We start from the raw sequence: 72,089 nt of genomic DNA on the forward strand, positions 1-72,089 counted from the left end.
CCATCAAAACCCCAATCTAATCCAATGTGAGAAAGCATTTCTAGCATGATCTCCTCATTCCTCTTCCAAGGTTTAGAGGAGATCCAATTTTGGATAGCTTCTTTCCCAAGACAACTATCCACTGGGATGAAGAACGAAAGCTTTCTAGCAAGATTAAGAGGAAACAAATAAGAAGATGAATGAAAACTAATATTGATCCGTTGACTTACATAGAGCTCCCTAACCCAATGAAAGGGGTTTAGTTGTTTATAGCTCTCAAAATAGAAAACAAAATAGAAAAGTACATTGCAGAAAGAAAAAAATGCAGAATAGAATTTGGCAGAGTTTCAGTATCCGTCTCTGTGTGATCTAACTAACTTAAACTCTAAGCTATTTATACACTTTCTTCCATTGATCTTCAGTCTCTAAATTGGGCTTTTGGCCTTAATTGAAATGGGTTGAAGTTGCTGCCATTGGCTCCTCATGCCGTTGAGAAGAGATGTGCTTGAATTGCAATATTCTGATGCTGACGTTAGAGTCCACGTTTGAGGGCCAACGTTGAGTCAAACGTCTTTCAGAGAAAATTGATTTTGGACATTTTGAGCAACGTTTGACTCAACATTGGAGTGCCAACATTTTCTTGTCCACGCGTACGTGTAATATAGGCATGCGCGTGGATGGTAAAATGATGACGAAAAATTGAATTTTGCACAAACTAACCAGCAAGTATATCGGGTCGCATCAAGTAGTAAAACTCACGTGAGTAAGGTTGATCCTACGAGGATTGATGGATCAAGAAACTTTAGTTAGGTGATTACTTTAGTTAAGCTAACAGTGGTGAATTGAGTGCAATCGGATCAACAGAATATAAATTACAGAGAATATAAATTACAGAAAGTAAATTGACAGAAACATAAAGAGCAAGAAACTTAAATTTCATCAAATGTAAAGGGACTGGGTGCTGGGAAATTAAATGGAGAAATAACAAAGAGAAAGATTCATTAAGGATTGGAGATATCATAATCCACAATGAATCAAATGGGTCTCAACTTCTTTCTCAATCATATGAATAGATCTATGGCGGATTGAAATTGATTGGATCCCAATTCCTTGGCAATCCAATCTCTCCAATCACAATCAATCTTGCCAATTCCTTGATCCAATTGTCATGAGAAGAGGTTAAGCATTTTCTCTCATCCATAAGCCACACAGACTCTCAAGATCTCAATTCCTCCCGAATGGTGTTGATCAAGAGAGCTGTGAGAAACAAAGCTTCAGTTCTAATTTCCATGATTTTCCTTCCGAGGCTCACATGATAATTCACAGATTCAAACCCCTTTCTGAAGTGAATGGATCTCAATCAAAACAGAAGTTATTTCTTAGCCATCTAGATGAATTAAGAAGAAGAAGAAATTCAGTTAATACATATGAATCATAACAAAGCTCCTCCCCCTAATGAATTGGGGTTCAGAGGATCATAGCTCAAAGAACAAGTGCAGAGAAACTAAATTTGCAGAAAGTAAATTGGCAGAGAGGCAACGATGCAGGGAATTTAAATTGCATATAAATGTAAATCAAGATCACTGTAAATTGAATTGTAAAATTTTGCAGAACGGAAAATTTCAGAAGAGAATTATCAGAAACTGAAATTGCATAAGCAAATGAAATTCAATGAAAGCTACAATGTAAAATGTCAAAAAAGAAAAGTGTATACAAAAGCTTCCTATTCTACTCCTACTCCTACTCTTACTACTACTACTACTCCTAGTGCAGCCTCTGCTGCTACCCGAGCCTCCTTAATTCTACTAGAGAGCCCCTATTTATACTCTTCTTCTCTTCTTCAATTGGGACTTTAATGTACTTGGATGTGAGCCCTTTGGCCTTGTTGAGGCAAGCAAGAATGGGTCTCAGTAATGCTGAAGAAGGGTAAATGAGCAATTCATCTTAAAAATCAGCATGGGTGTTTAATTTCCTTGGAGCTAATGTCAACGTTGGCCTTAACGTTTGCAAGAAAACGTTGAGTCCAACATTGAGCTTCAGAAATGATTTTTGAAGGAATGAGCATTGGCGCCAACGTTTAATTCAACGTTGATGTACAAACATTTTTGCATCCATGCGTACGCGTCCACTACGCTTACGCGTGCATTGTCATTTTTCCATTCCACGCGTGCGCGTCGCCCACGCCTACGCATAAAATCAGCGTTTTGCACGTGTGCATCGCTCACGCGTTAGCGTGTCTAGCCAAATACCTGCATCCAGGCGTACGCGTCGATGCAAATATTCCAAATCAAAATATGGGCTTCTCGTCACGGACGTTGGAGGCAGCGTTTGAGGCAACATTGGTCCTCCAACGTTCATTTGGTGACGCATACGCGTGGATGGTTAATTTTGCCATTTGACGCGTGGGCGTGAGTCACGTTTGCGCGTGGATATAAAAGTTTCCTTCTTTTCATGCTTGTCTTGATTCAATTAAACATTGTTAATTTTATGCATTTTCATGAGATTTTTGCAAGATTTAGTTGATGTTATGAATGATGCAAAATCTGGTGATTCTGGGAAGGCTTTGATGCATGTGTTTGATTGATAATAGGTGGAAAAGAAGCTAAGGAAGGGAGAGCAAACAAGAGATAAAAAGGCCATGGAAAGGAACAAAAAAGGGCAGCAACGTTGGTGGCCAAAGTTGGCTCACCAACATTGCCTCAAACGTTGATGAAGAATAGGAGAGACCAACGTTGGAGCCAACGTTGGTGCTCCAACGTTAGGTCCAACGTCCATGCTTAAAGAGGTGCAAAGCTGGAGCCAAAGTTGGTCTCCGACTTTGGCTCAAATGTTAGCCAAGAAAGGTGCATAGTTGGAGCCAAAGTTGGACTCCAACTATGCCTCAAACTATAAGCAAGAAGGCAACGTTTGAGCCTAAAGTGGGACCTCAAATGCTACCTCAAACGTTGCCCAAGAAAAGTGCATAGTTGGAGCCAAAGTTGGACTCCAACTATGCCTCAAACTTCAACTCAGGAGACCATAGTTGGAGCCAAAGTTGGACTCCAACTAATGGTCCAACGTTGAGGTAAAAAGGGTTGCCAACATTGGAACCAACGTTGGTGGTCCAACATTGGGTCCAACATCTTCGACAAAATCACAAAATTTGAAGTTGGAAATATTGCATCGACGCGCACGCGTGAGCATGGAAAAATTGCAACCCACGCATACGCGTAGGAGACGCGTACGCGATGCCATCCTTGGAAAAATTTTGATATGACGCGTACACTTGGAAATGGAAAAATGGCAAGTGACGTGTACGCGTGGGCGACACGCACGCATGGATTGGCAAATTTATAGCCTTCACGCGTACGCGTGGGCCACGCGCATGCGTGATTGCGCGAATGTTGGTGCACCAACTTTGAGTCAAACGTTGCTGGCAACACCCAGAATTCATTTTTTTAAGTGACGTTTGACCCAATGTTTGCCCATAAACGTTGACCCCAACGTGAACTCCAACTTCAAAGCCAACTTTAATACAACATGGTACCATGCAGTGTATGAATGTTAATGTGCAAACGTCCTCACAACGTCACTAAAGGCCACTCTCAACTAGCTTCAACAAAGGCGAAGGCCCACAGCCAAGACTTGAAGAGCTGAAAGAAGAAGGTGTATAAATAGAGAAGAATTTGAGTTAGAAAAGAGGACTGGAAGGCTCAGAGTCAGGGAACCCAAACTTGGAAACTCTGCACTCATTTTTCTTTTGTATTTTCTTCACTTTCTTTTCTCAACTTTTCGGCATTTCTTCATTTTGGTTTTACTTGAGCAATGATGAACTAAACCCCATTCTCATTAGGGGGAGGAACACTATTGTAATCATAATGAATCAATGAAATTCTTCTTCTTTTCAATTTATTTGTGTAGCTATAGGATAACTTCTTTTTTGAATGCTTGTGTGAGCCTCAGAAGGGGAATCACTTGCATTAGAATTAGAGCTCTATCCTTCACAATTCTCTTGATCAACACCATTCAGGAGGAATTGAGATCTTGAGAGTTAGTGTGGCTTATGGATGAGAGACATGCACTTAACCTCTTCTCATGATAATTAGATCAAGGAATTGGCAAGATTGGTTGTGATTAGAGAGATTGGATTGCCAAGGAATTGCGGTCCAATCAATTTTAATCTGCCATAGATCTACTCATATGATTGGGAAAGGAGTTGAGACCTATTTCATTCGTGATGGATTATGATATCTCCAATCCCTAATGAATCATTCTCTTTGATTTTCTCCAATTTAGATCTCTCTGAATTTACTCTCATTTGCAATTGTTTACTGCCTTCCTTCATTCCCTGCACCCAATTCCCATTTACAATTCTCGCAATTTAAATTTCAGTGCATTTAGATTTTGCTCTTTTACATTCTTGCAATCTAAGATTCTAGTCATTTACTTTCTTGCAATTTAAGATTCAGCCCATTTATAATTTCTTGTAATTTATTTTTCATGCAATTTAAGTTTCTTGCTATTTAAGTTTCCATCAATTTACATTAAGCACTTTAGATTTCTTTCAATTTACTTTCTGTTGACAAAATTTTACTCAAATCATCACTTATTAGCTTAACTAGACTCATCACCATACTAAAATTGCTTGATCCATCAATCCTCGTGGGATCGACCCCACTCTCATGAGTTTTACTACTTGATGCGACCATCCTTGAGTTGCCAACCATGCTTGCTCTTAAAAAATCTTTTGGAATCCCAAACAAAGTACATTAAGCTCTCAAGCAACCTCAAGCACACAAGTGGGATCCAAAATTGTTGGTTGTAGACATGTATGCCGGGATCCCATACTTTGGTTTCTCTATCATCCTTTTGTTGACTCTTGCTCTTGTACTTGGATGAACAACCTCCCAAATCACCTTTGAAGCACCCAAATAGACCTTGGATTCTTCCTAATTGAATCTAGCACCACTTACGCCTTGAACTCCCTTGGCAACTAACACCCAATCCTTCATTGTTGAGCACGCCAAGAAGCATCTTAAGTTTGTGATCCGTCTCCAGGATAGCAAATTGATGTGGGCCTATGAAGCTAATGGAAGAAATTGTTATTCACTCAATTTGACCTTGGGTTTGAATCATTCTCTTGGATTCTTGCATGAATGTCTCCACTTCTTGGGTTGATCACCTCTTCCTCACCACCCTTTTCAAGCTCTTCCCTATCTCTCTCAAACTCAATAGGGGAAGGTTCCTCAAGATCATTGAGGGGATTGACCAAGGTGGACAAAAAATCATTGATGATGGAATTCACTTCTTGATCAAACTCCCTCAATTCTCCATTCACCTCTTCCGGTTCACTTGTGTTACCTTTCTCCTCTTGTTGCAATTCTTGTCCTAATTCTTCTTCTTTCCCTTGAGGCTCCATGTTCTCCACCTCTCTACACTCCTTCGTTGCTCTTCCACATTCTTCAAGGGGAATATCTTGATTGCTTGAGTGTAGCAAGGTCAAGCGGTTCACCGTTTTGGCTATGGTAGCCATGAACTCCCCTTGATTTTCTCGGAACCCTTCTTGCTATTGGAAGAATGCTTGAAGGTCTTATTGTTCTTGGGGCAAAGGTTGGAAAACTTCACATTTAGGTGGAAGAGAATGTTCAAAAGTTGGGAGAAAGGTTGTATAGTTGGAAGGTGTGTTATGTGGGTGAGGGTATTGAGGTGGTGTATAAGGATGTGGTGGTTTGTAAGGTTGGTAGCAAGGTGATGTGTAGACGTCTTGATTCCATGGAGGTGGATGGTGTGGTGCTAGAAGGTTTGGTGGTTGGGGGTTGTGTATGGGGTATCTTTCATATCTTTGGATTTGGTATGCATATTGGGGAGGGTTTGGGGGAGGATTTGGCTCGTTGTAGTATGAGAAAATTTGCTCCTCCCTCTATTGATTCTCTCATTCCATGATGTATTCCCAATTTGAATCCATCACACCCTACAATACAATTCACAACCAAACTCCAAGCAACAAGGGTGATAGCTCATAAAGAAAGTAGAAAATAAAAGCAAAAGACATTAATAAAGAAGAAAAACAAGAACCTAAATATTAACAAAAACAAACAAACAACCAAAAAGTAAGATATTAACACTATCAACATATTCACAACAACCAAAAGATAGCACTCAATTGCTTCCCCGCCAACGGCACTAATGAGCGGATAATTTATACGCTTTTTGGCATTGTTTTTAGGTAGTTTTTAGTATGTTTTAGTTACTTTTTATTATATTTTTATTAGATTTTATGCAAAAATCACATTTCTGGACTTTACTATAAGTTTGTCTATTTTTCTATAATTTCAGGTATTTTCTAGTTGAAATTGAGGGACCTGAGCAAAAATATGATTCAGAGGCTGAGAAAGGACTGCAGATGCTGTCAGATTCTGACCTCCCTGCACTCAAATGCATTTTTTGGAGCTACAGAAGTCAAATTGACGCATTCTTAATTGGGCTGGAAAGCTAACATCTTGGGCTTTCCAGCAATGTATAATAGTCCATACTTGGCCCAAGATTTGATGGCCCAAACTGGCGTTAAACGCCAGCCAGAGACCATTTTCTAGCGTAAAATGCCAGAACTAGCACCGAAACTGGAGTTGAATGACCAAACTGGCACCCAAGCTGGCGTTTAACTCCAAGAACAGCCTATGCACGTGAAAGCTTCAATGCTCAGCCCAAACACTCACCAAGTGGGCCACGGAAGTGGATTTCTGCACTATCTGCACTTAGTTACTCATTTTCTGTAAACCTAAGTTACTAGTTTAGTATAAAAACTACTTTTAGAGATTCATTTTAGAGGGAGGACATTTTATATCTCATATTGTATCTTCTACAGCATGAGTCTCTCAACCGCATATGTGGGGGTGAGGAGCTCTGCTATGTCTCAATGGATTAATGCAATTACTATTTTTTTCTATTCGATCATGCTTGATTCTGTTCTAAGATACTCACTCGTTCTTCAATATAAAGAATATGATGATCCGTAACACTCATCATCATTGTCAAATTTATGAACGCGTGCTTGACAACTACTCCCGTTCTATCTGAGCACAACGTAGTCATTGGGCGACAGCTTGAGTGCGTATCTCTTGGGTTTCTAATCCACGAGTTTGACTTGCATCTTCTGACAACAGAGCATTCAAACCCATGAGATCAGAACCTTTATGGTAGAGGCTAGAATTAATTGGCAGCATTCCTGAGATCCGAAAAGTCTAAACCTTGTCTGTGGGATTCCGAGTAGGATCTGGGACTGGATAACTGTGATGGGCTTCAAACTCACGAATGTTGAGCGCAGTGACAGTGTGGAAAAGGATAGAGAGATCCTATTCCAACACAAGTAAGAACCAACAGATGATTAGCAATGCGATAGCTATGCCTGGTATTTTTCATCCGAGACGAGAGATCCGACAGTTGATTAGCCATACAGAAACCGTACCTGGATCATTTTCACTGAGAAGACGAATAGTAGCCATTGACAACGGTGATCCACCACCATACAGCTTGCCATGGAATGAAGCCATGCGTGTTTGGAGAAGAAGATAGTAGGAAAGCAGAGATTCAGACAACAGAGCATCTCCGGAACCTCAACCTGTTCCTCATTACTGAATCACAAGTATCATTCATTTCATGTTATTTACTTTTCATAAACAAAATCATTCATATCATTTGAATTTCCGGACTAAGATTTACAGGATAACCATAACTTGCTTCAAGCCGGCAATCTCCGTGGGATCGACCCTTACTCACGTAAGGTATTACTTGGACGACCCAGTGATCTTGCTGGTTAGTTGTACCGGAGTTGTGAAAAGTGTGATCACAATTCCATGCACTAAGTTTTTGGTGCCGTTGCCGAGGATTGTTCGAGTTTGGACAACTGACGGTTCATCTTGTTGCTTAGATTATGAAAAATTTATTTTTTTTTGGTTTAGAGTCACTAAATTTGAGTCTTTTATTTTCTTTTCAAAAATCTTATTTTTCTTTATTAATCTTTAATTTTTCTTTGAGTCTTTTATTATTGTTTTTGTTAAAATTTTAAAATTCTTGTTTTCTTTTTCTAGATTTTTTCAAAAATTTTTAATAAATAGATAAAAACCAATAAACTAATAATTGAGTCTTCTGTTTGAGTTTAGTTTCATGTTTTAAGTTTGGTGTCAATTGCATGTTTTTATTTTCCTTCAATTTTTTGAATTTCATGTTTTTATTTTTCTTCATATTTTTAATTACATGTTCTTAGTTCTTTCTTGATCTTCAAATTGTTCTTGATAATTTTCCTTATTTGATCTTTAAATTTTCTTGTTTGTTGTCTTTTGTTGTTTATCTTATACATTTTCGAATTATTAGTGTCCAAAGTATAAAAATTTTTAAGTTTGTTGTTTTTTTTTGTGTCCTTATTTCCTTAAAAATTTTCAAAATTTGTTCTTGGTGTTCATCTTGATCTTCAAAGTGTTCTTGGTGTTCATCTTGACATTCAAATTTGGTGTCATTTTATTGTTTTTCTCTTTCCTCATTAAATTCAAAAAATATATTTTCCTTTATTTTCTCATCATTTTCGAATTCCTTAGGTTGACTTAGTCAAAAAAAATTTTAAAATTTGGTAGTTTCTTGTTAGTCAAGTCAAAATTTCAATTTTTAAAAATTTATCTTTTTAAATCTTTTTCAAAACAAATTCTTTTTTAATTTTCTTTTTATATTTTTCGAAAATCTTTTATAATTCTTTTTCAAAATCTTTTTCTTTTTTTATAATTTTTGAATTGCTTGTCCTATTTTATTATTTTGATGGAAAAATTTTAAGTTGGGTGTTTTCTTGTTAAGAAAGTTTCAATCTTTAAAATTTTAAGACATATCTTTTTCAAAACATCCTAACCACTTTCTCTCTCCTTATTTTTTTCAAAAATCCACACCAAAAATTTTCAAATCCTTTTAATTAATTAATTAATTTAGTTTTCTAATTTCTTTTATTTCTTTTTCGTTTCTTAATTTTTGAAACTTGCATCAATTTTTTATTTACTTTATTTTAATTTCTTTAATTTCAAAAAAAAAAGGAATAAAATTTTTATTTACAATGCACATCATCTTCCTTTCTCCATCATGGACCTAAGTGAAAATGAATAGTCCAGAAGGACTCTAGGGTCATATGCTAACCCCACTACTGCTTCATATGGGAGTAGTATTAGTATACCCCCTATTAGAGCCAGCAATTTTGAGCTAAACCCTCAGCTCATTATCATGGTACAGCAAAATTGCCAGTATTCCGGTCTTCCACAGGAAGAACCTGCTGAATTTCTAGCACAGTTCTTATAAATTGCTGACATAGTACGCGATAAGGAAGTAGATCAAGATGTCTATAGATTATTGCTATTTCCATTTGCTGAAAAAGATCAAGCTAAGAGGTGGTTAAACAACCAACCCAAAGCTAGCATAAGAATGTGGAAACAGTTATTAGACAAATTTTTGAATCAATATTTCCCTCTAAAAAGGATGACACAGCTAAGGCTGGACATCCAAAGCTTTAAACAAAAGGATAATAAATCTCTTTATAATGCCTGGGAGAGCTACAGAGATATGCTAAGGAAATAACCCTCTAAAATGTTTTCAGAATGGGTGCAGTTAGACATCTTTTACTATGGGTTTACAGAAAAGGCCCAGATGTCTCTAAACCACTCAGCTGGTGGATCTATATATATGAGAAAGACAATTGAAGAGGCTCAAGAGCTCATTAATACAGTTGCCAAAAATTAGCACCTGTACTCAAGTGGTGAGACCTCCATGAAAGAAGAGGTTGAGGCAACATCCACTAAACTTAGTCCTCCAGAACAAATTGCTGAACTCAATCAGCAACTATTTTCTATAACAAAATAGTTAGCAGAATTTAAAGAGATGCTACAAGAAACCAAAGATGCTGACTAGAATATGGAAAAATAATTGAATTAGACAAGACAGTAGTTATCTAAACAGATAACAGAAGAATGCCAAGCTGTTCATTTAAGGAGTGGAAAGACATTGAATGTCTCAACTCAAAGCAGTAGGAAGCCAAGAAAGGAACATCTGACAGAGGATGACCAAACCACTACCCAAAATCCCTCTGAGGACAGTAAGAGCCCAGAGAGGAATGATTCTGGCATTCAAATGCCAGAAAAGAGTCAGAAGTTGGCGTTGAACGCCCAGTGGATGGCCAATTCTGGCGTTAAAACGCCAGAAAAGGGTGGCAATCTGGCGTTGAACACCCAAAAAGCATCCAATTATTGCGTTCAAATGCCAATGAGGGATCAGACAACTGCAAGTGCTGATAACAACCCCCTTAAGCAAGCATCTCCAACCACTTCTGTAGGAAATAAACCTACAGCAACTAAGGTTAAAGAATATAAAGCCAAGATGCCTTATCCTCAGAAACTTCGCCAAGCGAAACAGGATGAAGAATTTGCCCACTTTTACAGACTATCTCAGGACTCTTGAAATAAAAATTTCGTTTACAGAGGCACTTGAGCAAATACCCTCTTATACTAAGTTCATGAAAGAGATCTTAAGTCATAAGAAGGATTGGAGGGAGATTGAAAAAGTTTTTCTCACTGAAGAATGCAGTGCAGTCATTTTAAAAAAGCATACCAGAGAAGCTTAAAGATCCCGGAAGCTTTATGAGACCATGCACATTAGAGGATGCTTGTACCAAGACAGCTTTATGTGATCTTGGGGCAAGTATCAACCTGATACCTGCATCCACTACCAGAATGCTTGGTTTGATTGAAGAAGTCAAACCAACCCGAATATGTCTCCAACTTGCTGATGGCTCCATTAAAATTCCATCAGGCGTAATTGAGGACATGATTGTCAAGGTTCGGCCATTTGCCTTTTCCACTGACTTTATAGTGCTGGAAATGGAGGAGCACAAGAGTGCAACTTTCATTCTAGGAAGACCTTTTCTAGTAACTAGACGAACCCGCATTGACGTCCAAAAAGGGGAGGTAACCCTGAGAGTCAATGAGGATGAGTTTAAGTTGAATGTTGTCAAAGCTATGCAGCATCCAGACACATCAAACGACTACATGAGGGTTGATATTATTGACTCCCTGATGGAAGAGGTCAATATGACTGGGAGTCTCAAATCAGAGCTAGAGGACATTTTTAAAGATGTTCAGCCTGATCTGGAGGAACCAAAGAAAATAGAAGAACATCTGAAAACTCCTCAGGAAAAGGAGAAGCCTCCTAAACTCGAGCTCAAACCATTACCACCATCCCTGAAATATGCATTTCTGGGAGAAGATGACACTTTTTCAGTAATCATAAGCTCTGCTTTAGAGCCACAGGAAGAGAAAGCACTAATTCAGTTGCTAAGGACACACAAGACAGCTCTTGGGTGGTCCATAAGTGATCTTAAGGGCATTAGCCCAGCCAGATGCATGCACAAGATCCTATTGGAGGATGATGCTAAGCCAGTGGTTCAACCACAGAGGCGGCTAAATTCAGCCATGAAGGAGGTGGTGCAGAAAGAGGTTACTAAGTTACTAGAGGCTGAGATTATTTATCCTATTTCTGATAGCCCCTGGGTGAGCCCTGTCCAAGTTGTCCCCAAGAAGGGAGGCATGACAGTGGTTCATAATGAAAAGAATGAACTGGTTCCTATAAGAATAGTTACAGGGTGGCGTATGTGTATTGACTACAGAAGGCTCAATACAGCCACCAGAAATGATCATTTTCCTTTACTATTCATAGACCAGATGCTAGAGAGACTAGCAGGTCATGAATACTACTGCTTTTTAGATGGCTATTCAGGTTACAACCAAATTGTAGTAGATCCTCAGGACCAAGAGAAAACAGTATTCACATGTCCATCTAGAGTATTTGCCTACAGAAGGATGCCATTTGGTCTGTGCAATGTACCTATAACCTTTCAGAGGTGCATGCTCTCTATCTTCTTGATATTGTAAAGAAATTTCTGGAAGTCTTCATGGATGACTTCTCAGTATTTGGAGACTCATTCAGCTCCTGTCTTGACCATCTAACACTTGTTCTGAAAAGGTGCCAAGAGACTAATGTGGTTTTAAACTGGGAGAAATGTCACTTTATGGTGACTGAAGAAATTGTCCTTAGGCACAGAATCTCGAACAAGGGAATAGAGGTGGATCAAGCTAAGGTAGAGGTAATTGAAAAATTACCACCACCTGCAAATGTTAAGGCAATCAGAAGCTTTCTGGGGCATGCAGGATTCTATAGGAGGTTTATAAAGGATTTTTCAAAAATTGCAAAACCTCTGAGCAATCTGCTAGCCGCTGATACACCATTTGTCTTTGACACAGAGTGTTTGCAGGCCTTTGAGACTCTGAAACCTAAGCTGGTCATAGCACCAGTCATTTTTAAACCAAACTGGATATTACCATTCGAACTAATGTGTGATGCCAGTGACCATGCCATTGGTGCAGTATTGGGACAGAGGCATGACAAGCTTCTGCTTGTCTTTTATTATGCTAGCCGTATTTTAAATGACGTGCAGAAGAATTACACAACCACAGAAAAGGAGTTGCTTGCAGTGGTTTATGCCATTGACAAGTTCAGATCTTATTTAGTAGAATCAAAAGTGATTGTGTACACTGACCATGCTGCTCTAAAATATCTCCTCACAAAGTAGGATTCAAAACCCAGACTCATAAGATGGGTGTTGCTTCTGCAAGAGTTTGATATAGAAATAAAAAATAGAATGGGGACAGAGAACGAAGTAGATGATCACCTGTCCCGAATAGAACCAGTACCAGAAGCATTCTCCCTCCTACTGAGATCTCTGAAACCTTTCTAGATGAGCAACTCTTTGCCATTCAGGAAATACCGTGGTTTGCAGACATTACAAACTATAAAGCTCTGAGATTCATACCCAAAGAGTACAGTAGGCAGCAAACAAAAAAATTGGTTTCTGATGCAAAGTGCTACTTGTGGGATGAACCATATCTCTTTAAGAGATGTGCAGACGGAATAATCCGTAGATGTGTGCCTAGAGAAGAGGCACAGAAGATCCTATGGCATTACCATGGATCATAATATGGAGAATATTTCGGAGGTGAGCGAACAGCCACAAAGGTTCTCCAATGTGGCTTCTACTGGCTTACTCTCTATAGAGACTCCCGAGAGTTTGTACGTAACTGTGAAAGTTACCAGAAAGCTGGTAATCTGCCTCAGGGTTATGCCATGCCTTAGCAAGGGATCTTAGAGATTGAGTTATTTGATGTATGGGTGTTGACTTCATGGGCCTTTCCCACCATCATATTAAAACACTTATATTCTGGTAGCAGTAGACTATGTATCTAAATAGGTAGAGGCAATTGCAATACCCACTAATGATACTAAGACAGTGATGAAGTTCCTCCAGAAGTATATCTTCAGCAGGTTTAGTGTCCCTAGGGTACTGATCAGTGATGGAGGCACTCATTTCTGCAATAAACAGCTTAACTCTGCCCTGATCCGATATGGAATTAACCATAAAGTGGCAACTCCATATCATCCACAGACAAATGGGTACGCTGAAGACTTAAATAGAGAACTTAAACGAATCCTGGAACGGACTATAAGTACCTATTGAAGGGATTGGGCAAGAAGTCTGGATGATGCTCTGTGGGCATACAGAACTGCATTCAAGACTCCTATAGGGACCTTTCCATAACAGCTTGTGTATGGAAAAGCCTGTCATCTGCCAGTGGAACTGGAACACAAGGCCTACTGGGTAACCAGGTTCCTAAACCTTGATGCTAAGGTAGCTGGAGAGAAAAGATTACTCCAGTTGAATGAGCTGGAGGAGTTCAGACTCAATGCTTTCGAAAATGCTAAAATTTACAAGGAGAAAGCAAAAAGGTGGCATGATAGAAAACTATCATCTAGAGTCTTTGAGCCAGGACAGAAGGTTCTGCTGTTTAACTCTAGGCTTAGATTGATCCCTAGGAAATTGAAATCCCGATGGAAGGGACCATATGTGATTACAAGTGTGTCACCATACGGATATGTAGAGCTTTAGGATATTGACTCTAACAAAAAGTTCATTGTTAATGGACAGAGAGTCAAACATTATCTTAAAGGCAATGTTGAGCAAGAGTGCTCAAAACTGAGACTAAATTAAAAGCTCAGTAAAGTCCAGCTAAAGACAGTAAAGAAGCGCTTGCTAAGAGGCAACCCAGCCATTATAAGAGATTAGATGTTTATAACAATTATATGAGTCTATTTAATTTTGTTTTTCATGTTCGTTAATGTATTTTAGTGAATAAGTCAGGGAAATAAAGGTTCAGGAAAAAAAGCAGAGGAATCACAGAGAAAAAGAGCTCACTGGCATCAAAACGCCAGTAAAAGGGCAATTTGTGCGTTAAACGCTAGAATGGCTATCATTCTGGCGTTTAACGCCAGTAAGGCTATCATTCTGGGCGTTAAATGCCAGAAATAGCAGCATCCTGGGCGTTCAGAAGAAAAAAGCCCAGTAACAAATAAATTCTGGCGTTTAACGCTAGCCAGTATACCTGGCTGGGCGTTAAACGCCAAAATTAGCTGCCATATGGGCGTTAAACACCAGAATGGCTATCATTCTGGGCGTTTAACGCCAGAACAGCAAAGGGGAGGTAATTCTGTTTCCAATTCAATTTTTTTCAATTTTTCATGTTTTAATTCATAATTTTTTTGCATCAAAAATATTTCAAATGTTTATCTTTCAATTTCTATTTTCAAAAACTAATAATCCTTTCAATTCTTTTTAATTCTTTTTTAATTCTTTTTAATTCTTGTCCATATATTTTTCCAAACTTACATATCTTTCCAAATTCTTTTCAAATCCTTTTAATTTTTTTAACATTAACAAGTTTTTCAAAATTAATTACCTCATTCTTCTTCTACTCCCTTCTATCTTGGGCTTTCCAGCAATGTATAATAGTCCATACTTTGCCCGAGATTTGATGGCCCAAACTAGCGTTACGCCAGCCAAAGACCCTTTTCTGGCATAAAACGCCAGAACTCGCACCAAAACTAGAGTTGAACGCCCAAACTGGCACCCAAGCTGGCGTTTAACTCCAAGAATGGCCTATGCATGTGAAAGCTTCAAAGCTCAGTCCAAACACTCACCAAGTGGGCCTCAGAAGTGAATTTCTGCACTATTTGCACTTAGTTACTCATTTTCTGTAAACCTAACTTACTAGTTTAGTATAAAAACTACTTTTAGAGATTCATTTTAGAGGGAGGACATTTTACATCTCATATTGTATCTTCTACGGCATGAGTCTCTAAACCCCAAAGGTGGGGGTGAGGAGCTCTACTGTGTCTCAATAGATTAATGCAATTATTATTGTTTTCTATTCGATCACGCTTGATTCTATTCTAAGATACTCACTCGTACTTCAATATAAAGAATACGATAATCCGTGACACTCATCATCATTCTCAAATTTATGAACGCGTGCTTGACAACCACTCTTGTTCTATCTGAGCTCAACGTAGTCATTGGGCGATAGCTTGAGTGTGTATCTCTTGGGTTTCTAATCCACGAGTTTTACTTGCCTCTCCTGACAACAAAGCATTCAAACCCATGAGATCAGAACCTTCATCGTAGAGGCTAGAACCAATTGGCAGCTTTCCTAAGATCCGGAAAGTTTAAACCTTGTCTGTGGTATTCCGAGTAGGATCTGGGACTGGATGACTGTGACGAGCTTCAAACTCAAGAATGTTGGGCGCAGTGACACTGTGCAAAAGGATAGAGAGATCTTATTCCGACACAAGTGAGAACCGACAGATGATTAGCCGTGCGGTAGCTGTGCCTGGTATTTTTCATCCGAGACGAGAGATCTGACAATTGATTAGCCGTACAGAAACCATACCTGGACCATTTTCACTGAGAGGACGGATGGTAGCCATTGACAACGGTGATCCTCCAACATACAGCTTGCCATGGAAGGAAGCCATGCGTGTTTGGAGAACAAGACAGTAGGAAAGCAGATATTCAGACGATGGAGCGTCTCTGGAACCTCAACCTGTTCCTCATTACTGGATCACAAGTATCATTCATTTCATGTTATTTACTTTTCATAAACAAAATCATTCATATCATTTGAATCTCCTAACTAAGGTTTACAGGATAACCATAGCTTGCTTCATGCCGCCAATCTCCGTGGGATCGACCCTTACTCACGTAATGTATTACTTGGACGACCCAGTGCACTTGCTGGTTAGTTGTACTGGAGTTGTGAGAAGTGTGATCACAATTCCGTGCACCAGACGCCAAAAACTTGATGGAGAAAATTATGAAGGTTTAGAAATTTAGCAAAATAATTTCTTCGTTGATAGCATAGTCTAAACCAAAAAATAATCTTCCCAATTAAAGTTTAATTTTTCCAATTAAGTAATCAAATCTCGGGTCGTTCTCCCTCGAAACTAATGCCGATGAGTACACACAATTTTGGTTGCAAGAACAATGGTTGTTTTTTAATAATGAAGTAAACAAATAAAGAAACAAAAAAACAAAACAAAATTGCAATTAATAAAGTAATGAAGGAATAAAAGAACTATGTATGTAATATGGAAAAGTAAGACTCAAAATTGATGGAAAAGTGGTTCAAAGCATAAATGGAACCTTGACTTGGGATGAGTTATGGAATTCCTTCCTTGTCATAACCACAACTATGATAATTATGATGGATTAATCTCACTAAGTCAACCTTTAACATCGAAGAGTAAGTCAAGAGAGCATAATTGTTATTAATTCACAAATCCTAGCTAACTTACTAATTACCTTAGTAAGAAGCTAGCGTTAGTGGAAAAAATAACAACTAACAACCCAAGAATTATCACTAAATGTTGGACATTATGACTCTAGTAATCCATATACTCACTTCCCCCAAGCCAAGGGGTGGAAATTTACCCCATAACTAAAATTGGCATTTCATCAAACACAAAGAGGACATAATCATAAAACAAGGCAAAATTGGGAAAATGATAAAAGCTATGAACCACAAATGATCAAAATCAACAAAAGCAACTCAATAAACATATAAAAACCATCAAACATCAAATTCATTAAGCAAAACTCAAAATTGCAAAACTATGCATATATTGACAAGAGAAATTGAAATAAGAGCAAGTGTAGAACAAGTAATGTGATAACATGGAAAATGAAGGAAATATTTACAATGAGAAAGAAAAATCCAAGACAGAAATTGAACTATAAAATGCTACATCAAAACCTAAGTAAAACCCTAAGAGAGAATTTTGTATACTATACTACTCCTACTCCTACCATGTGTTTCTAATCTAAGATTGAGCTTCCTAAGCTAATTTAAGCTAATGCCTTCATATGTAATGTTGCCCCCTTCATATAGCATCCAAAATCAGCCTCAAGGCCTTCAGAATTGGGCCAGGAAACCTTCAAAATCGTGAGCCATGTGACTTTTTAATGAAGTCATGCACTGGTACCTGTGCGTACGTACAGGGAGTTGTGCGTACGCACACATGGCCGTGTGCTTCTCCTTTGTTTTTTCATGTTTTCTCCCTTTGTAAATACTTCCTTCCACTTTTGCCTTGCCAAACTTGCCTGTAGGACCTAAAATCACTCAACAAACATGTCATGGCATCGAATGGCATAAAAGTGGGGTTAAAATCACTAATTTAACGCACAAAAATGCATGTTTTCACATTTAGGCAAAATCTAGATAGAAAACAAAAAAGCATGCTATTTAGGTGAATAAATGTGGGTTTTTATGATGAAATCCACTCAAATCAAACCAAAATATATCGTCAAATATGGATTCATCAGTGTATCAAAGGCAAAATGGCTATTTTCTTTCCTTCCAAAATAGCCCAAATTAGCAAAGCAGCTTTAAGTCGGACATGTGTTGCATGGGTGCTAGGAATTATATAGTCGGCCACAATTTGGTGCCAAGTACGTCGAAATAAACAATACTAGCGGAAACAGATTTTCCTCCCTTGCTAAAGAATACTAGACGGCCAATTTTCTTAAGAATAGGAACCAAAGACATCCTCCCCATAAACACATCCGCTTTGATCCTTGAATAAGCATCCTTAGTAGGTAGAATGTGAAGAATCTTCAGAAGAGCTTTTAAAGCCTTGTTGGAAGTATCCAACGTCTTCCCTCGGAGGACTACAAACTCTGCTTCCCAAGCTTGATAGTTAGCATAGAATTCCCGCATCATGAATTCATTAACTTCAATGGGATCTTGCTCAAGAAACTCCCACTGAAGTGAGGTAATTCGATCATGGATGATCACCTTGTATTTGTTTGGAACCTTCAGTGTCCTCTCCCAATGGATTGTTCTTTTTTCGATTGCTTCATATTGGGAGTTGGCTCTTCGGTTAACCAAGGTACTTGCTCTCTCACTTTGGCGATCGATGAATCAAGTATTAGGAGGGCGAGGTGTTGGTTGCACAACCGGTGATGTGACCGATGCTTTACCTTTCTTGCGCATCCTAAAAAAGAGAAATAGAAACAAAAGATTTCAAGATCATACGGCAATAATAAAACAAGATCAATGAGGTAGCACAAATAAAGTGAAGAAAAATTGAAATTCTTAATTGGAAGCTTTCAAAATAGTGTGATTTGAGATGAAAATTCCAAATGTGCGCACGATTAGAACACACACACCGGCCGGTTGAAACGGCAATCGCACTACTAAACAATCAAAGTTCAATGCATCTCAATCAAGTGCTTAAGTTGCAAGTTTAAAGAATTAAGATCCAAGCAACTTAATCAAACACAAATTGACTTAATTGAATTCTTGAAGGAAATGGGTATTGAGGTTGTGGGCATGAAAGTTTATTGTTAGAAAAGTACACAATAACAATAACCATTTAAGCAAAGTAGAACATCATCGTTCATCTTCAAGAAGTGAGAATCACATATACAATGTCTTTGAGTTGACACAAAAAGATGTTTGATCAAGACATCAAGGAATGTGAACACTTGTAATATGATTACTCCAATTTAATTACCAAGATGAACAATGCCAAATTGAATTCAATTAAGAACAATGCATTTGCAAACAAATAACCCATTAACAAAGGATCAAAAGTCATATATGATGGTATTGATTGAACTTGAGAAGGGGGGTTGAATCAAGTTAGCACTTAGTTAAAATTTCAGACCCTGTTTTCGCAGAAGCTTAAGTTGCAGGAGATTATTTCATTTTGTCTCGTCTGTATAACAGATAAAGAGTAGGGAAGAAGAGAAAAAGGCCAGCATGTATCCTGGTTCGGATTCTTTGTGCAATGAATCCTACGTCCAGTCTCCACCACAAACTATGGTGGAATTTTCAGTATAACCAACCAACTTACAAACACCAATACTAATGAATTACAACTTAATTCATCTAGTATCTTCCACTAAGCTTATTACCCCAAAGCCTAGCAACCCAAAGTGATGTCCCAACTTGGAAAGGGAATCTAGACAGATTCAAACTCACCAAGTGCTAACCCAACTTGGCAAGGGGAACTAATCCTAGTTCATAAATCCAAATACACATAAATCAGTGGCTCTTTTACATCACTCTTGCCTTTTCTCTCTTGGCTTTTACAACTCACATGAGTAGCCTTTTTCTCAAAACAGAGAATGACACAAGACAACCAAAACAAAGAAAATCAGAAATTAAGCTTGAGTAGAAGAAAAAGATTTCAGCTCAATGTTAGAGACGATGCTCTGAGTGTGTGCTCTCTTTTTCTTGCTGTGAAATATTGGAAAGAGGCTTCTTATATGTCTTCAGCTTGCCTTCATTTTTTGCCTCTTCCATTTGCTTGTCCTTGCTGCCCGTTGGAGCTGTGACGACAAGTCATTTTGTGCATGTTTGATTAGCAATTTTTACTTTTTTTCATTAGGTTTCATGCATTTCTTAGGTAATAAGTAAGTGATTTAATTTGAATTTCATGCTTGTCTTGATTCAATCAAACATTGTTACTTTTGTGCATTATCATGAGATTTATGAAAGAATTACGTGATTATTATGAATGATGCAAAATTTTATGATTTTAGCAAGGCTTTGATTGCATGTGTGATTGATGATAGATGAAAAGATGCAAGGAATAAACAGAGAAAGAAGCAAGGCAGAGGAACGCTACGTTTGTTTGGAGAACGCTACGTTTTCTAGCGACGCGTACGCGTACAAGACGCGCAGGTGTAGAACAAGGAATTTGGAAGATCCACGTGTACGCGTGCATGACGCGTACGCGTGGGTGTGATTAACGTTCGTTACAAAAGAACTCTATGTTATCTTTCAAAGAGTGCCTGTGATAATTTAAAAATCTGGAACTCAACTTTGGCCATCAACGCGTACGCGTGAGGGACGCGTACGCGTGAGGGACGCGTACGCGTGAGTGTAGCATCTTTGAAGAAGCACGCATACGGAGGACTTGGCAAGAATGCTACGTTGTCAAAGTGAACGTTACCAAGGGACGTGCCAGTGTGTATCACACGTACACGTGATGAGTACTCAGCGAGCAAGGACGCGCACGCGTAGGAGACGCGTATGCGTCGATGAATGAGCGTTGCGCTCTCTTTGAGAACGCTACGTTCTCCTGAAGCTACATTGAAGTACCAATATGGACCCATTCTGACCTATATCAACAAAGGCCAAAAAGCCCAATCCAAGTACTTGAAGACTAAATGGGAGAGTGCATAAATAGAGGAGAATTTGATTCCATTAAGGAGTTTTTAGCTAGCAGATCGGAAAGGCTAGAAAGGGAGGGACCCAAATTGGGAAACTCTGCACTAAAATTTCATTTTATTTTCCTTCTATTTTTCATGTTCTACACTTTTTCTTTTATGTTCTGTATTAGAGCAATGATGAACTATGTAACAACCCTGATTTTCGAGTACATGAGATCTTTTCTGAAAGTACGGATTTCTCTGGAAAATCAGTAAAGGGAACACCTCTGTTATATCATCAAGCATCTCAATCCTCATTATCATTATGTCATCCTTAAGTTAGAACTTCCTCTGAGGCAAACTCGATAATGCAATCGCGAAGAACCTAGTTTTTGAACCGTATCGGTTGGCAGTTTTGATTCTGATTTTCGTAAATAGTCTTTGTTTGACGAACCGGACTCAATTCATGAGAGGAGAGATATAATAGTATAATATTATCATTATATTAGTATTAGAAAATGCTTGAATGATATTATAAGGTTACCTGGTCTGTTTTTGTTAAAAACAGAAAATCGGTTTAACCGAGTTTACGGTTTACTAGTACAGCTTAGCACCAGCACTCTCTGATGAATTTAGCAATGCTAAGGCCTCATTATACATGTTCTATTCTCATAATAAATATGTTACTAGTGTCATTTATGGTAGTAGTTGAGAAAATAATTTTTAGAGATGTTTTTACGAGTGTTCCGGTACACCTAGTTTTAGTAGTTGTACACCAGAGATATTTTAATATTATTTTAATCCACCTCCAAGCCAACCAATCACAACTTACCTTACACCCCCAAGACCTCCAAGGCTGTCTCATTTCATCATTTTGGCCGAAAATAACAAGAGAGAAAAGAGAGAAACTTTCATGAACACTTAATCTTCAAAGCTTGATTTCTTCTGAACTAAAACTCAAATCAAAACTCCGATTTCACCAAAATGATCCTCTCTTCTTCCTCTACATAACCATGTAACTTATCAAGGATGGAAATAAGGTGAGATGGCTGTCTCCCTCCCATTTCAATTCGGTTTTCAAGGAAAACCATGCAAAACATGTGTTTTCTTGATGTTCTTCCTTAGGAATCATGCTTAACTTGACTTGAGGGCCAAGAAACGTGAACTTCTAGCAAGTCTAAGGTGAGATATCTCTTCCTAACATACTGAGTGAGATTTGGTCAGTTGAGAGTTTTTGGATTTAAAGTTGTTCTTGATGTCATTTAGGAGGAAAAAGTGCTTAAGGACCACCTAAAAGTTTAACCGAATTAGGAGCAGCAAAACCAGGTAGGGTGTCACGAAATTAATCTTGATTATTTGTGTTTGAGTTTTGTGAATGTTGTATTATTTGGCTGTGCTAAAAATTGGTTGCATATATGATTGATTCTTGGTGAAATTTTGGTGAAATTTTGATGAAATTTGATGAAATTCAAGCTTTAAAGTTCATGTTCTTGGGCAGCTGGAAAAACGAAACCCTAAGCTTAAATTGAGGTTCAATTGGTGTTGAAATAATGTAGAAAATATGGGGTTTTAGTGGCTGCAATTTTATTTTGAATTATGGTAAAAATCGGTTGCTGAAAAGACTGAAAAACGGGTAAAAACAGAGAAAGAATCTGAAGAATTTATGAAGAACATGAAGAACACTTTGAGTGTGGTGAAGAACATTGAAGAACATCTTTTAGATCTTAGAAAGGGCAGGGGAGTAAAATTTTTGGTGTTTGAGGGGTTATATGGTAATTTCTGGAAGTTAGGGTGGTAAAAAGTGAATTTTAAAGGTTAAAGGTTAAAGTAAAGTTAATTTTCGAAAATTTACTAATAAAATAATAAATAATAATAAAATATTAAAAAATAATATTTAATTAAAAATAATATTTTAATAAAAATAATAAAATAATGCAGAAATGGCAGTTTTCTGTAAAAGCTTTAGAAAGACAACTTTAAGCGCAGAATCTCATAATTACCTTCATAAAACACTTAGGGAGTGGAAAGAATATATTAGTGAGGCAAAGATAAATAAAAGATAAAAAGATGAAGAAAAGATAAAAACTAAAGAAAAGTCTGTAAGGTTTTAATAACAGAAAAACAGACAGAAATTAGTGAACGAACTAGGGCAACATAGTTAGTCCTTGAGTTGCGACTAGGGTTAGGTATTATATGAAAAGTTAAACTGTTTCAGTATAGACTTAATGAACCTATACTTGGAACTGGCGAACTATACATACCGAAATTTACATAAACTTTAAATACATACGTTAAGCAGAGAAATCAGAGCAGAGTAGAGAAACACAGAAAACAGAGTAACCAGAGTAAAGTAAAGAGATAAAGAGAAAAAGAGTAATATAGATACAGATGGAAAGAGTAATCAGAGAAGAGAAAAGAGGTACAGAGAACAGAGTAATTAAAACAGAGTAAAGATATACAGAGAAAAGAGAAACCAAAACAGAGTAAAGAGGTATAAAGAGAAGAGTATTATAATAAAGAGCTATATATATATATATATATATATATATATATATATATATATATATATATGTTGCTTAATGCAACCTAGGAGATATTATATATATATATGTTGCTTAATGCAACCCAAGAGATATTATATATATATTTGTTGCTTAATGCAACCCAAGAGATGTTTGTTTATTTATTTGTTGCCCTAAGGCAACCCAAGAGTAATTTTCCGTTCCCAAGAGTATATTTCCTGCGAGTAGAAAGCAGAGGTTGTCTCAATAGAGCTGCTAATAATTATATGCGCATTTATTTGAACGGAAAATCGTATCCGGGAAATCGTGAACTCGTGACAAGATAAATGTCGGGAATGCAGGTGCTAACCGACACATGAGCTCATGGCCTGCGCTAGGGCTAGACATGCATCATTCTTGTCTGCGCATCATTCTCTGTTGCATTCCTTTCTGTGTGTGATCTACTTCTTTATGTTTGTCTGCTTGTATGCCATTTCTGTGTTTTATTTTCTTGTATTCTTTTGTTTGTGTTCTGCTTTCTGTTGTCCCTACTTTCTCTTCGTATCTTTATTTTCTGTTTACTGCTGCGCTATATTATGTTATCCGTCTACTAATCAATCCCAAATAAATGAACGTAACTAATAACCCTGACCCTACTAAGAACTCCCCAGTTCTTACCCCTTCTCTCTCCCTTTCCCCTTCAGATGGAAGTAAGAGTTTCTTTCTGTAGTTCGCTAACGATTGTAAGCAAAAAGGGATTCCACTCTAGGCAATCTTCTGAGTCTAGGGTGAATATCGTTCTCTGATTATATGAATATACTGTGAGACCAGCCAACGCCTGCACCTCGTTCGTATGCGCACTTTAACCTAAATCCTGTGTACGAGATTCCTATTGTGTGGCTACTTCATGAGGTACCAGAGAAACGTCCTGTGGAAAAGTCTGATCGTGCAGAGGAGTAGTAGATGATGTTCTATCTTTTGATGACGTTCCACCTGACTTGAGTTTTGAAGACTTAGATCGTACTTTCCCTCGCTTTAGTATTTTAGAGGGACTAGGTGAGTATAGAATATAGGCTAGCCTAGGTGCCAGCTTAGGGACCTCTTGAACAGGTCAGGACCTGAGATGTTGTATGTATATATATGTATATAGATATTATTTGGTTATATCTAGGGGTGTTCTAACTAACAGTCTATATGCTAATAAAGGCTGAATCACTGAATGTTGTCAACTACTTGTGATGTAGTATTGTGTGGTTGTTTATAACTTTTTTATCTGTTATTACTTGTGAATTGATTATAAATGATTCTGTCTATTAATCCAAACGTTTTCAAAAAAAAAATATACACCACGCAAATTAACTGCGCGTTTAACGACGAATCAGGCTCATATGATAAATAATAGATAATAATTAGAAAGACAAATTGGTAGCGCTCAGTTTCCGGTATGATCTAGACATATTGAAAATTGGGTCGTTACAATTTGGGTTCAGAGCAGTTCGTTCCCAGTAGAGCCTGGGGAGTGGACTGACTATGCTTCATTGCATACTCTGTTGTGTGTTCATGCGTATAGGATATCCCAGTGATATATGTTGCATGATTGTTTCTGTGTTTTCATTTTGGGAATGTTCGCACTTGACTTGAAGTGTTAAGACTGATCACCTTAACAATGATTGTTTGGTGTGAACAAGACTACAATGGGTTCACGGAGACAAGGCGTACGGGAAGGAATTCCTAATGTTAACTATGAGAGGGAACAGGAAACGTTTATGGCTACCATGAACAACGCGGCTGAAGTAGTGCGTGAAGTTGCGGTAACAGCGGCTAGGGCTATTGAACGTCTTGGAGTGAGAAATGGGAATGATGACAATAACTCGGGGCATTTCAAAAGACCTATGACCCTTGCGACTTTTCTGAAGGTTAAACCGCCTAAGTTTTAAGGCACACTCGTTGCGACGGATGCTGACAACTAGTTTCGAGCTATTGAACGATCACTGCGAGCGCAACATGTTCCAGAAGGACAACACGTGGAGTTTGCTACTTATATGCTCGAGGGAGAAGCTGAGTACTGGTGGCAGGGGATACAGCGACTGCTACAACCAAATGAAAATGACATTCCTTAGGATATCTTTAGGGACGAATTTTATAAAAAGTATTTTCTGGGAGCAGTGCGTAATGCTAAAGAGATAGAGCTTATGCAGCTGAGGCAAGGGGATATGACTGTTGCTGAGTATGCTCATAATTTCGATGACTTGTGTCGTTTCTCTAAGATCTGTCAAGAGAATCCTGCTGACTTTGAAGAATGGAAGTGCTTGAAGTTTGAAGGAGGCCTTCGTGATGATCTGATGAGTTCAATAGTTCCGCTGGAGATACGTAATTTTGCTGAATTAGTTAACAAGAGCAAGTTAATGGAAGAATGTATTAAGAAAGTGACTATGGCCAAGGTGAGTCACCAAGGATTTCCACCAAGGTGTCTTAGCAATCATCAGGCAGCTGGGAGAAGGGTGCATTTTAAAGCGCGTGGCATACGACAGCATAAGAACCTACAAATTGGTAACATTACTGCTCGCCGTACGGGTAAGAATGGAGGTAAAGTAAGGCAAGGCAATGGTAAACGAGCCCATCAGGCTTACATAAACCCTGCATGTAAGCAATGCGGAAAAGAGCATACTAACAGGTCTTGCCAGTTTGGATCACCTAACTGTTATGCTTGTGGAGAACTTGGACACGTTGCCAAGGATTGTCCGAAGGGATTTACTCGAAATCCAGTCAGAACCCAACAACAAGGACGAGTGTTTGTTATCACTATTGACGATGTTGTGCAATCGGATGCCCTCATTCAAGGTTGGTGTTATGTCAAGAATCGATTTCTAACTGTACTGTATGATTGGTGCATCGCATTCTTTATTTCTCTAACTATTGCTCACGAGTTAGGATTATATTTCTTTAAATTGAATTTTTACTTGATTGTCCATACACCTGCATCCCAAAATGCTTTGACCAGTTTAGTGTGCCTGCGAGTACCATTCGCTATTAGGAACAGGACTTCTATACACCATCTAATCTGTTTGCCTCTATATGGTTTTGAATTTATTTTAGGATTAGATTGGTTATCTAAGTATCATGTTTTCCTTGATTATTTTAAAAGAACTGCTGTTATTCCATCTGATAGTCTATGTACTAAACCATTTCTATCCCACACCTTATATCTGAATTCTGTAAGAGTTACCTTAGGCGGGAGTGATTGTGAGGGGTACGTTCTGTTAGTGGCTAGCTTGAATGATAGTGAATTAAGCTTAGAACGAATCTGAATGATGAAGGAATTTCCTGATGTTTTCTTGGACGACATACCTGAGTCTCCTCCTCAGCGAGAGATAGAATTCAGCATTGATCTAGTACCTGGAACCGGACCGATTTCCATAGCACCACACCGGATGTCACCATTGCTTGCAGAGCTGAAGAAGCTGTGAGACAGGATCGTAGTGGCCTATAGAGGTACAAGAACATAATTTGTGTGCCTAACTTTGGAGAATTGCAACAAATGATTCTTGCTGAAGCTCCCCAAAGTAGACTTTCTATGCATCCTGGGTAACAAAGATGTATCGAGATTTGAAACAAATGTTCTAGTGGCCAGGCTTAAAGAAAGAAGTAGCTGATTATATCTCAAAATGTTTAACCTGCCAGAAGATGAAGGTGGAACATCAGAAGCTGTCAGGAACCCTGCAACCCTTAGAAATACCACAATGGAAATGGGAGCAGATTTCTATGGATTTTGTCACGAGATTGCCAAGGACCTCAACTAGACACGATGCCATCTAGGTAATTGTGAACAGGTTGACAAAGTCAGCTCACTACCTTTCGATTCGAGTTGATTATACTTTAGAAAGGCTGGAATGAATATGTATTCAAGGAATCGTATGACTACATGGGATACCTTCATAAATTGTCTCAGATCGAATTTCGAGGTTTACTACTAGATTCTAGGAAGCTTTTCAGAAAGCGTTGGAAACAGAATTGCACACGAGTATAGCATACCATCCTCAGATAGACAGACAATCAGAGTAGACAATCCAAACGTTAGAAGACATGTTACGATTATGTATGATAGACAACCAAAGCAGTTGGGATAAGTATTTGCTGTTGGTCGAATTCGTCTACAATAACAGTTTCCAATAAAGTATTGGGATGGCACCATATGAAGCTCTCTATGGAAGAAGATGTCGGACACCATTGTGTTGGAATGACGATGGAGAAGCTAGTGTCTTAGGTCCAGACTTAGTGTAAGAAACTACTGAGAAGATAAAGGAGATTCATCGGAAGATCCAGACAGCACAAAGCCGTCAAAAGAGCTATGCCGATAATAGACGTAGACCCTTAGAGTTTAGTGACGGAAACCGTGTCTTTCTAGAAGTAACCTCGATTACTGGAATTGGTAGAGTCCTTAAGACTAAAAAGCTTAACCCACGATACATAGAACCTTTCCAAATACTTAAAAGAGTCGGTCTAGTAGTTTATCAAATAGTCCTTCCTCCTTATTCATCAAACCTTCATGATGTTTTTCATGTCACGCAACTTAAGAAATATATTCCCGACAAGAGTCACATTTTACAACCAGAGATAGTACAGTTATGAAATGATTTGACATATCAAGCATCATCGGTTCAGATCGTAGAAAGAAGTGATAAGCAGCTAAAAGGCAAGACTGTTCGCTTAGTCAAAGTAGCATGGGAACCAAGAGGAGAGGAAGAGTACACTTGGGAACTGGAAGATAAGATGAAAGCTGATTACCCGCATTTATTCCTAGGTACTTGAAATTTTGAGGGCAAAATTTTCTTTTAGTAGGGTAGAATGTAACAACCCTGATTTTCGAGTACATGAGATCTTTTCTGAAAGTACGGATTTCTCCGGAAAATCAGTAAAGGGAACACCTCTGTTATATCATCAAGCATCTCAATCCTCATTATCATTATGTCATCCTTAAGTTAGAACGTCCTCTGAGGCAAGCTCGATAATGCAATCGTGAAGAACCTAGTTTTTGAACCGTATCGGTTGGCAGTTTTGATTCTGATTTTTGTAAATAGTCTCTGTTTGACGAACCGGACTCGATTCATGAGAGGAGAGAGATAATAGTATAATATTATCATTATATTAGTATTATAAAATGCTTGAAGGATATTATAAGGCCTCATTATACATGTTCTATTCTCATAATAAATATGTTACTAGTGTCATTTATGCTAGTAGCTCAGAAAATAATTTTTAGAGATGTTTTTATGAATGTTCCGGTACACCTAGTTTTAGTAGTTGTACACAAGAGATATTTTAATATTATTTTAATCCACCTCCAAGCCAACCAATCACAACTTACCTTACACCCCCAAGACCTCCAAGGCTGTCTCATTTCATCATTTTGGTTGAAAATAACAAGAGAGAAAAGAGAGAAACTTTCATGAACACTTAATCTTCAAAGCTTGATTTCTTCTGAACTAAAACTCAAATCAAAACTCCGATTTCACCAAAATGATCCTCTCTTCTTCCTCTACATAACCATGTAACTTATCAAGGATGGAATAAGGTGAGATGGCTGTCTCCCTCCCATTTCAATTCGGTTTTCAAGGAAAACCATGCAAAACATGTGTTTTCTTGATGTTCTTCCTTAGGAATCATGCTTAACTTGACTTGAGGGCCAAGAAACGTGAACTTCCAGCAAGTATAAGGTGAGATATATTTTCCTAATATACTGAGTGAGATTTGGTCAGTTGAGAGTTTTTTGATTTAAAGTTGTTCTTGATGTCATTTAGGAGGAAAAAGTGCTTAAGGACCACCTGAAAGTTTAACCGAATTAGGAGCAGCAAAACCAGGTAGGGTGTCACGAAATTAATCTTGATTATTTGTATTTGAGTTGTGTGAATGTTGTATTATTTTTCTGTGCTAAAAATTGGTTGCATATATGATTGATTCTTGGTGAAAATTTGGTGAAATTTTGATGAAATTTGATGAAATTCAAGCTTTAAAGTTCATGTTCTTGGGCAGCTGGAAAAACGAAACCCTAAGCTTAAATTGAGGTTCAATTGGTGTTGAAATCATGTAGAAAAGATGGGGTTTTAGTGGCTGCAATTTTATTTTGAATTATGGTAAAAATCGGTTGTTGAAAAGACTGAAAAACGGGTAAAAACAGAGAAAGAGTCTGAAGAATTTTTGAAGAACATGAAGAACACTTTGAGTGTGGTGAAGAACATTGAAGAACACCTTTTAGATCTTAGAAAGGGCAAGGGAGTAAAATTTTTGGTGTTTAAGGGGTTATATGGTAATTTCTGGAAGTTAGGGAGGTAAAAGTAGAAATATTAAAAGTTACGGGTGGTAAAAAGTGAATTTTAAAGGTTAAAGGTTAAAGTAAAGTTAATTTTCGAAAATTTACTAATAAAATAATAAATAATAATAAAATATTAAAAAATAATATTTAATTAAAAATAATATTTTAATAAAAATAATAAAATAATGCAGAAAAGGCAGTTTTCTGTAAAAGCTTTAGAAAGACAACTTTAAGCACAGAATCTCATAATTACCTTCATAAAACACTTAGGGAGTGGTAAGAACATATTAGTGAGGCAAAGATAAATAAAAGATAAAAAGTTGAAGAAAAGATAAAAACTAAAGAAAAGTCTGTAAGGTTTTAATAACAGAAAAACAGACAGAAATTAGTGAACGAACTAGGGCAACATAGTTAGTCCTTGAGTTGCGACTAGGGTTAGGTATTATATGAAAAGTTAAACTGTTTTAGTATAGACTTAATGAACCTATACTTGGAACAGACGAACTATTCATACCGAAATTTACATAAACTTTAAATACATACATTAAGCAGAGAAATCAGAGCAGAGTAGAGAAACACAGAAAACAGAGTAACCAGAGTAAAGTAAAGAGATAAAGAGAAAAAGAGTAATATAGATACAGATGAAAAGAGTAATCAGAGAAGAGAAAAGAGGTACAGAGAACAGAGTAATTAAAACAGAGTAAAGAGATACAGAGAAAAGAGAAACTAGAACAGAGTAAAGAGGTATAAAGAGAAGAGTAATATAATAAAGAGCTATATATATATGTTGCTTAATGCAAGCCAAGAGATATTATATATATATATATGTTGCTTAATGCAACCCAAGAGATATTATATATATATATGTTGCTTAATGCAACCCAAGAGATATTATATATATATTTGTTGCTTAATGCAACCCAAGAGATGTTTGTTTATTTATCTGTTGCCTTAAGGCAACCCAAGAGTAATTTTCCATTCCCAAGAGTATATTTCCTGTGAGTAGAAAGTAGAGGCTGTCTCAATAGAGCTGCTAATAATTATATGCGCATTTATTTGAACGGAAAATCGTATCCGGGAAATCGTGAACTCGTGACCGGATAAATGTCGGGAATGCAGGTGCTAACCGACACATGAGCTCATGGCCTGCGCTAGGGCTAGACATGCATCATTCTTGTCTGCATATCATTCTCTGTTGCATTCCTTTCTGTGTGTGATCTACTTCTTTATGTTTGTCTGCTTGTATGCCATTTCTGTGTTTTATTTTCTTGTATTTTTTTGTTTGTGTTCTGCTTTCTGTTGTCTCTACTTTCTCTTTCTATCTTTATTTTCTGTTTACTGCTGCGCTATATTATGTTATCCGTCTACTAATCAACCCCAAATAAATGAACGTAACTAATAACCCCGACCCTACTAAGAGCTCCCCAGTTCTTACCCCTTCTCTCTCCCTTTCCCCTTCAGATGGAAGTAAAAGTTTCTTTCTGTAGTTCTCCGACGATTGTACGCAAAAAGGGATTCCACTCTAGGCAGTCTTCTGAGTCTAGGATGAATATCGTTCTCTGATTATATGAATATACTGTGAGACCAGCCAATGCCTGCACCTCGTTCGTATGCGCACTTTAACCTAAATCCTGTGTACGAGATTCCTATTGTGTGGCTACTTCATGAGGTACCAGAGAGACGTCCTGTGGAAAAATCTGATCATGCAGAGGAGTAGCAGATGATGTTCTATCATTTGATGACGTTCCACCTGACTTGAGTTTTGAAGACTTAGAACGTACTTTCCCTCGCTTTAGTGTTTTAGAGGGACTAGGTGAGTATAGAATATAGGCTAGCCTAGGTGCCAGCTTAGGGACCTCTTGAACAGGTCAGGACCTAAGATGTTGTATGTATATATATGTATATAGATATTATTTAGTTATATCTAGGGGTGTTCTAACTAACAGTCTATATGCTAATAAAGGCTGAATCACCGAATGTTGTCGACTACTTGTGATGTATTATTGTGTGGTTGTTTATAACTGTTTTATCTGTTATTACTTGTGAATTGATTATAAATGATTCTGTCTATTAATCCAAACGTTTTCAAAAAAAAAATATACACCATGCAAATTAACTACGCATTTAGCAATGAATCAGGCTCATATGATAAATAATAGATAATAATTAGGAAGACAAATTGGTAGCGCTCAGTTTCCGGTATGATCTAGACATATTGAAAATTGGGTCGTTACAAACTAAACCCCAAAATCCATTAGGGGGAGGAGCTCTATTGTAATCTCAATGAATCAATAAAATTCTTCTTCTTCTCAATTCAATTGTGTAGCTGTAGGATATCTTCTGTTTTGATTGAGAATTACTCATTTCGGAAGGGGGTTTAATTCAATTGATTATGGGTGTGAGCCTCAGAAGGGGAATCACTTACATTAGAATTAGAGCTCTATCCTTCACTACTCTCTTGGTCAACACTATTCGGGAGGAGTTGAGATCCTGAGAGTTAGTGTGGCTTATGGATGAGAGAAATGCACATAACCTCTTCTCATGACAATTGGATCAAGGAATTAGAAAGATTGATTATGATTAGAGAGATTGGATTACCAAGGAATTGAGATCCAATCAATTTCAATCTGCCATAGATCTACCCATATGATTGAGAAAGGAGTTGAGATCCATTTGATTCATGAAGGATTATGATATCTCCAATCCCTAATGAATCACTTTCCTTGAATCTCTTCAACTTAGATCCCTCTTATTTCACTGCAATTTACATTATCCACTTCTGTTTTAGTTTTCTGCACCCAATTCCCTTTATAATTCATGTAATTTAAGTTTCTGTGCCTTTTAAATTTCTACACCTTTACTTTCCTGCACTTTGAGATTCAGTTATTTACATTCCTTGCAATTGAAGATTCAGTTCTTTTAATTTCTTTCACTTTAAGTTTCAGTTATTTAAACTTCTTGCCATTTACTTTTCAAGCTCTTTACATTCTTCACTTTAGATTTCTTGCAAATTTATTTTCTGTCAATCCAATTTCACTCAATTCATCAATATTAGCTTAACTAGACTAATCACTATACTAAAGTTGCTTAATCCATCAATCCCTGTGGGATTGACCTCACTTTCATGAGTTTTACTACTTGATGTGACCCGGTACACTTGCCAGTTAGTTTGTGTGGAATCGATTTTCCCTCATCAAGTTTTTGGTGCTGTTGCCGGGGATTGATTTAGATTGACAATGATTAAGTAGGTGATAATCTAGATTAAGCATTTTTCTTTGTTTTTGATTAAGACTATTAACTGTTTGTGATTTTGTTTCTGCTAACTGTAACTTCACTCTAGCAATAGAGTGCTTTGTTTTTGTTTCTGGTTTGTTTGTGTTATATGCTAGGAGGGAGAAGAGGTGAATCCACCTCCTTTGATTCTGAACTAGAGAGAACCTTCTTGAGGGTAAGAAGAGAAGCAAGAGGGAAGAGAGTGATTGGTTAAGAAGAATCAGAAGAGGAAGACCAGTAGATGGAGGGTAATCTCCCTAATCCACTATATGAAGTGGCCAACAATAATGTCCCACCTCCAAGAAGAGTTCTAGCCTCTTACACCTTCCCCAATCCAAAAAACTGTGGGAGCAGCATACTCACTCCTAATGTTCATGAAAATAACTTTGAGTTGAAGCCTCAACTTATAACTTTGGTGCAGAACAATTGTTCCTATGGAGGAGGTCCCCTTGAAGACCAGAATCAACACTTATCTGTCTTCCTGAGGATTTGTGAAACAGTCAAGACAATTGGTGTGCATCTGGATATTTACAAGCTGTTGTTGTTTCCATTCTCCTTGAAGGATAAGGCATCTCAATGGCTGGAGATATTTCCCAAGGAAAGCATCAATAATTGGGATGATCTAGTGAGCAAATTCCTGGCTAAGTTCTACCCACCTCAGAGAATCATTAGACTGAAGACCGAAGTGCAAACATTCACTCAAATGGATGGAGAATCACTTTATGAGGCATGGGAGAGATACAAGGCCTTGATCAGGAAGTGTCCACTTGAGATGATTAGTGAATGGGACAAACTTCAGAATTTCTATGAAGGCTTGACTCTAAAAGCTCAAGAGGCCCTGGATTATTCTGCAAGAGGTTCAGTACAGCTAATGAAGATAGCTGAAGAAGCCCAGAATCTCATAGACACTATAACCAACAATCAATACTTTTATTCTCATCAAAGGCAATGTTAACCAGCTCCAAAGAAAGGTGTGTTAGAGCTTGAAGGTGCAGACACTATCTTGGCACATAACAAAATGATGCACCAGCAAATCTAGCAGCAAATGGAGATGATGGCAAAGAGAATAAATGGTCTTCAACTAGCTGTAGTGTGCACTGCAAACCAACCATCAGCTGGGTAGGGACAAAATGAAGAAATCCATGAAGAACAGCAGCCTGAGCAAGTGCAGTATACGCACAACCATAGTTATGGGACAAATGAGTTCCATGGAAATACTTATAACCCCTTTTGGAGGAACCACCCCAATCTCAAATGGGGAGAGAACTAAAACTTATGGCAAAGGAATTCCAACCCAAGCAACTTCTGCAACACAAACCACCAGAACCATCAACAAACTAACCAAAATCCCTACAAAAAACCACAAAATAATCACCCTCCATCTAATTTCTATCCACCAAATAACCCATCAACCAACCAAAATAACTTTCATCAACCATCTGCATCTCACACTCAGTCACAACCACCCCAAGAATCCCAAAGAATTTCCAATCTGGAGATTATGATGGAGAAAATGATAAAGCATCAAGAGTTGGCTAATAAGAATCATGAAGCCTCATTGAGAAATCTAGAAAGACAAATTGGACAATTGTCCAAACAGCCAGCTGAAAGACCAACCAACACTTTCCCAAGTGATACAATTCCAAATCCCAAAGAAGAATGCAAAGCAATTCAACTCAGAAGTCGAAGGACACTGGAAAATGACAAGGTTGATAGTTGATGAGCGGATAATTTATATGCTTTTTGGCATGGTTTTTAGTATGTTTTTCGTAGGATCTAGTTACTTTTAGGGATGTTTTTATTAGTTTTTATGTTAAATTCACATTTCTGGACTTTACTATGAGTTTGTGTGTTTTTCTGTGATTTCAGTAATTTTCTGGCTGAAAGTGAGGGACTTGAGCAAAAATCAGATTCAGAGGTTGAAGAAGGACTGCTGATGTTGTTGGATTCTGACCTCCTTGCACTCAAAGTAGATTTTCTGGAGCTACAGAACTCCATATGGCACGCTCTCAACGGGGTTGGAAAGTAGACATCCAGGGCTTTCCAGCAATATATAATAGTCCATACTTTTCCCGAGTTTAGACGACGCAAAAGGCGTTGAACGCCAGTTCTACGCTGCAGTCTGGAGTTAAACACCAGAAACACGTCACGAACCAGAGTTGAACGCCAAAAACACGTTACAACTTGGCGTTCAACTCCAAAAGAAGCCTCTGCACGTGTAAACTTCAAGCTCAGCCCAAGCACACACCAAGTGGGCCCTGGAAGTGGATTTATGCATCAATTACTTACTTCTGTAAACCCTAGTAATTAGTTTAGTATAAATAGGACTTTTTACTATTGTATTTTCATCTTTGGATCACCTTTGGATTATCTTTTGATCTATTGATCACGTTTGGGGGCTGGCCATTCGGCCATGCCTGAACCTTTCCCTTATGTATTTTTCAACGGTAGAGTTTTTGCACTCCATAGATTAAGGTGTGGAGCTCTGCTGTTCCTCATGAATTAATACAAAGTACTACTGTTTTTCTATTCAATTTAACTTATTCTGCTTCTAAGATATCCATTCGCACTTCAACATGAATGTGATGATCGTGACAGTCATCATCATTCCCTATGAACACGTGCCTGACAACCACTTCCGTTCTACCTTAGATTGAATGAGTATCTCTTGGATTCCTTAATCAGAATCTTCGTGGTATAAGTTAGAACGCATGGATGGCCATTCCTGAGATCCGGAAAGTCTAAACCTTGTCTGTGGTATTTCGAGTAGGATCTGGGAAGGGATGGCTGTGACGAGCTTCAAACTCGCGAGTGCTGGGCGTAGTGACAGACGCAAAAGGAGGGTGAATCCTATTCCAGTATGATCGAGAACCTCCAGATGATTAGCCGTGCCGTGACAGAGCATTTGGACCTTTTTCACAGAGAGGATGGGATGTAGCCATTGATAACAGTGATGCCCTATATAAAGCTTGCCATGGAAAGGAGTAGGAATGATTGGATGAAGACAGCAGGAAAGCAGAGGTTCAGAGGAACGAAAGCATCTCTATACACTCATTTGGAATTCTCACCAATGAATTACATAAGTATTTCTATCTTTATTTTCTCTTTATTTATTATTATTATTCGAAAACTCCATAACCATCTGATATCCGCCTGACTGAGATTTACAAGATGACCATAGCTTGCTTCATACCAACACTCTCTGTGGGATCGACCCTTACTCATGTAAGGTTTTATTACTTGGACGACCCAGTGCACTTGCTGGTTAGTTGTATCGAAGTTGTGACAAATTATGAATTAAGATTAGAGCACCAAGTTTTTGGAGCCATTACCAGGGATCACAATTTTGTTCACCAAGTTTTTGGCGCCGTTGCCGGGGATTTTTGATTTTGGACAACTGACGGTTCATCTTGTTGCTCAGATTAGGTAATTTTCTTTTTGTTTTATTTTCAAAAAAAAAAAATTTTCAAAAATCTTTCAAAAAATTTTTTTTTTAATAAAATATATTTTTCTTCAGAATTTTTAAGAATGAATTCTAGTGTTTCATGATGATTTGTTGAATCCTGGCTGGCTGTAAAACCATGTCTAAATTCCTTTGGACTGAGGATTCAACTAATCACTTCAATGCATGTAATAGCATACTAAAGCATTAGCTGGCTAGTGAGCCATGTCTAATTCCTAGACTGAAGCTTTAGACTAAAGAGTACAAAATTCCTGGAATTCATATTAAAAATTTTGAAATCCTTATTTTCTTTTTCAAATAATTTTCGAAAAATCCAAAAAATTTTAAAAGAAAATACAAAAAAATCATAAAATCGTAAAAAGTCAAAAATATTTTGTGTTTCTTGTTTGAGTCTTGAGTCAATTTCAAGTTTGGTGTCAATTGCATTTTTTCTAAAAATTTATTATGCATTTTTCGAAAATTCATGCATTCATAGTGTTCTTCATGATCTTCAAGTTGTTCTTGGCCAGTCTTCTTGTTTGATCTTCATATTTTCTTGTTTTGTGTCTTTTCTTGTTTTTCATATGCATTCTTGCATTCATAGTGTCTATGCATGAAAAATTTCTAAGTTTGGTGTCTTGCACGTTTTCTTTTCTTGAAAATTTTTCAAAAATAAGTTCTTGATGTTCATCTTGACATTCAAAGTGTTCTTGGTATTCATCTTGACATTCATAGTGTTCTTGCATGCATCATGTGCTTTGATTCATAATTTTTATGTTGTGAGTCATTTTTTTGTTTTTCTCTTTCATCATAAAAAAATTCAAAAATCAAAAAAATATCTTTCCTTTTTTCTCTCATAAATTTCGAAAATTTGGATTGACTTTTTAAAAAATTTTTAAAATTCAATTGTTTCTTATGAGTCAAATCAAATTTTCAATTTAAAAATCTTATCTTTTCAAAATCTTTTTCAAAAATCAAATCTTTTTCATTTTTCTTATTCATTTTCAAAAATTTGAAAAATATTTTTCAAAAATCTTTTTCTTAATTTTACATCATATTTTCGAAAATATCATCAACAATTAATATTTTGATTAAAAAATTTCAAGTTTGTTACTTACTTGTTAAGAAAGATTCAAACTTTAAGTTCTAGAATCATATCTTGTGATTTCTTGTGAATCAAGTCATTAATTGTGATTTTAAAAATCAAATCTTTTTCAAAACTAATTTCAATCATATTTTTTCAAAAATATCTTTTTATCTTATCTTTTTCAAATATCCTTTCTAACTTCTTATCTTCTTATCTTTTAAAAAATTGATTTTCAAAATTTGTTTCAACTAAGTAATTAACTTTTTGTTTGTTTCGTATCTCTTTCAAAACTACCTAACTAATTATCCCTCTCTAATTTTCGAAAATACCTCTCTCTTTTTCAAAAATTCTTTTTTTTCTTAATTAATTGTTTTCAATTTTTAATTTTAATTTTATTTCATTCCTAATTTTCGAAAATTACTAACCTTTTTTCAAAAAACTATTTTCGAAATTTAACTTTAAAATTCTAATTTTTAATTTTCGAAAATCCTCTCACCTCTCATCTTCTTCTATTTATTTATTCATCTACTAAAACTTCTCTTCATCTCATATCTCTGCTCCCCTCACCCTTCTGTTTGGATTCTCCTTTCTTTTCTCTTCTACTCTTCTTTTCTTCTACTCACAACAAGGGAACCTCTATATTGTGGTAAAAAGGATCCCTATTATTATTTTTCTGTTCCCTTCTCTTTCATATGAGTAGGAGCAAGGAAAAGAACATTCTTGTTGAAGCAGACACTGAACCTGAAAGGACTCTGAAGAGAAAACTAAGAGAAGCTAAAATACAACAATCCAGAGACAACATTACAGGAATTTTTGAACAGGAAGAGGAGATGGCAGCCAAAAATAATAATAATGCAAGGAGGATGCTTGGTGACTTTACTGTACCTAATTCTAATTTACATGGAAGAAGCATCTCCATCCCTACCATTGGAGCAAACAATTTTGAGCTTAAACCTCAATTAGTTTCTCTGATGCAACAAAACTGCAACTTTCATGGACTTCCATCTGAAGATCCTTTTCAGTTCTTAACTGAATTCTTGCAGATATGTGATACTGTTAAGACTAATGGAGTAGATCCTGAAGTCTACAGGCTCATGCTTTTCCCTTTTGCTGTGAGAGATAGAGCTAGAATATGGTTGGACTCTCAACCTAAGGATAGCCTGATCTCTTGGGATAAGCTGGTCAAGGCTTTCTTAGCCAAGTTCTTTCCTCCTCAAAAGCTGAGTAAGCTTAGAGTGGATGTTCAAACCTTCAAACAGAAAGAAGGTGAATCCCTCTATGAAGCTTGGGAGGGATACAAGGAACTGACCAAAAAGTGTCATTCTGACATGCTTTCAGAATGGACCATCCTGGATATATTCTATGATGGTCTGTCTGAATTAGCTAAGATGTCATTGGATACTTCTGCAAGTGCATCCATTCACCTAAAGAAAATGCATGGTTGCTAACAACCAGTTTATGTACACTTCTGAGAGGAATCCTGTGAGTAATGGGACGCCTCAGAAGAAGGGAGTTCTTGAAATTGATACTCTGAATGCCATATTTGCTCAGAATAAAATATTGACTCAGTAAGTTAATATGATTTCTCAGAGTCTGAATGGAATATAAGCTGCATCCAACAGTACTCAAGAGGCATCTTCTGAAGAAGAAGCTTATGATCCTGAGAATCCTGCAATAGCAGAGGTGAATTGCATGGGTGAACCCTATGGAAACACCTATAATCCCTGATGGAGAAATCACCCAAATCTCTCATGGAAGGATCAACAAAAGCCTCAACAAGGCTTTAATAATGGTGGAAGAAACAGGTTTAGCAATAGCAAGCCTTTTCCATCATCCACTCAGCAACAGACAGAGAACTCTGAACAGAATACCTTTAATTTAGCAAACTTAGTCTCTGATCTATCTGAGGCCACTCTGAGTTTCATGAATGAAACAAGGTCCTCCATTAGAAATTTGGAGGCACAAGTGGGCCAGCTGAGTAAGAAGATCACTGAAACCCCTCCTAGTGCTCTCCCAAGCAATACAGAAGAAAATCCAAAAGGAGAGTGCAAGGCCATTGATATAACCATCATGGCCGAATCCAAGGAGGAAGGGGAGGACGTGAATCCCAAGGAGGAAGACCTCCTGGAACGTCCAGTGATCAATAAGGAGTTTTCCTCTGAGGAACCAAAGAAATCTGAGACTCATCTAGAGACCGTAGAGATTCCATTGAACCTTATTATGCCATTCATGAGCTCTGAAGAGTATTCTTCTTCTGAAGAGAATGAAGATGTTACTGAAGAGCAAGTTGTCAAGTTCCTTGGTGCAATCATGAAGCTGAATGCCAATTTATTTGGTAAAAAGACTTGGGGAGATGAACCTCCCCTGTTCACCAATGAACTAAATGCATTGGATCAACTGAGATTGCCTCAGAAGAAACAGGATCCTAGAAAGTTCCTAATACCTTGTACTATAGGCACCATAACCTTTGAGAAGGCTCTATGTGACCTTGGGTCAGGAATAAACCTCATGCCACTCTCTGTAATGGAGAAACTGGGAATCTTTGAGGTGCAAGCTGCCAGAATCTCATTAGAGATGACAGACAACTCAAGAAAAGAGGCTTATAGACAAGTAGAAGACGTGTTAGTAAAGGTTGAAGGCCTTTACATCCCTGCTCATTTCATAATCCTGGATACTGGGAAGGATGAGGATGAATCCATCATTCTTGGAAGACCCTTCCTAGCCACAGCAAGAGCTGTGATTGATGTAGAGAGAGGTGAACTAGTCCTTTAATTGAATGAGGACTCCCTTGTGTTTAAAACTCAAGGTCATCCTTTTGTAAACATAGAAAAGAGGCACAGTAAGCTTTTCTCAGTACAGAGTCAACTAAAGCCCCCACAGTCAAACTCTAAGTTTGGTGTTGGGAGGCCTCAGCCAAACTCTAAGTTTGGTGTTGAACTCCCATATCCAAACTCTAAGTTTGGTGTTGGAAGTCTATAAAATTGACCTGATCACCTGTGTGGCTCCATGAGAGTCCACTGTCAAGCTATTGACATTAAAGAAGCGCTTGTTGGGAGGCAACCTAATTTTTATTTATCTAATTTTATTTTTATTTTTATTGTTCTTTCATGTTTTATTAGGTTCATGATCATGTGGAGTCACAAAATAAATAGAAAATCAAAAACAGAATTAAAAACAGCAGAAGAAAAATCACACCCTGGAGGAAGGACTTTCTGGCGTTTAAACGCCAGTAAGGAGCATCTGGCTGGCGTTCAATGCCAGAACAGAGCATGGATCTGGCGTTGAACGCCCAAAACAAGCAGCATCTTGGCGTTCAGACGCCAGGAATGCACACTGAGGAAAACTGGCGCTGAACGCCAGAAACAAGCATAGAACTGGCGTTCAACGCCAGAATTGCATGCAAAGGCATTTTACATGCCTAATTGGTGCAGGGATGCAATTCCTTGACACCTTAGGATCTGTGGACCCCACAGGATCATCTCAGTATCTGTGGATCTCACAGGATCCCCACCTACCTCCACTCATACTCTTCCCTCTTCTCAATGTTCATCCTCTCTTCCCAATAAACACCTTTCCCCAAAACCCTTCACCAATCACCTCAAGCTCTCTTCCCTATCACCCATTCACCACTCACATCCATCCACTCTTTCCCATAAACCTACCTCACAAACCCCACCTACCTTCAAAATTCAAAATCACTTTCCCACCCAAACCCTCCCCATATGGCCGAACCTTAACCCCTCTCCCTCCACTATATAAACCTCTCCATTCTTCTTCATTTTCACACAACACAACCCTCTCTTCCTCTTCTTGGTCGAAACACAACCTCTCTCCCTCTCCTCCATTCTTCTTCTTCTTCATCTCTTCTTTCTTCTCTTGCTCGAGGGCGAGCAATATTCTAAGTTTGGTGTGGTAAAAGCATAAAGCTTTTTGTTTTCCATTACCATTTATGGCACCTAGGACTGGAGAATCCTCTAGAAAAGGGAAAGGGAAGACAAAAGCTTCCACCTCTGAGTCATGGGAGATGGAAAGATTCATATCCAAAGCCCATCAAGACCACTTCTATAATGTTGTGGCCAAGAAGAAGGTGATCCCCGAGGTCCCTTTCAAACTCAAGAAAAATGAGTATCTGGAGATCCGACATGAGATCCATAGAAGAGGTTGGAAAGTTCTAACAAACCCCATCCAACAAGTCGGAATTCTAATGGTTCAAGAGTTCTATGCTAATGCATGGATCACTAGGAACCATGATCAAAGTAAGAACCCGAACCCAAAGAATTATCTCACCATGGTTCGGGGGAATTACTTAGATTTTATTCCGGAAGATGTGAGGTTGGCGTTCAACTTGCCAATGATGGAAGAGAACGCACGCCCCTACACAAGGAGAATCAACTTTGATCAAAGGTTGGACCAAGTCCTCATGGACATATGTGTGGAAGGAGCTCAATGGAAGATTGACTCAAAAGGCAAACCGGTTCAACTGAGAAGACTGGACCTTAAGCCTGTAGTTAGAGGATTGTTGGAGTTCATTCAACGCTCAATCATTCCCACTAGCAACTGGTCTAAAGTTACTATAGACCGGGCCATCATGATCCATAGTATCATGATTGGGGAGGAAGTGGAGGTTCATGAGATTATACCTCAAGAACTCTACAAGGTGGCTGACAAGTCCTCCACTATGGCAAGGTTAGCTTTTCCTCACCTCATTTGCCATCTACGCAATTCGGCTGGGATTAACATAGAGGGAGATATCCTCATTGATGAGGACAAGCCCATCACTAAGAAAAGGATGGAGCAAACAAGAGAGCCTATTCATGGATCTCAAGAGACGCATGAAGAAGCTCATCACTAAGAAATCCCTGAGATGCCTCAAGGGATGCACTTTCCTCCACAGAACTTTGGGAGCAAATCAACACCTCCCTAGGAGAACTGAGTTCCAACATGGGACAACTAAGGGTGGAACATCAAGAGCACTCAATCATCCTCCATGAAATTAGAGAAGATCAAAGAGCTATGAGGGAGGAGCAACAAAGACAAGGAAGAGACATAGAAGAGCTCAAGGACATCATTGGTTCCTCAAGAAGAAAACGCCACCATCACTAAGGTGGACTCATTCCTTGTTCTCAAATTTTCTGTTTTTCGTTTTCTTTATGTTAAGTGCTTATCTATGTTAGTGTCTTATTACATGATCATTAGTATTTAGTAACTTTGTCTTAAAGTTATGAATGTCCTATGAATCCATCACCTCTCTTAAATGAAAAAGGTTTTTAATTCAAAAGAGCAAGAAGCACATGAGTTTCGAAATTATCCTTGAACTTAGTTTAATTATATTGATGTGGTGATAATACTTTTTGTTTTCTGAATGAATGCTTGAACAGAGCATATGTCTTTTGATGTTGTTTTTTAAGAATGTTAAATATGTTGGCTCTTGAAAGAATGATGAACAGGAGAAATGTTATTTGATAATCTGAAAAATCATAAAATTGATTCTTGAAGCAAGAAAAAGCAGTGAATACAAAGCTTGCAGAAAAAAAAAAGAAAAAAAATGGCGAAAAAAATAGAAAAAGAAAAAGCAAGCAGAAAAAGCCAAAAGGTCTTAAAACCAAAAGGCAAGAGCAAAAAGCCAATAACCCTTAAAACCAAAAGGCAAGGGTAAATAAAAAGGATCCCAAGGCTTTGAGCATCAGTGGATAGGAGGGTCTAAAGGAATAAAATCCTGGCCTAAGCGGCTAAACCAAGCTGTCCCTAACCATGTGCTTGTGGCGTGAAGGTGTCAAGTGAAAACTTGAGACTGAGCGGTTAAAGTCAAGGTCCAAAGCAAAAAAAGAGTGTGCTTAAGAACCCTGGACACCTCTAATTGGGGACTTTAGCAAAGCTGAGTCACAATCTGAAAAGGTTCACCGAGTTATGTGTCTGTGGCATTTATGTATCCGGTGGTAATACTGGAAAACAAAGTGCTTAGGGCCACGGCCAAGACTCATAAAGTAGCTGTGTTCAAGAATCAACATACTGAACTAGGAGAATCAATAACACTATCTGAACTCTGAGTTTCTATAGATGCCAATCATTCTGAACTTCAATGGATAAGGTGAGATGCCAAAACTATTCAAGAGGCAAAAAGCTACAAGTCCCGCTCATCTGATTGGAGCTATGTTTCATTGATATTTTGGAATTTATAGTATATTCTCTTCTTTTCATCCTATTTGATTTTTAGTTGCTTGGGGACAAGCAACAATTTAAGTTTGGTGTTGTGATGAGTGGATAATTTATACGCTTTTTGGCATGGTTTTTAGTATGTTTTTAGTAGGATCTAGTTACTTTTAGGGATGTTTTTATTAGTTTTTATGTTAAATTCACATTTCTGGACATTACTATGAGTTTGTGTATTTTTCTGTGATTTCAGGTATTTTCCGGCTGAAATTGAGGGACTTGAGCAAAAATCAGATTCAGAGGTTGAAGAAGGACTGCTGATGCTGTTGGATTCTGACCTCCCTGCACTCAAAGTGGATTTTCTGGAGCTACAGAACTCCAAATGGCGCGCTCTCAACATCGTTGGAAGGTAGACATCCAGGGCTTTCCAGCAATATATAATAGTCCATACTTTGCCCGAGTTTAGACGATGCAAAAGGGCGTTGAACGCCAGTTCTACGCTGTAGTCTGGAGTTAAATGCCAGAAACACGTCACGAACCAGAGTTGAACGCCAAAAACACGTTACAACTTGGCGTTCAACTCCAAAAGAAGCCTCTGCACGTGTAAACTTCAAGCTCAGCCCAAGCACACACCAAGTGGGCTCCGGAAGTGGATTTATGCATCAATTAATTACTTCTGTAAACCCTAGTAACTAGTTTAGTATAAATAGGACTTTTTACTATTGTATTTTCATCTTTGGATCACCTTTGGATTATCTTTTGATCTATTGATCACGTTTGGGGGCTGGCCATTTGGCCATGCCTGAACCTTTCACTAATGTATTTTTCAACGGTAGAGTTTCTGCACTCCATAGATTAAGGTGTGGAGCTCTGCTGTTCCTCATGAATTAATACAAAGTACTACTATTTTTCTATTCAATTCAACTTATTCCGCTTCTAAGATATCCATTCACACTTCAACATGAATGTGATGATCGTGACAGTCATCATCATTCCCTATGAACACGTGCCTGACAACCACTTCCGTTCTACCTTAGATTGAATGAGTATCTCTTGGATTCCTTAATCAGAATCTTCGTGGTATAAGTTCGAACCCATGGATGGCCATTCCTGAGATTCGGAAAGTCTAAACCTTGTCTGTGGTATTACGAGTTGGATCTAGGAAGGGATGGCTGTGACGAGCTTCAAACTCGCGAGTGCTGGGCGTAGTGACAGACGCAAAAGGAGGGTGAATCCTATTCCAGTATGATCGAGAACCTCTAGATGATTAGCCGTGCCATGAAAAAGCATTTGGACCTTTTTCACAGAGAGGTTGGGATGTAGCCATTGACAACGGTGATGCCCTATATAAAGCTTGCCATGGAAAGGAGTAGGAATGATTGGATGAAGAAAGTAGGAAAGAAGAGGTTCAGAGGAATGAAAGCATCTCTATACACTTATCTGAAATTCTCACCAATGAATTACATAAGTATTTCTATCTTTATTTTCTATTTATTTATTATTATTATTCAAAAACTCCATAACCATCTGATATCCGCCTGACTGAGATTTACAAGATGACCATAGCTTGCTTCATACTAACACTCTCCGTGGGATCGACCCTTACTCATGTAAGGTTTTATTACTTAGACGACCCAGTGCACTTGTTGGTTAGTTGTATCGAAGTTGTGACAAATTATGAATTAAGATTAGAGCACCAAGTTTTTGGAGCCATTACCAGGGATCACAATTTCGTGCACCAATAGTAAAGTGGCAACTGAAGAAAAAGACCAGGAGAGGCTCAAGAAGAAGGAGGAAGAGCCACAAGCTCTAAGAAAAGGAAAGCAAGTCATGAAAGAGCATCCACAAGAACAGAGAAAGGAGGTAAAAGCTTACATTCTTCCTCTGCCATACCCTCAGAGGTTGAAAAAGGAAACCAAAGACCAACAGTTTCCCAATTTCTTGGAAGTTTTCAAGAAGCTGGAAATCAACTTACCCCTTGCTGAAGCTTTAGAGAAAATGCCATTGTATGCTGAATTCTTCAAAGAACTCATTAACAAGAAGAGAAGCTGGAATGAAAAAGAGACTGTGATCTTGACACAAGAGTGCAGTGCAGTAACTCAAAAGGTTCTCACACCAAAACTCAACTATCTTGGGAGCTTCTTTTTGCCTTGCACCATTGGCAACATGTCCATTGATAAGGCACTGTGTGATCTAGGATCAAGTATCAATCTGATGCCTCTATCTATGATGAGAATGTTGTCTATAGAAGAAGTAAAGCCTACACGGATGTCCTTGCAACTATTTGATAGATTAATGGTAATCCCCAATGGAGTGGTTGAGAAACTCTTAGTCAGGGTGGGTAAGTTCATATTTCCAGCAAGAGGGAGAAACTCTTTGTGATATTGGATCTAGATGAAGAGGGAGGCAATTCTATCATATTTGGAAGGCCTTTCCTAGCCACAGCAAGAGCCATCATTGATATGGAAAAATGAGAAATGACCTTGAGAGCACATAATGAGCAGATCATTCTAAATGTCTTTAAGGAGATACAACATCCTGCTGAAAAGAAAGGTTGCATGAGAATTGAGGAGGAAGACTTAAACTGGAAGGAAAAACCCAAGCAAGCACTCTTCAACTCACCCTTGGTGCAAAAGACTGACAATAAAGAGAAACGAAAGGGTCATGAGGATAAGAAGGCTGAGAAGGGATTGCAAAAAGAGGTTACAAGATTAATCATTATGAAGAAATCCCCTGACATAACGCCTGCTTCTAAGAAAGAAGGGTCACCAAAGAAAAGAAAGAAGAGCAGGAAAAAGGTTCCAAAAGGGTGGAGAAACAGGAAAATTCCAATTGAAGAGTTCTCAGAGGGAAAAAAAGTGAAACTAATCTACCAACAGTTGGAGGCATTTCCTCAATCTGATGATTATTACATCGTCAATAAAATACTCTCGTTGGAACATATATAGATTGTTCATCAATACACAGGAAAAAAGCTCATAGTGAGAGGGGACAAGCTGAGGCACTATGATCATCAGCCACCATAACAGAGAACCAATGTCAAGCTAGTGACAGTAAAAGAGCGCTCCATGGGAGGCAGCCCATGATTTAGTGTTCTTGCTTTTATTTTAATGTCAATAATTAATGGTTCTTCTAGCATGAATTTGAGCTTTCATGAATATATTTGATTGTTGCATACAACATTTTTAAAGCACATGATTGATTCCTAAGTTTGGTGTGCCTAAAAGCACTCTAAAATGGCTTTTCAAGCATGATGATCATATAACCATCTAAGGATATATACTCGTTCATTTTCTTGAAGTATATAGCCAAACATTAAGTTTGGTGTTCTACATGTGCTATGAGTTTAAAGAAAGTCAAATTTGCTCTAAGTCTAAAATTCATGAAAAGACAAACCATGCCTTGCATTAATTTCTTTTGAATTTATGTTGTTAAAATAGAAAATAAAATGTTCTTTATGATGAATAAACTAATAGTGACATAAATTAAAATTGGATTTCACATGAACTATTTGATGTAAAACAAGTTTGGTGTCCACCAAAGCTATGTTTACTTAATGTGGCACGGTTAGTCATTCATATATAAGGAACATGTAGCCAAAATTTTCAATTTTCTTTATCTAGTTATTAATTTTCACTTGCTCATCACCACCTCTTTAAACTCAAATTTTGTTGTGTTGTTAAGGTGGATAAGTATGAAGAAGAGGAGATTGAGGGAAATGGCAAGACCATGCAGTACGGTTAACACAAGGGTGAAAAGCATATCATATGTGCTGGGAAATGGCTCCTTGGAAAGCACAAATCTGCACAATGGTGGGAAAGGCTCATCACCTAGAAAACTGAACACATGTGCCCAATGAAGAGGTGATTCTTGTCCTCGTTTAACTCCACATGCACACCTTCCATTCCCACTTTCTCATAACATCTCCACCGTTCATTATTTGTCAATCCTTCCTACAAGTAACTCCAAACACAAATCCGGCTCATACTTTCACTTGATTCATCATCTTTCATAACCAAATAGATTCTGCCTTCCTTATACATCCCAAGTCCTTGTATTTTAACTTGAGGAACCGTGCCCATAAGAGTTCTGCCCCTTTCCTCTTAAACCATGTTATGTCTAAAAGTTTCTTCCCAATCCTACCTTCTCACCTCCAACCGTGCTCATAATTCTTCTTGTGCTTGACATTGTGAATTCAACTCCCTCCTTCCCTATTCAATGGCTTCATCAAGTTCCAGAAGGAGAAAAGGGAAGCAATCGACTGAAGCTGAACCACCCACCTATGATGACAAGAGATTTAAATCTCAATTACATGTGTTACAATATTACGGGTGGATGGAGAATAAAGAAGTTATTCCAGAGATTGGATTCAAATTGAAGGAAGGTGAATACCCCATGACAAGGAATGAAATTGAAAAGAGAATATGGGAACTCCTGTGTGAGCCACTTACAGACATAAGTACAACTATGATAAGGGAGTTCTATGAAAATGCAGTAAGGAAAAGTAAAACTAGCCTCCCCTACAAAAGTTTTGTTAGGAGAGCTGAAGTAGACTTCAGCCCAGCAACAATCATGAGTGTTTTACAAATAAGAACAATCCCTTTCAGAGAGCCCAGCTTTGACGAAAGAACGAAGGGCGAGAATAACCCTGATGAGCTAGTAAATGGTATATGTCTGGAAGGCAAAGACTGAGAAAGAGATTTAAATGGGGATCCAAGTTACTTGAAGAGAATTGATCTTTCACCTGAGGGCAAGGGTTGGTACGAAATAGTGAGAAGATCAATACTCTCCACTGGAAACCCTTCAGAAGTTATAGTGAAGAGAGCAATCATGGTGCACTGCATACTCAAGGGAAGAGAAATAAATGTCCCATAACTTATAGCAGACAGCATCCAAGAGATGGCTGAGGACAGCAGCAAATCAAGCAGACTTAGTCACCCAAGTACTATATTACGGCTGTACAATAGAGCAGGGGTGCTCTTTCAGGATGCAGATACAGACTGGGTAAAGGAAAGGAAGGCAATCACCAAGCAGAGGATGGATGGTGCTACTGACACTCAGAGGGAGAAAAGATCTCAAGAAAGAAAGGAGGAGACCACAAATAGAAGAGGGACAAGCTTCTAGCACAATGGATTTAAGCCAAATTCAGATTTCCATTGAAGAACTGTCTTAGCAATACGTAAGGGCTAAAGAGCAACAACAAGAACAATACATAAGGACTTAGGAGCAGCAAGAGAATTGGCAGCTGAAGATGATGGATAACAAGAAAATTTCCAACTGAAGATGATGGATCAACAGAGAGAATTCCAAGAAAGTTTTTTGGAATAGCAAAGGGAACAATCTGGTCAATCTCAAGAATCATTCAACAAATTATTTCAACAACAAGCTGAGCAAGAGAAGTACATCCAAAATCTTTATCAATGGAAGAACATATACCACACAGCTGGAGAGCATAGGTATCTAGACAGGATGGAGTATGATATAGAGACTCAAGCAAAGCTAAACTACATAGCCTGTGGCATGCCAGTGATGAACCGAGAGATCAAACCATTTGTCCAGTGTCATGAATTAGTAGACAATCAAAGAGCAAGAGCTAAGAGAAATATAGAAAGAATGGAGCAAAGGTTGAAGGAGGTTGGACTCCAGGATCAGATAGACCATTCTTGGGATCAGAGATGCCCTGCTGAAGAACAACAAGAAACAAAAAAGAAGAAGAGGCAGGAGCCAAAGAAGAAAGGAAAGTCTAGTAAAGGAAAAGAGCACAAAAATTAGAAGTGGTGGAGCTCCTTTCATAATCTTAGTAAATAAGGAAGATGAACATCTGAAAAATGATATGCCTTCCAAGTTTTCATGTTTTGCACTTTTATGATTAAGCTTATATGTTCTACACCTTTATGTTTTTGAATAAGTTTTCATGTTCTCCATTACTATAATATTTCTCCATTTTCTTTCTGCATGAATAAAAGAAAATGATTTTAACTGAAAGTGAAATTGTCCAATTTGATAGGAATGAGAATAAAGTTTAGTGGTGGTATGTGCTAGATTGTCCAAGTAAGCTCACTAATAAAGAGGAAGGGTAGAGTGTTCTTTTTAAGTATGAACTTAGGACTGTCTGTAAAATCTTGGTAAATAAAGATCCTTGGAAAAAGAAAGAGTAAGAAGGAAAGGAAGAAAAGCCAAGAATTGGCAACAAAAAAATTGAAAGAAACAAATAATAAAGCTAGACATTGATGAGGGAAAAATGATTCCACACAAAACTCACTAACAAGTGTACCGGGTCGCATCAAGTAGTAATAACTCACAAGAGTGAGGTCGATCCCACAGGGATTGATGGATCAAGCAACTTTAGTGAGGTAATTAGTTTAGTCAAGCTAATAGTAATGAATTGAATGATAATTAATCAGCTGAATGTAAATTGCAGGGAATTTAAATTGCAGAAAGTAAAGTGACTGAATCTTAAAGAGCAAGAAAGGTAAATTGCAGTAACTATAAAGGAAATTGGGTGTTGGGAATTTAAATGAAGCTGTAAATCAGAATTTAGAACAGTTGTAGAAGATGTAAATTTGCAGGAAATGTAAATCAAGCTCACAGCAAACTCAAATGTAAAGTGTAGAGGAACAGGAAGATTTAAATTGCATGAAAGTAAATTGGAAGCAATGAGAACAGAAAGCAATGAGAACAAAAGATTAAAATCAAGCTCAATGTAAATTGAATTGTAAAATTGCAGAAAGGGAAATTTGTAGCAGAGGATTATTAGAAACTAAAATTTCATAAGCCAAGTTGAATTCAATACTTGAAATGTAAAAGTGCAAAAAAATAAAAGTGTATCAAAGAGAGCTTTCTATACTGTCCTACTCCTACTCCTATTGCTCTCTAGCAATGCCAGCCTTGCTCTAATGAAATGAGATTGATGCCTTTATATAGGCTTTACAAAATGAAAATGAAATTGAAATTGAAAACAAATTACAAATGAAATTCCTAATCTAGCTTCTCTTTGCTTGATGGCATTGATTAGGATGCACTTGGTTCACTGCTATTGAAGCATTCTGTTTGGAGCAGTGAACTCCACGTTCACTTGTCATGTGTGCTTCCTTGGTGCGCATTTGGTTCCTAGCGTTGCATTAGTGAATGCTACGTTCACTCACCCAACACTCTCTCTTGGTTTCTTTTTGGTGCGCGCCTTGCTTTCCTTATCAAAAGTCACGAAAACGTTCACATTAGTGAACGTGACATTCACTTTTTTGAACGCTAACCTTTTGCTGAGTGTGGTTTTTGGGCCTAAAAAATGCCTATCACTTGTGCTTCAATTTCATGCCGAATATAGATTGCTATATATCATTGGAAAGCTCTAAATGTCAGCTTTCCAACGCAACTGGAAGCGCATCAATTTGACATCTTTAGCTCAAGTTATGGTCCTTTGTAAAGGCATGGTCATGCTGTCAGCGCCAAGTTAACAAAAGTGAACGCCCAGTTAACTTTAGTGAACGCTCCCCTTACTTCCAAGCTGGATTTCACAAGAAAGTTAACAAAAGTGAACGCCTAGTTGACAAAAGTTAACGCCTAGTTAACATTTTGAGCGCTGATTGTGAACATGGAGCACGCTTTCTTGATTTAGTTATGGGCCACGCTTTTAAAAGCATGTCCTAAGGCTCCAAAGTGTGCCTCAACTCTAAAATGTGTCCAAAATTTCTCTTTTCTTCTGTTTAGCTTATTTTGTGCTTTTTTTGCTTCTTTTTCTTCTTATTTCCTACATAGTTTATAAAATCAAAAGATCAAATAAATATACCATTTAAGCACAAAAAGAATGCAATATTTAAGCACTAATCATCAATTTCTTGTATGAAAAAGCATAGAAAAATATGACATGATGACATGTCATCACAACACCAAACTTAAACCTTGCTTGTCCCCAAGCAAGAAAAGAATCATGCAATAGAGATTGACAATCCAAGGTAAGAAGAATAGCAACTCAATGTTCATGGTTGGCTAGTTTTCTATGCATGCCACAATCACAAAAGAAATGTAAATGATTGATGCTTCTATCTAGCTCAATTTATGAAATCTTTTCCTTATATTTCTTCCTTGAAACAAGCTTTTGATTTTCTTATTGGCTTCTCCTTTTGGGTGTTTTGCCCCTTGAGTCGATAACAAAGCTACGACTCTAAATGCTTTATTTTCAATTATTACCACTTGATACACAAGCACCACAAGCATTTAATTAGAGGACTTCCTTAAGCTCATTTGTTTCTTTTCTTTACTCTCTAATCATTGATGCTCAGAACCTTGAGCTTTGAGGGAGTGTATTTGCACTTGAGCCTAGCCTTGGCTCTAAGTGTTTTGTTTTCAAGCTTTTTGCCTGATACATAAACACCACAAGTACTTAACAAATGAATTGCCATTGGTACTCAGAGCCTTCAGCTTTCTCATTCTTTCCCTTTTTCTTTTCTTGCCTTAATTTGCAATTGTTTCTTTAAGGTTTTCATGATTTCAAAAATTTCACAAAATGTCCTAGATGAAAACTTCAATTAAATAAGATCTAATACAATTGAGCAACAGTTAACCATACTAGCCTTCCAATACTTGTATGCACATGCTAAATTCTTCTTTAATAACCTTGTTTGTTTATGATCATGATACTTTATTGCTTTTGAAATCACAAAACTCAAGATGGTAGTCATAATGGCATAGCAATCATGTTACAAATCAAAATTCAGGATATGCTTATTCATACACACATGTAAACAGAGAAGATAAAGATAATCATGCAATTTAAAGTGCTGGAAACAAATGAGAGGAAAATAAACTTTACAACCTTGTAATTCATCTTCTCTATTGTTGTTATTTTCCTCCCATTTTTCCTCTTCCCCTACCAACTTCAGAATGCTTGCTCATCCTCAAGCAACAATTAGAACAGTGGTGATGGGGCTAAGATGGATCATGAGTGTCTTACATAATGAAATGTTAGTAGTACATGTGTTTTAAGCAAGAAAAATTAAAGATAACCATAAAGGCACAGAGAAACAGAGACTTTGTGATTGTAAAAATAAGAGGGTGTGCATGATACATTGCATAAAGAATGAGTGGCACACCAAACTTAGTGTGACACTCTCACTTGAAATTGATGCAAGTATCTAGTAAAGATTGGAACCAAATTTTGTTGCATAGCAACACCAAACTTAGAATGCAACTATATGTCAATTTATTTGAACTAAAACTAAACGCAAGGAACTGTTATATGTTAAATACAATCACCAAGCCAAGAATCTGTCATGAGTAAGAATTTCCTGGTGAGGTATTTAACAAAAAATAGTCAAGAAGAAAAATAAATGAAAGCATTAAAAACAAAGAAATAACTAAAGTAAACAGAATAATAAAGTGTCAAACCAAAAGAATAACACTACAGAGGCATTATGATTATGCAGACAAGTGGTGTTGCTGGATTTCTTGCATAGAAACTAAGTGGCACACCAAACTTAAAATCTTAGTGTGACACTTTCATTTTTTATTTGATGCAATCATCCAGAAGGATTGAAAACAAATTATTGTAAGGCAATACCAAACTTAGAATGTAATCATATACCAATTTATTGAATTTAATCAAAGTAGACAAAGAAGGTAAGCAAAGAACTGAAATGTTACCTAAGGTTGGGTTGCCTCCCAACAAGCGCTCTTTTAGCGTCATTAGCTTGACATGTTGTTCTTCACTTTCTTCCTCTTCTTCTAGTTTGTTAAGAGGACTGACCTCAAGGGGGGAAAAGATTCAGCTATTGCCACCTGTCTTAGTCTCTCCTCAGCAAGCTTCCTTTTGTTAATGGCTTGATTGAGCTTGCTTGCTGGATCAGGGGTAGGATCGGTGCTCTTGTTAGTTTCCTTCACTTCTTGGATATCAATACTTGGTGATTGTGTCATGGTTGGAGCATTATCTTCATCAAAAGCCTTTTGAATTGGTGGTTCAATGAGCCCTTCTTCTATGCAACTTTCTGCTTCACTTGAGTTTGGACTTCCTTGATTGTCTTCCTCACTTTCTTGTTCCTCTACTTTTACCTTTGTACTCAACATTTGACTTAATAGCACTTTTATGGAGGAGGTTTGTTGATCTTCCCAAAATTTTTTCATCTCCTCTTCATATCTTTCAATCACAAATTTAATTATTGAGACTTTTTGGTTCAGAGAAGTTTGTAGGGGTTGTGAGTTTTCATATTCCCTTGTCATCTCAAGTGGCTTTTATGGATATGCAGCTTCGGGTTCAACTACCTCCACCACCTCATTCTTCATTGAAAGTTTGCTTGACACAGGTGCCTTTTCTTCTTGCACTTCAACTTCCTCATTCACATCCATTAATTGGTCTTTATCTTCCTTGCTCAGCAATTCTAAGTTTCTCCTCATTTGCTCTAAGTGCCCATCCATCTTTTTGAAGATGGTTTCTTGCTCTTTCTAGGATTGTTCTTGCCTTTTCAATAATTATCTGGACTTTTGAAGGGGATCCTCAGCTACTAGCTCAAAAGATGAAGGTTGAGAGAGATTTTGTGGATATGGATGTGTGGTGTTTAGGTTGTTTTGAGTGATATGGAATGAATCTTATGAATTGTGGAATAAATTTTGTTGTCGGTGAAATAAATTGTATGGATCTTGGGTGAGACTTTGTGTTGAGGCATAATCAAGTGATGAAGAATTTTCAAATGAGGAACTATGAGGTGAGGTTGGACAAGTTTGCATAAATGAATTGAAGGTTTGCTCAAGTGATGATGGCTCTTGATAAGTGGAGTATGAACTGTCAAATGCTTTCTGGTTTTGATCCTCCCATCCACAATGTGAATCATTGTAGAATTCGTCATAGTATGGGTCATTTTGTGGCATTGGGGGATAATCTTGCATGAACTTGTTGAAAGCACACTCTAGTGATGATGTTTCTTGATGAACAAAGTATGGATCATCAAGATCCCTTTGATTTTGACCTTCCCAGCCACAATATGAGTAATTGTTAGACTTATCAAAATCTGGATCATATTGTGTCTCTGAGAAGTGTCCCATTTCAACTGATTGTTCACACTCTTGTTGACATGTCCAGACACCATGAGGGTAATGACACAAATCATCTTGTGGTTCTGGATCATATCTTATATGAATTGCTTCATCATCTATCATTTCTTGGTGATATTCCGAGCCATCATAATGACTTGAATCATTTTGTGGTGGTGGAAAATATCCCATGTGATTCTCTTGCTCATCTTGTGGTTCTGAGACATATCTCCATGGATTGGAGTGCTCAGGATCTGTAATTTGTTGGTGATATTCCCAGCCATCATTAGAAATTGGTGATAGTGGGTAATATCCCATAAAATTTGTTTAATCACAAGACGAGTTGAACTCCATTCGAATTTTGTAAAACACAACACCAATGAAAATTGAAATTCATGTCTCAGAGAAGAATTTCTTAGTGAGGCAATAACTCAAACACCTTGATATCAGCTTAAAACAGAAAACAAAAACAAAGAAAATGCTTAATCTAGACTTCCTACCCACTTAATCATTGTCAATCTATATCAATCCCCGGCAATGGCGCCAAAAACTTGATGAGGGAAAAACGATTCCACACAAAACTCACCGGCAAGTGTACCGGGTCACATCAAGTAGTAATAACTCACAAGAGTGAGGTCAATCCCACAAGGATTGATGGATCAAGCAACTTTAGTGAGGCGATTAATATAGTCAAGCTAACAGTATTGAATTGAATGAGAATTGATCAGCTGAATGTAAATTGCAGGGAATTAAAATTGTAGAAAGTAAAGTGACTGAATCTTAAAGAGCAAGAAAGGTAAATTGCAGTAACTATAAAGGGAATTGGGTGCTGGAAATTTAAATGAAGCTATAAATCAGAATTTAGTATAGTTGCAGAAGATGTAAATTTGCAGGAAATGTAAATCAAGCTCACGGCAAACTAAAATGTAATGTGCTGAGGAACAGGAAGATTTAAATTGCATGAAAGTAAATTGGAAGCAATGAGAATAGAAAGCAATGAGAACAGAAGATTAAAATCAAGCTCAATGTAAATTGAATTGTAAAATTGCAGAAAGGGAAATTTGTAGTAGAGGATTATCAGAAACTGAAATTTCATAAGCCAAGTTGAATTCAATACTTGAAATGTAAAAGTGCAGAAAAATAAAAGTGTATCAAAGAGAGCTTTCTATTCTATCCTACTCCTACTCCTGTTGCTCTCTAGCAGAGCCAGCCATGCTCTAATGAAATGAGATTGATGCCTTTATATAGGCTTTATAAAATGAAAATGAAATTGAAATTGAAAACAAATTACAAATGAAATTCCTAATCTAGCTTCTCTTTGTGCCTTTGAGTCATGTTAATGGGCTTTGCGTACTTTGGATTTGAATGAGAGTGGGTCTGTGAAGAATTGGATCGAAGATGGCACTTGATGGCATGGGTCAGGATGCACTTAGTTCACTCCCAGTGAAGCGTTCTGTTTGGAGCAGTGAACTCCACGTTCACTTGTTATGTGTGCTTCCTTGGTGCGCATTTGATTCCTAGCGTTGCATTAGTGAATGCTACGATCACTCACCCAACACTCTCTCTTGGTTTCTTTTTGGTGCGCGCCTTGCTTTCCTTGGCAAAAGTCACGAAAATGTTCACTTTAGTGAATGTAATGTTCACTTTTTTGAATGCTACCCTTTTGTTGAGTGTGGTTTTTGGGCCTTAAAGATGCCTATCACTTGTGCGTCAATTTCATGCCAAATATGGATTTCTATATATCGTTGGAAAGCTCTGAATGTCAGCTTTCCAATGCAACTGGAAGCGCATCAATTGGACATCTGTAGCCCAGTTAACTTTAGTGAACGCTCCCCTTGCTTCCAAGATGGATTTCACGAGAAAGTTAACAAAAGTGAACGCCCAGTTAACATTTTGAGTGCTGATTGTGAACATGGAGCATGCTTTCTTGATTTAGTTATAGGCCACGCTTTTAAAAGTGTGGCCTAAGGCTCCAAAGTGTGCCTCAACTCCAAAATGTGCCCAAAATTCCTCTTTTCTTTTTTTTTAGCTTATTTTGTGCTTTTTTTTTCTTTTTCTTCTTATTTCCTACATAGTTTATAAAATCAAAAGATCAAAGAAATATACCATTTAAGCACAAAAAGAATGCAATATTTAAGCGCTAATTATCAATTTCTTGTATGAAAAAGTATAGAAAAAGATGACATGATGACATGTCATCAGACACCAATAGCTTGGACCTTAAGATACATGCCTGTGGTGCCATTGTACTAGGATATGCTTGGATGAATAGGTTTTAAGGAGTGTTTCAACACTTGGTAACTTGGGTTAACTAACCCGGGATTATCAACCAAAAGTCCACTATCAAGAGCAACCGAGTTACTGATGCTAGGGCATTTCGGCCAGTTTCACTGACCTTTTCTTTACTGTTTTAGGGTAGTTTCATACATTTTCTTAGGAAATAAGCAAGTTTTGGGTAGAATTTCACTTACATCTTGATTCAAGCAAACATTGTGAATTTTATATGATTTCATGAGAATTATGCATGAATTTAATGAAAAATTGGATGATGCTCACTTTTATACACCAAACCAGTGTTACAAACATTTTCATACTATATGCCTAGCATATGACCAAACACTAAGTTTGGTGTTTCTCTTCTCATGAAAATTAAAAAAAATCATGCATCAATGATCATACATTATCTCTTACTGAGACTTTTCAATTAAAAAGAAATCATACTCTGTGATGAAGGCATCAATTGTGATTTACTACTAGCATCTCACATTTACCCCTTAAACAAGATACAAGTTTGGTGTTCACCAAACTTTGATGCACGGATTTAGGGACACAATTGATCCTTCATGAAAGAAAAAAAAAAGAAAAAAGAAAAAAAAAGAAATAGCCAAAAAGTGGTAGAACAAAAGAAAAACAAAAAGAAACAAAGCTGGACACCAATAGCTTGAACCTTAGAATATATGCCTGTGGTGTCTTTGTATTAGGATCTGCTTGGATTATTAAGCTCTTTGGAGTGCATCAACACTTGATGACTTGGGTTAACTAACCCGGGATCATCAGCTGAAAGTCCACTATCAAGAGCAACCTAACTACAAGGTATTTAGCAGCCCAAAGAGGTGCTGGGCATCAATGTTCTAAGAAGGAATGTAAGCCAAGTGTCTATAGTGAATAATGTGTCAAGTATAAAGAAAAGGAAATGAACTTGCTACACATGACACTCAAATAAAGCTTATGAACAAAATAATAGCCAAGGATAAAGAAATAATGAGAGGTAATAGCAGTATGTACTTGAAGCTTGAAGGAGGCTTTCTAGGCTTAAGAATCAATAAGAGGTGAGTGTATGCATATCCACATAAAACCCCATGAACTACCAATAACACTCTACTAGCATGAACATCCTCTTCCATTTCATTCTTTCTTCTCAATAAATCATTTCTTGCTTGGGGACAAGCAAGCTTTAAGTTTGGTGTTGTGATGACAAGTCATCTTAGCCTAGTTTCACTAGCCTTTTTCTTTTGTTTTCAACTGAATTATGCACTTTCTTGAGCCATAAGCAAGCCAATTGGGTAGATTTTCATGTTTCCTTTGATTTAATCAACCATGTATGAATTCATGCTATTTCATTAGGTTTTATGCTATAATTGTCACATATTATGAAAGAATGAATATCTCATGATTTTGAGCATAGCTTTGATGTGTTTGGTTGATTAATGATAGGTGAAGAAAGCTTGGAGAAAGGTTGAAGCAAGAAGGAATGGTTAGGAGGAAGAGAGGACAAAAAGTTTGAGCAAAAGTTTGCCTCAAACTTTAGCTCAAACTTTTGGATTAATTGAAAATGAACCAGGAAGCAAAAAGCTGGACCAAAAGTTAGCCTCAAACTTTTTGGCTAACTTTTGGCATGAAAAACACTCCCTGGATGAGCAAAAGTTTGCGCCAATGTTAGCCCCTAACTTTTTGGCTAACGTTGGCGCATGAAAAACTCTTCTTGGATGAGCAAAAGTTTGCGCCAACGTTAGCCCCTAACTTTTTGGCTAACGTTGGCGCCATGAATATGCAAGGGGAGGCCAACGTTGGAGCAAAAGTTAGACCCCTAACTTTTGCCCCAACGTTGGTATCAACAAGGAAGGGTGGCTGATGTGAAAAGTTGGAGTAAAAGTTAGCCTCCAACTTTTACTCAAGCATTCATGATTCCAACCCGGTTCAATTCGATTCTTCTCCAAACTCCAAGAGCAATCAACCAAGGCCTCTATCAACCCAATTCCATCAAGAGCAAAGGCCCAATTGAAGGCTTGAAGACCATTTGAAGAAAGTGTATAAATAGCATAGGATTTAAGTTTTTAGGGGAGCTTCCCTTTTAGTTTTTCAGAACAGTTTTCTTTTCGGTTTGCTTAGAGCTCACTTTTACATTTTCTTAGCATTGTTGTTTTAATTCAAGAGAATCGGGGAGGAGAATTGATCTCTCTTCTTCCTTGTTCTTGCCCAGCACTCTTTAATTTTCTTGCTTCGGATCTTGGGTGGAGAATTGAAGAACTTCTGTTTCAATCTCACCTTGGGATCTTGTTTAATTCACTGCTTAATTAAATTTCAGTTTCAGTTAATTGCTTCTTCATCTACTTTCTTTGCAATTTACATTTCATTTGCAATTGTTCTTGTTGGATCTAGGAAGGCATTAAGATCAAGACTTGGCTTTCTAGTCTCTTGGGTCCTGAGATCCGGATTTCCCATTTCCCATTCCCTGTTTACTGTTTTCATGCTCATTTACTTTTCTGTTTTAGATCCGATTCGATCCAAGTCTTCTTCTATTTCTCTTCTTGTTGCAATTTTACGTTTCCTTGTTTAATTTCTGCAAATCCAATTCCCAATTCCCTTTTCAATTCAAGCCATTTACATTTCTTGCACTTTAAGATTCTGCAATTTACATTTCTTGCATTCTAAGTTTCTGCCATTTAATTTCTTGCTCTTTAAGATTCAGCACTTTAAATTCTAGTTCTCTTTAATTTCATGCAAACTACCCATTCCCTTTACTTTTTATGCAATTTAAATTCTGCAAATCACAAATCTCTCAACCAAATCTTGATTCGCTTGACTAAATCAACCACTAAACTAAAATTGCTCAATCCTTCAATCCCTGTGGGATCGACCTCACTCCCGTGAGTTATTATTACTTGATGCGACCCGGTGCACTTGCCGGTTAGTTCTGGGTGTTTTGGAGAAATTTGTTTTTCCACAAAAATATCCCATCAAGTTTTTGGCGCCGTTGCCGGGGATTGATTAGATTGACAATGATTAAGTGAGGTGGTGATCTAGATCTAGCATTTTTATTTTTTGTTCCTTTAATTTTCAATTAACCCACTAACTGTTTGAATTTTTGCTTAAGCTAACTAAAACTTCATTCTAGCAATAGATTGAAGTGTCACTGGTTTGTGTGTTTCTTATGTTCTGCTTGTTTATCAGGTACAAGAAGAAATACACCCATCTTTCATGAACAAGACGAAAGAACTCTTAGAAGGTTAAGAAGATCTGAAAGAGGGAAAAATATTGTTGGAGAAGAGGAATCAGAAGAAGAATTCCAAGATATGGAGGAACATTCAACCAATCCACCAGGTGGAGCAGACAACAACAATAACAATCCACCCCAGAGGAGAGTTTTAGCTTCCTATACTTTTGCAAATCCTAGACATTGTGGAAGTAGCATCTTAACTCCAAATGTCAATGCAAATAATTTTGAACTAAAGCCACAACTCATCACTTTGGTTCAAAACAATTGCTCTTTTGGTGGAGGACCACTTGAAGATCCGAACCAACACCTATCCACCTTCTTGAGGATTTGTAACACTGTTAAAACTAATGGTGTGCCTCCTGACAGCTACAAGCTATTGCTATTCCCATTTTCTCTCAGAGACAAGGCCACTCAATGTTTGGAATCCTTTCCAAGAGACAGCATCAACAATTGGGATGATTTGGTAACCAAGTTCCTTGCCAAATTTTACCCACCTCAAAGGATCATAAGGTTGGAGACTGAAGTACAAACATTTACACAAATGGAGGCTGAACCCATCCATGAGGCATGGGAGAGATACAAGGCCCTAATCAGGAAATGTCCTCCTGAAATGTTCACTGAGTGGGATAAGCTGCAGAATTTCTATGAGGGCTTAACATTGAAATCTCAAGAAGCTTTGGATCATTCAGCTAGAGGTTCCTTGCAACTCATGAAAACTGTAGAGGAAGCTCAAAATCTCATTGATATGGTGGCTAACAACCAATATTTCTTTGCTCATCAAAGAAACCGCCAACCATCACAAAGGAGAGGAGTAATGGAGCTAGAAGGAGTGGACTCAATCTTGGCTCAAAACAAGATGATGCAGCAGCAAATTCAACAACAATTTGAGCAAATGGCCAAGAGGATTGATAGTCTCTAAGTTGCAGTAGTTAACACTAGCCAACCATCAACCACATGGGGACAGAATGAAGAAACTCAAGAAGAACAACAATAAGAGCAAGTACAGTATATGCACAACCAAGGACCAAATGAAGTGTATGGTGATACATACAATCCATCCTAGAAGAACCACCCAAACCTCAGATGGGGAGATAATCATACCCAAAACCAACAACCATGGCAGAGAAACTCAAACCAAAACAACCCAAGAAGCAACCAAAACCACAACCAGCAGTAAACTAACCAAAACCCCTACAGAAAACCTCAAAACAACTACCCCAACCCCAACCAAACTGCCTACCATCCACCACCCACATCTCATAACCCACCTCAAGTATCACCTGAAGCCCAAAGAATCACTAACTTGGAGGCCGTGATAGAAAAAATATTGAAACACCAGGAAATGACAACCAAGAATCATGAAGCATCCCTGAAGAGCCTAGAGAGACAGATGGGGCAAATCTCCAAGCAGATTTCTCTTGAGAGATCCTCAAGCTCTCTGCCGAGTGACACAATTCCAAATCCTAAGGAAGAATGCAAGGCGATACAATTAAGGAGTGGGAGAACATTGATGAGCAATAATGACACTACAAAGAAGCAAGCAGGGAGCAGCAAAAGTGCAATAGAAGATGAGGAGCAAACAAAGGAAGATGAAACCAAGAATCAAGTTGTAATGCCAAACAAGAGCACTGAGAAACTCAAAGAAAAGGATAACCAGTCACACGGTTCAAAAGAAGTAACTCAGGGACAGCAGCAACTAGGAAAGAGCATCACACCTCCACTGCCATATCCCCAGAGGTTCAACAAAGAAACCAAGGACCAGCATTTTCACAAGTTCCTTGAGACTTTCAAAAAGCTGGAAATCAATATTCCTTTTGCTGAAGCACTTGAGAAAATGTCTCTGTATGCCAAGTTTTTGAAGGAGCTCATCAACAAGAAAAGAAGTTGGTATGAGAAGGAAACCATACTGCTCACTGAGGAATGCAGGGCTTTGATTCAAAAAGGGCTTCCCCCTAAGCTTGAAGATCCAGGGAGCTTTTTGCTACCTTGCACCATTGGGGAATTAACCATCACTAAAGCAATGTGCGATCTAGGAGCAAGTATCAACTTAATACCATCCTCCTTGGTAAAAAAGCTGCATATAGAGGAAGTTAAACCAGTACAGATATCTCTAGAGCTAGTAGATAAGTCAACAGTATACCCCAGGGGTATGATTGAAAACCTGCTGGTCAATGTGGACAATTTCATATACCCTGCAGATTTTGTGGTTCTAGATTCAGAAGGGGATGATGGTGACTCTATTATTCTGGAAAGGCCATTCTTGGCCACTGCTAGAGCTATCATAGACATAGAGGAAGGAGAATTAACTCTCAGAATGCATGATAAGAGTGTCACTCTGAAGGTGTTACCAGAAGCACAGTTTGGTAATGAGAAGAAAAACTATATGGAACTTGACAAGGAAGAATCTCAGTTAAAGGAAGAAAGCAACAGGGCGATTCACAAAAACATCCCAAGGCAAAAGATTGTGCAAACTGATGAAGAAGTCCAAGAGAATATGGGAGTATTAGCCACTGAAAGGATGAAAGATTCCCAAGGTAAGCCTACGGCCAGAAAAGAAAGGTCAACGAAAGAAAGGATGAAACGCAGAAACAAAACAAAAAGGGGTTGGAAGAACAGGAAGATTCCAACAGAGGGTCTTTCCAAAGGTGACAAAGTGCAATTGATATATCAACAACTGGGAGCAAGCCGACAGACTGATGACTATTACAATGTCAGCAACATACTCTCGTTGGAACATGCTGAAATTGAACACCAGAGAACAAAGAGGAGGATCACAGTCATGGGAGACAAGTTGAGGCACTACAACCCTCAACCACCATAAAAGAAAGCTCCAATGTCAAGCTAGTGACAATAAAAGAGCGCTCCATGGGAGGCAACCCATGATTTAAGATTTATGTCATTTTAAATTCAATAAGCTATGATCATCTGAGCATGAAATTTATTTTCATAGACGTACTCAATGAATGCATGCAAATTTTTTTTTTCATATGCTAAGACTTCTAAAGTTTGGTGTGCCTTCAAGCACACCAAACCAGTGTTACAAACATTTTCATACTATATGCCTAGCATATGACCAAACACTAAGTTTGGTGTTTCTCTTCTCATGAAAATTAAAAAAAATCATGCATCAATGATCATACATTATCTCTTACTGAGACTTTTCAATTAAAAAGAAATCATACTCTGTGATGAAGGCATCAATTGTGATTTACTACTAGCATCTCACATTTACCCCTTAAACAAGATACAAGTTTGGTGTTCACCAAACTTTGATGCACGAATTTAGGGACACAATTGATCCTTCATGAAAGAAAAAAAAAAGAGAGAGAAAAAAGGAAAATTATGATGAAAACATTTCTTATAAACATTTGACCAAGAATGACATTGGGGATTTCAATTTCACTAGTGGGAGGAAGAAACACATATTTTCTACTATATGACCAAACATTAAGTTTGGTGTCCTCCAAAGAAAGTCACGGCTCAAATGGATATAAGGAATGGTTATTCATATAGTGTTAATGAAAAGAAGCACTCTTGCCACAGTTTGATAAAACTAATGCTTGTTGTCTTGTGGTGATGACTAGGTGGTCAAAGGACACTCTATGAAAGAGACAAGACAAAGGAAAGCATAGCATAAGGACAAAATCTCATCACATGCTTCAAAAAGAGAATCTGCCACTCCTTGAGATGATCTCGGCAAAGAGAATTGAAGAAGCAAGCTTTGTCTTCATTCATCCTTACATGCACACCTTTGATTCACATAGTATCCAATTGCATCCTAGCCCTTCATTGTTCATTTAAATAACATACCACCTCCAAGCCATGCATGTGACCGAACCTTTGCACTCCAACCATTTAAACTTCCCTTCATCATTTCTCATCATAACAAGCTCGGCCTCAAATTTCATCCTTCTCCAAACACACATCAAAATCTCTAACATTCTTCACACTCCCTTTAACCTCAAGAGTCTCAAACAACCAAGTGATCATGGCCTCTTCCTCAAGAACCAAACGAAGAAGAGGGAAAGATCCCATGGTAGAGGAGAGCACCCCTGAATATGACCGATGGAGATTCAAATCTCGGTACCATCAGATGCAAATTGAATGGATGAATGAGAAGAAGATATATCCAGAAATTCCACTCTTGCTGCCCGATGATGGATGCCAAGAAATGAAGGACAAAATTCGAAAGAGGAGGTGGGAGGAACTCATATCACCAATCACTCAAATCAATGCTAATATCATAAGAGAGTTCTATGCCAATGTCTCAAGGCTTGACATGAGTGAAGCCCCAACATACAAGAGCTATGTGCGGGGAGTGGAAGTAAACTTTAGCTCGGATGCAATCAAGAAAGTCTTGGGACTAAAATCAGTCCGCTTTAGTGAACCAGGATACCACCAAAGGGTAAATCGTGATCCGGATTATGATGGAATTGCTAGAGATATATATATGGAGAACTTAGAGTGGAAAGGAGATGACAAGAATAAATACAAGTATTTGAAGAGAGTTAACCTTACCTCGGAAGCAAAGGGATGGTATGAGTTGTTGAAAAGATCAATTCTGGGCACAGTAAACACCTCAAAAGTTAACAGGAATAGAGCTATTATGTTGCATTGCATTATTGTAGGAGGAGAGGTAAAAGTTCATGAAATCCTGGCAAGAGACATTCAAAAGCTTGCTGAGAAGAATTCGGCCGGGTCTTGGTTATACTATCCAAGTACCATTTGGAGGTTGTGTGCAAAGGCTAAAGTGCCAATGGAAGAGGAGAATCCAATGTGGTTAAGCCAAGGCATGCCTATAACCATTGAAAGAATGATGATGGCTCCTGAAGCACATCAAGGCCGAAGACCACATGGAAGAAGGGAAAGAGAGGAACCAATGGAGGGAGAAGAATTACAAGAGGAAGAAGAGCCACAAGAGGAGGAGGAACAGCAGCACATTCCTCTACATAACAATCTGGACATGACTCAAATGCAGGAAGCAATTGGAAGATTATCACAACAGTACATGAGAATTCAAGAATGGCAAGAGGAATACCATTCACTATACATGAAAAACCAACAAGCACAAGAAGAACAGGAGCTAAGAATGATGAACAAACAAAGTGAATTCGAGTCAAGATTCCTTGTGATGCAAGAAGAACATGATTTTCAATCTCATGAATCATTTGAAAAGTTGGAACAAATGCAAGCTGAAAATTTGAGGGCTCTCAAAGAGTTCACAACACTCCAAGATGCAAGATATGAAGTCCAAGCTGACTACAACATAAATAGTCAAATCAAGCTGAACTATATTGGAGAGCATCTGCACAACATGGATCCAGCTTTTCCAACTTTTGATGAATTCTTCAAAAGGAGAAGTGAGATAGAAGTAAGCAATGCAATGAAGCTTGAAGATAGAGTAGAGGAAGCAATGAATAGAGCTGGTTTCTGGTGGGATCAACAGACAACAGACATGGACACAAGGAACACCAGCAACCAAGTGTATGAAAGAAGAAAGAAAAAGCATGACAAATAAAAGGTGGACTTGCTCCTTGATTCATCACTAAGAAAGCATGCATTGTGTCTATTTTAAGTGGTCCTTGCATCTTTAAGTAGTTATCATAATTAATAGTCTTTGCATCATGTTTGTTTCTCTTAGAATAAGTAAGCTAGTCTATGTGTGTGCTTGTGTATTTACTTTCACTTAACAAAAAGCATGCTTTGCCCCCTGCATTTTCAATTCAATAAAAGAAATGTTTGAATGTGAAGTGAAATAGTTCTCTGTTAGATAGAAGTAAAATAAAAGTAAGTGGTGGTATGTGTGTGATTGTATAGTAGCTCACCTTTAATGAATAAGAACACTAGGATGTCTCCTCTTAAGTAGAAAGTAGCTACTGTCTATGAATCTCAATCAAATAAAAATCCTTGGTCAGAAAGAAAAACAAAAAAAAAAGAAAAAAGAAAAAAAAAGAAAAAAAAAGAAATAGCCAAAAAGTGGCAGAACAAAAGAAAAACAAAAAGAAACAAAGCTAGACACCAATAGCTTGAACCTTAGAATATATGCCTGTGGTGTCTTTGTATTAGGATCTGCTTGGATTATTAAGCTCTTTGGACTGCATCAACACTTGATGACTTGGGTTAACTAACCCGGGATCATCAGCTGAAAGTCCACTATCAAGAGCAACCTAACTACAAGGCATTTAGCAGCCCAAAGAGGTGCTGGGCATCAATGTTCTAAGAAGGAATGTAAGCCAAGTGTCTATAGTGAATAATGTGTCAAGTATAAAGAAAAGGAAATAAACTTGTTACACATGACACTCAAATAAAGCTTATGAACAAAATAATAGCCAAGGATAAAGAAATAATGAGAGGTCATAGCAGTATGTACTTGAAGCTTGAAGGAGGCTTTCTAGGCTTAAGAATCAATAAGAGGTGAGTGTATGCATATCCACATAAAACCCCATGAACTACCAATAACACTCTACTAGCATGAACATCCTCTTCCATTTCATTCTTTCTTCTCAATAAATCATTTCTTGCTTGGGGACAAGCAAGCTTTAAGTTTGGTGTTGTGATGACAAGTCATCTTAGCCTAGTTTCACTAGCCTTTTTCTTTTGTTTTCAACTGAATTATGCACTTTCTTGAGCCATAAGCAAGCCAATTGGGTAGATTTTCATGTTTCCTTTGATTTAATCAACCATGTATGAATTCATGCTATTTCATGAGGTTTTATGCTATAATTGTCACATATTATGAAAGAATGAATATCTCATGATTTTGAGCATAGCTTTGATGTGTTTGGTTGATTAATGATAGGTGAAGAAAGCTTGGAGAAAGGTTGAAGTAAGAAGGAATGGTTAGGAGGAAGAGAGGACAAAAAGTTTGAGCAAAAGTTTGCCTCAAACTTTAGCTCAAACTTTTGGATTAATTGAAAATGAACCAGAAAGCAAAAAGCTGGACCAAAAGTTAGCCTCAAACTTTTTGGCTTAAACAAGTTCTTGGCGAGATTCTATCCTCCTCAAAGAATCAACAGGTTGAGAGCTGAAGTTCAAACTTTCAGGCAACAGGATGGTGAGACTCTCTACGAAGCATGGGAGAGATTTAAAGACTTGACAAGAAGGTACCCGCCATATGTGTTCAATGAATGGGTGCAGTTACATATTTTCTATGAAGGTCTTTCTTATGAATCAAAGAAGGCAGTAGACCACTCATCCGGGGGATCTCTGAACAAGAAGAAGACCATTGAAGAAGCCATAGATGTCATTGAGACTGTAGCTGAGAATGACTACTCCTATGCTTCTGAAAGAGGCAACACTAGAGGAGTGATGGAGCTGAACAACGTGGATGCACTACTAGCTCAAAACAAGATGATCACCAAGCAGCTGGCTGACCTTACCAAGAAGATAGAGAGGAATCAAGTAGCAGTAATCACCACCTCAACAGCAGCTCAAGAAGGAGTTAATGAAGAAGCAGAGGGTGATCAGGAACAAGCCAACTACTTTGGAAATCCACCTAGGCAGAACTATGACCCATACTCCAAAACCTATAATCCTGGTTGGAGGAACCACCCAAACTTTGGGTGGGGAAATCAACAAGACCAAGGCCAAGATCAGAGATGCCACAACCCCAACAACAATGCAGCTCACCAACATTCCACACAGAGATTATATCAGCACCCACCTAACAACACACCTCAACATCCATACTTGATGCACGAAAACTTGTCTCTCAACAATTTTCCTTCGACAAGTATACCGAATTGTCGTCAAGTAAAAACTCACAATAGAGTGAGGTCGAATCCCACAGGAATTGATTGGTCAAGCAATTTTAATTAGAGGAATGTTATAGTTGAGAAGTAGAATTTGGTTTGAGAGTTGCAGGAAATTAAATGGCGGGAAAGTAAATAGCAGAAAATGTAAATGCTAAAAGTAAAGAGCTGAAAATAAATGATGGAAAGTAAATTGCAGAATCTTAAATGGAATGGGGAAGATGCTCATAAAAGTAAATTGCAAAAATTAAAGAGAATGGGTAAGATCAGAAATGGGGAATTCATTGGGCTTAGGAGATGTTGCATTCTCCGGATCAAGTTCATTTTTACCTCTTCCTCAATCAATGCGTTCATTGATCTCCTTGGCAATCTTAAGTGATCAAATTACAATTCCTTGTAATTCAATCTCTCAAATCTTGATCAATAGCCAATTCTTTGGTCAATTGCTCATGAGAAGAGATGAAGTATGGTCACTGATTATACCACATGCATTCCCAAATCAAGTGTTGGTAGAATTATAGTCACCATATCCTTCCAACCCCAATTTAGTCCAACATGAGAAAGCATTTCTAGCATGATCTCTTCATTCCTCTTCCAAGGTTCAGAAGAGATCCAAGTATGAATAGCTTCTTTTCCAAGATAACTATCCAATTGGATGAAGATTGAAAGCTTTCTAGTAAAATCAAGAGAAAATATAGAAGAAGAATAATGAAAACTAATATTGATCCATCAAATTACAACAGAGCTCCCTAACCCAATGAAGGGGGTTTAGTTGTTCGTAGCTCTGAAAATGGAAAACAAAGATGGAAAATACATTCTGAAAAATAAACTAGAAGTGCAGAGTAAATTGTACAGAGAGTAGTTCTCAAATTTCCAACTCCCCCCAAAAGCTCCTCTCTAATTTAAAACTACCCCTATATATACTACTCTTCTGATCTCCTAGTTGGTTCTTCAGTGGGCTTTGCTTTACTTGCCGAGAGAAAGTGTGAAGTAGGCAGGGTATTTAGCTCAGGACGTTAGTGGCGTTAACGTTAAGTGAGAGTGTGGGTTCGAGAACGTTAGTGACATTCACCTTTTTCACTAACGTTCCTAACCCAGGGATGATCCACGTTAACTTCAACGTTAGTGGTACCAACGTGACCACTAACGTTGCCTCTAGGTCCTTCGCACACGTTATTGGGACTCACCTTTTCCAATAACGTTGAGAGTCTTCCCTTCCCCCTACGTTAGAGTCCACGTTAACTTAATTAACGTGGCTCTTAACGTAGGCTTGCCAATCCTTCGAGAATGTTAGTGACACGTACCTTTGTTACTAACGTTCCAAGATGCCCCTTTTTCCCACGTTAGAATCCACGTTAACTAAGTTAACGTGGCTTCTAACGTGGTGATGATAGCCATCTCCAACGTTAGTGACAAAGGTGAGTGTCACTAACGTTGGCTAATCATCCTTTCCCACGTTAGCTTCCACGTTAACTACGTTAACTAAGTTAACGTCGGAGTTAACGTGGCTCATAGTGGCTCATTGTGGCTCATTCCAACGTTAGTGACAAAGGTGAGTGTCACTAACGTTGGCGATTATTTGCTTTCTCCATGTTAGCTTCCACGTTAACTAAGTTAACGTGGGAGTAAACGTGGCTCAAAGTGGCTTAGTCCAACGTTAGTGACAAAGGTAAGTGTCACTAACGTTGGCCATTCTTTTGCTTCTCAACGTTAGAGTCCACGTTAACTAAGTTAACGTGGCCCTTAACGTGGCCAATATGAGCTTGGTCCAACGTTAGTGAGAAAGGTGAGTGTCACTAACGTTGGCTCCACTTTCTTCTTCCACATTAGAGTTCACGTTAACTTAGTTAGCATGACTCTTAACGTGGGCTATGATGACTTTGAGGACGTTATTGGCAATTACTTTTCTCACTAACGTTGCAAGCTAGCTCCCATTCCATGTTAGTGGTCACGTTAGTGAGACTAACGTGGCTGCTAACGTGGTTCCTTCTTACTTCCTTTGTCCTGAAATCAAGCAATAAAGTGCATCAAAGTTCTAATCCTCATCATGAGACATGCATCATCCAATTTGTCATTTAATTCATGCAAAATTCTCATGAAATCATGCAAAGTGCATCATGCTTGCTTGAATCAAGATGTAAGTGAAATTTTCCCCAAAACTTGCTTATTTCCTAAGAAAATGCATGAAACTACCCTAAAACAGTAAAGAAAAGGTCAGTGAAACTGGCCAAAATGCCCTGGCATCAATACCAAAGCCAAAATGGCCCTTCTCATCCCTCCAATCTAAACTCACAATCATCGGAAGAAAGACTATCAAGGATTGAGACTCTACTTGAAGTCATATGTAAGAAAGTCCAGAACAGTAAAGTATTCCGAGAGGAAGTGCGGTCCAATATGCAGAATCAAGATGCTGCCATCAAGAAACTTGAGACACAAATTGGCTACCTATTCAAGCAAATTCCCAGTCATAACCTGTGCAGCAACATTGATCCAAACCCAAGAGAGGAATGTCAAGCTATCACCCTCAGAAGTGGGAAGGAATTGAAGGAAATTCCCAAGAATTCACAAGAGAAAAACTCAAATGAAAAGGAAAAGGAGCGAGATAAAGTCCAAATTCCCATTCCTATTTCACAGCAAAAAGGAGAAATACTGAAGCCAAACGTCCCAAAAGCTCCATACCCTCAGCAATTAAGGAAGAAGGGGGACGACAACCAGTTCTTAAGATTTTTGGAAATCTTCAAGAAACTACAAATCAACATACCCTTTGCTGAAGCAATAGAGCAAATGCCGCTCTATGCCAAGTTTTTAAAGGAATTAATGACTAAGAAGAGAAGCTAGAAGAGCAATGAGACCGTGATACTAACCAAATAATGTAGTGCCATCATTCAGCACAAACTACCCCAGAAATTGAAGGACCCTGGGAGTTTCTAGATCCCTTGCATTATAGGGGAAATCACAGTGGAAAAAGCTCTGTGTGACTTAGGAGCCAGCATAAATCTGATGTCAGTAGCTATGATGAGAAAAATGAGGATTGAGGAGGCTAGGCCAACAAAAATGGCCCTACAACTGGCAGACCGATCATTCAAGTTTTCTCATGGCATAGTAGAAGATTTACTGGTAAAGGTAGGAGATTTTATCTTCCCAGCAGACTTTGTAGTGCTGGACATGCAGGAGGAAGCCAAAGCCTCCATCATCCTGGGTAGACCGTTCTTGGCCACGGCTGGAGCTGTCATTGACGTTCAAAAAGGTGAACTCACCCTGAGATTACACAATGAAAAGATGACATTCAATGTGTTCAAGGCCATGAGTTACCCACCAGAACCATTGGGAGAATGTATGAGGTTGGATTCACTGGAAGATGCAGTACAGGAGATTTTTGAAGAAGAAGAACTTGAAGGGTTAACAGAGGAGGAATCAACATCTAGCGAAGAGGCTGCAATAGCAGAAATTCATATACAGGGTGCACCAAAGGAAGAGAATGAAAAGATAGGAGCACCCAAACTTGAGCTCAAAGCTCTGCCACCTACTCTCAAATATGCATACTTAGGAGAGAGTGAAAGTTACCCAGTGATCATAAACCCATCCCTCAGTCGAGATCAAGAGGATGAATTACTCCAAGTATTGCGAAATCATAAGGATGCCATTGGATGGACCCTCGCTGACCTGAAAGGAATCAGTTCGGCCATATGCATGCACAAGATACTGTTGGAAGATGATGCCAAACCATCCATTCAACCCCAAAGGAGGCTGAATCCAGTCATGAAGGAAGTGGTACAGAAAGAAGTTATGAAGTTATGGCATGGAGGGGTAATCTACCCGATCTCTGACAGCCCATGGGTCAGCCCTGTACAAGTTGTCCCAAAAAGGGGGGAATCACTGTAGTCCCCAATGAGAAGAATGAACTAATCCCTACAAGGACCATCATAGGATGGCGGATGTGCATAGACTACAGAAAACTCAATGAAGCTACAAGAAAAGATCATTTCCCCCTTCCTTTCATGGATCAGATGCTGGAAAGACATGCAGGACACGCGTATTACTGTTTTCTCGATGGTTATTCAGGATATAACCAAATAGTGGTTGATCCGAGAGACCAAGAGAAAACCTCATTCACTTGCCCATATGGAGTGTTTGCCTACAGGCGCATGCCATTTGGGCTATGTAATGCACCTGCAACTTTCCAACGCTGCATGCTCTCCATTTTCTCAGATATGATAGAAAAATTCATTGAAGTCTTTATGGATGACTTTTCAGTATTTGGAGATTCATTCACTAATTGCCTAAATCACTTGGCCCTGGTATTAAAAAGATATCAAGAGACCAACTTGGTCTTGAACTGGGAGAAATGTCACTTTATGGTGACAGGGGGAATAGTTCTTGGCCATAAGGTTTCTAACCAAGGCATTGAGGTAGATAGAGCTAAGGTGGAACTCATTGAAAAATTACCCCCACCAAGTGATGTCAAGGCAATTAGG

General features: G+C 38.0%; 1 protein-coding gene and 1 non-coding gene across 2 annotated transcripts; one reads left to right on the forward strand and one right to left on the reverse strand.

The window, feature by feature from the left end:
• Positions 1–38,423: 38,423 nt before the first annotated feature.
• On the reverse strand, positions 38,424–38,527 carry LOC148555578 (small nucleolar RNA R71). The gene has a single exon (XR_015886772.1). It is a non-coding gene; the product is annotated as a small nucleolar RNA R71 (small nucleolar RNA).
• Positions 38,528–45,177: 6,650 nt separating this feature from the next.
• On the forward strand, positions 45,178–45,729 carry LOC107646885 (uncharacterized). The gene has a single exon (XM_016351027.1). It carries the CDS (start codon positions 45,178–45,180, stop codon positions 45,727–45,729), a length of 552 nt encoding a protein of 183 aa, XP_016206513.1.
• The last annotated feature ends 26,360 nt before the right edge of the window (positions 45,730–72,089 follow it).

Source organism: Arachis ipaensis, chromosome B6 (genome assembly GCF_059453495.1).
Source record: "Arachis ipaensis isolate K30076 ecotype BB chromosome B6, ASM5945349v1, whole genome shotgun sequence".
Taxonomy (NCBI): Eukaryota; Viridiplantae; Streptophyta; class Magnoliopsida; order Fabales; family Fabaceae; genus Arachis; species Arachis ipaensis.

What these genes read in the sequence shown, in the direction of transcription:
- LOC107646885 (XM_016351027.1), top strand. Translation starts at nt 45,178, where the DNA reads ATGAAAGAGCATCCACAAGAACAGAGAAAGGAGGTAAAAGCTTACATT.